At 36.7% G+C, this 72,089-nt stretch overlaps 1 non-coding gene across 1 annotated transcript; it reads right to left on the bottom strand.

The window, feature by feature from the left end:
• Positions 1-1,609: 1,609 nt before the first annotated feature.
• Positions 1,610-1,716, bottom strand: LOC141699149 (small nucleolar RNA R71). Its single transcript, XR_012565632.1, has one exon. It is a non-coding gene; the product is annotated as a small nucleolar RNA R71 (small nucleolar RNA).
• Positions 1,717-72,089: the final 70,373 nt, after the last annotated feature.

The raw sequence follows: 72,089 nt of genomic DNA, 5'->3' as shown, positions 1-72,089 counted from the left end.
TGTGATAGTGCGCGACCGCACCAGGTCATTTTCACAGAATCCTGATTCTAGTCTGATTTTGAGATCCTGGAAGCCCGGAACGACCAGAAGCCTATATATATCAATACAAATACGTTTTCAACAAGAAGGAGACCTGGGGGAGCAATAGAAGACCTAGAGAGCACGAGAAGGCTACAGAGAAGAAGACTTTTATTTTTTTTAATATAGTTGATTCGTGGATGCTAGTTTTCGATTTGTTCTTGAACCCTAGTACTCTTATATTGTTTATTATCATGCTTTCATTGGAACCCATGGTGATGATGAGTTCGATTATGAACTAATCGTTATCGTGGGGTTCTAACGGATTTATTTATGGATTTCTTTAGTTAATTTATTTCAATATCTTGGTGTGTGGTGATTGATTGATATCCTAGTATTGGTTGTGCTTATTCGTGTTATGTGCGTAGCTAACATATAAGATAACGTGTTAATCCTTATTGAAGCGACAGTGAATATATGGATTTAGAACTTGCCATGCTAGCATAGGTTCATGTATTTGTTATGCATGATTCGTAGGTAATTTTACCCATCTTACTTGCCCTATATAATCACGATAGATAACTTGCGCATTAAACCGTATATTTTCAATTCTTATAGACATATAAGGACTAAGCATAATTGGTGTCTATTCAACTTTTATCTCTTTTGTGGATGCTTGGTAGTAGGGTATTCGTACAACGAAAGTTAGCGTTTACTAGTTTCGTGTTATCTGATTAGTGTCATCACCATTACATGCTAAGGTTAAGAACAAAAAGGCTATTGAATGAAGTATTTAATGAAGTTAGAATCCCATGTTTGTCATATATAGTAATTCAACCTCAATTCTCTTAGTTAATATTATTTAGTATAATCTCTTAGTTTAATCAAAACCCAGTTTGTTATTTGTCTTAACATTGAACGATAATCATACATTGTTGCATAGGTGCATAAATTGAACTTAACCTAAACTAGTCTATGTGGGAACAAATCTGATTAATATCTTATACTACTTGCGAACGCGTATACTTTCTTGAATATTAGCGCGTATTTTCGCTCTAACAAGTTTTTGGCGCCGCTGCCGGGGACTCGGTGTTGTTAATTGTTTAGTTTATGTGCTTGTCATCAGTGGTCGTTAAAGTTCACTGACTCAGACTCTTTAACTTTCACGGTTTACTTGTTGTGTTTCAGGAACTCGTTATAATGGGAGATCCAACAGCACGAATGAAAGCCTTGATGGATTTTTCACAAACCCAAGATCAATGACATTCAATCTAGCATTTTCATGCCAGCTATCACAACTAATACCTTTGAGATCAAGCCTGGCATAATTCAATGGGTGCAGAATTCAATCCAGTTTGGAGGTTCTCCAACGGAAGATCCCAATATGCACATTAGGGATTTTATTGAGATCCGTGACACCTTCAAGTTCAACGGTGTTTCTGAAGATGCTGTGAAGCTGAGACTATTCCCATTCTCTCTAAGGGACAAGGCTAAGAGCTGGTTACACTCTCTACCAGCTGGTTCGATTACTACTTGGGAAGATCTTGCTCAAAAGTTTCTCACAAAATTCTTCCCTATGGCAAAGACAGCTGTAATCAGGAATGCTCTAACTCAATTTGCGCAGCAAACGGGAGAATCTTTGTGTGAAGCTTGGGAGCGCTACAAGGAGATGCTTAGGAAGTGTCCTCATCATGGAATGCCTGATTGGATGATCATCAATTGATTCTATAACGGCTTGGGAGCACAGTCAAGACCCATACTCGATGCAGCATCAGGTGGAGCATTATGGGCAAAGAGCTATGAGGAAGCTTATGATCTAATTGAACTGATGGCTGCTAATGAATATTAGTATCCAACTCAGAGATTGCCACATGGAAAGGTAGCAAGAGTTCTTCAAGTGGATACAGCTACAGCTATCACTGCTCAACTAAAGCAGTTATCTATTAAGATCGATTCTTTGGCTAACTATGGTGTTAATCAGATAACCAGTGTTTGTGAGCCATGTGCAGGTTCGATGTGATGGAGCAATGCGCTGTATCTAGTGAATCGGCTCAGTTTATGAGCAACTTTCAGAGATCGCAGCAACCGGTTCCAAACACTTATCATCTTAACAACTGGAATCATCCTAACTTCAGTTGGAGCAAAAATCAGAATGCGGTACAACAGCCTTATCAGCAGTTTGGAAATAAGTAATTCAACCCTCCTGGTTTTCAACAACAAATTGCACCAAGACAATCACTCCAATTTCAACAACAAACTCATGGTGCATGTCTATCTTCGAATGAAAAATCTGAATTGGAAGAGTTGCGGCTTATATGCAAAAACCAGACTCTTATATGCCAAAGCCAGACTGTTTCTATCAAGAATCTGGAGAACCAGATAGGACAAATTGCTAACACCTTATTGAATCGACTACTAGGAATGCTTTCTAGTGATACAGATGTTTCAGGCAAGAGGGAAGTCAAAGAGCAGGTTAAGGCAATTACATTGAGGTCTGGGAAGGTTGCAAGCCCTGAAAAATCTCAAGTTCCAGAATCTGAAGTTTTAGCTGAGGAAGATGTACAGAAGGAAGCAGAAGTGGAACCAAGGAAGACTACTGTTGAGCACACTCCTCTTGAGGGTAATACATGGGAGAAATAGGTCTATCCTCCACCTCCTTTTCCTAAAAGGCTGTAGAAGCAGAAGTTGGATAAGCAATTTGCTAAGTTTCTGGAGGTGTTCAAGAAACTTCATATCAACATACCTTTCGCCGAAGCTCTTGAATAGATTCCTAGCTATGCGAGGTTTATGAAAGGTATTCTCTCTCGGAAAGTGAAGCTCGATGACTTAGAGACCGTTGCTTTTACGGAGGAATGTAGTGCTGTGCTGCAACAAAAGTTGCCTCCAAAGCTTAAAGATCCTGGAAGCTTCACTATTCCTTGCACTGTTGGAAACTTGTCTTTCAATAAGTGTTTATGTGATTTGGGAGCTAGCATCAATCTGATGCCCTTATGTATCTTCAAGAAGCTTGGTCTACCTGATCCGAAACCAACATACATGTCATTGCAACTAGCTGATCATTCCATCGCTTATCCATGAGGTATAGTGGAGGATGTTTTGGTCAAGGTGGACAAACTTATCTTTCCTGCTGACTTTGTAATTTTTGACTTTGAGGAGGATAAGAAGATTCTCATTATCTTGGGGAGACCATTCTTAGCTACTGGCCGAACTATGATGGATTTGTAAAAGGGGGAGCTTATGATGAAGGTTCACGATCAAAAGGTCATTTTTAATGTGTTCAAGGCAATAAAGTTACCCACAGCTAAAGAGGAGTGCTTTAAAGTAGAGTGGGTAGACTCTGTCATGAATTCGGAACTTGAGCAATTGCCAAAGTCAGAGACATTAGAGAGATCCTTAATGGGGAAATCAGTTATTGATGACAAGGAAGGAGCAGAGCAACTGCAGGTTTTGAATGCACCTCCGTGGAAGAGGAACTTGGATATGCCGTTCGATTCTCTTGGGTTAGCAGAGCTTAAAATTTTTCAGGAGCATCTCGAGCCGTCTATTGAAGATGTTTCCACACTTGAGCTTCACCCACTACCAGATCACTTGAGTTATGCATTCTTAGGTGCACCCCACGATAAGGGGCTGAGATATATTTTTGATGATATAGATAGTGGCTGGACGGATCTTCCCGTGCCTACATAGGGTTCTTCTCATGTGCAACAGGTAGTTGATAGGACTGGTGTTGTTGATGAGCAGTACAGGGAAGTGACTAGGCGTATGGAGGCCATGCACGACATTCACCATCATTTTGCTGCAGATTTGACACAGGTTCTGGTTACTATTTTTCGAGCCACTGGTGTCGAGGTTGATTTGCCACCTGATCCTCCACCCGAAGAGGGTGATCCTCCCGCTAACTAGGTATGCCTGAAATCCTTATTATTACCTTCAATGAGGACATTGAAAATTTTAAGTTTGGAGGTGATAATGTAAGGATTAGTTTGTGTGTGTCCATATAGTTCATATAGATTCATGTTGCATGTTTAGTTGTATTTCATTCATATTTTTGCATGATTGTTCATTTAGGACATATTTGTTTATTTTTTATGTGATTTCACATAGTTGCATTTGCATGCATATTTATCATGATTCCTTAAGATGAACTATGCTATTTGATAAGTTGATGTTGATTTGAGTGTGGTGATGACGCATAGAGGGCTGTTTAAGTCCTAATGAATTGATTTGCATGCCAGAAACAAAAAATTTCACAAAGTCTTATTGGGTTGCTTTTGATCTAGATCATGTTCATACTTGTTTGTTGTTAAAATTTAATTACTTGGTTATATTTAGAATTTTTGATATTCTCGTAATGACGTAAAAACACTAATTTTTTTATCTGAAGAAAAGTTTGGATTTCATTGCTAGTTATTGTAAGGCTAGGTATCAAATGGCTAGTAGCCGACTCATATTTTTATGAGTAGTCTAGGATTGAAAGAGATGGAGCGAAATGCACCTATTCAGAAATTATTGGAAAAAAAAGAAAAAAAAGAAAAGAAAAGAAAAGAAAAAGTATGTGTTTATGCATAATTGATCAAGAGTGAGCTCTTTAATACTCGAGTTATTAAGTTCTAGGGGACTTTGTGCCTAGTGACCTAAGGCTTTTATAGTCTGGGATCCGCTAACCTAACGCTCGCTACATGGGTATTATTGCATAAGTCTTTTGGGACCTCATTCATTACACGGTCAAATAAGCATATTTGTTATGTATTCAATAATAGCATGAATCCTTATATATCTCTAGTAGGAAGGAGGTGTTGTGAATCATTATGCGTTTAACATCTATTTTGTTTATAAACTTGTGATTGTTTTGATGAAAGATAAGTTATGGTTACTGATCTAGTTTCGAGAGTATATCTATTAAGCATCCACACACACACATTCTGGTTTGTGAGTTGATTTGTGAGATTTATTCGAACTCTGTTTTAAGTTATTGCATTCTTAGAGGCATTGGCTTATTTATTTGGTTATAGTTATTCTGAGGGGATCGATTGCAATATCATTTAGTTGCATTCATGCATTAGGTTTGTTTTGTAGTTTTGAGTCTGTTTATGCTTGAGGACAAGAATCAATTCAAGTTTGGGGGTGTGATAAGTGGATTTTATATCTACTTGGAACACTTCATTACAGGCTTAAGTTGGTGTTTTGGACTCAAGTTGTTGGTATTTTTGATGTGCTTTTGCGTTATTGCATTTCAGGCATTAGTTTGAGGAAGAAAGAAGCTTTTCAAGGAAATATGCCGAAAAGATCCAAGAATCTGAAGTCAAGGCCATTTCCAAATTATAGAAAATCTCTTAAGCTTCGCATGGACTGCTTATTCATCAAATTCTGACGAGTGGAACAAACGTTACGGCAAAAAGAAGAAAATTCAGAATTTCAACTACAGAAGCACGGCCCGTCCATGCTGGGAAGCGGGGCGGCCGCGCTGGAATATCAGAAACCGCGCACGCCCGCGCTGTGATAGCGAGCGCCCGCGCCAGGTCGTTTTCACAGAATCCTGATCCCAGTCTGATTTTGAGAGTCTGGAAGCTCGGAATGACCGAAAACCTATATATATCAATACAAACACATTTTCAACAAGAAGGAGACCTGGGAGAGTAATAAGAAGACCTAGAGAGCACGAGAAGGCTATGGAGAAGAAGACTTTTGTTTTCTTTAATATAGTTGATACTTGGATGCTAGTTTTCGATTTGTTCTTGAACCCTAGTACACTTATATTGTTTTTTATCATGCTTTCATTGGAACCCATGGTGATGATGAGTTCGATTATGAACTAATCGTTATCGTGGGGTTCTAACATATTTATTTATGGATTTATTTCAATATCTTGGTGTGTGGTGATTGATTGATATCCTAGTATTGGTTGTGCTTATTCGTGTTATGTGCATAGCTAACATATAAGATAGCGTGTTAATCTCTATTGAAGCGACAGTGAATATAGGGATTTAGAACTTGCCATGCTAGCATAGGTTCATGTATTTGTTATGCATGATTCGTAGGTAATTTTACCCATCTTACTTTCCCTATGTAACCACGATAGATAACTTGCGCATTAAAATGTTATGTTTTCAATTCTTATAGACATATAAGGACTAAGCATAATTGGTGTCTATTCAACTTCTATCTCTTTTGTGGATGCTTCGTAGTAGGTTATTTGTACAACAAAAGTTGGCGTTTACTAGTTTCGTGTTATCTGATTAGTGTCATCACTATTATATGCTAAGGTTAAGAACAAAAAGGCTATTGAATGAAGTATTTAATGAAGTTAGAATCCCATATTTGTCATATATAGTAATTCAACCTCAATTCTCTTAGTTAATGTTATTTAGTATAATCTCTTAGTTTAATCAAAACCCAATTTGTTATTTGTCTTAGCATTGAGCGATAACCATACATTGTTGCATAGGTGCATAAATTGAACTTAACCTAAACTAGTCTCTGTGGGAACGAATCTGATTTATATCTTATACTACTTGCGAACGCGTATACTTGCATGAATATTAGCGCATGTTTTCGCCCTAACACATTTTCCTTGGTTTTCTTCCAACAGTCTTGAAGTGAGTTTTGGTTGGAGGCTTGAATGAAAGTAGGTTTGCGATTTTCTTTAGTGTGACATGGCTGGATCTGATTGGTATTTTGAGTAGAGTGTTTGCAGTTTGTTTATACAAGAATTTTGGCTTTTGAGGTAGGTTTGGTTGAGATAGTGTTTGGCTAGGTTTGGTGGTTTGAGTTTGTGAGATTTGGATTTATTTTGGAACCTTCTTCTCCTCCCCTTTTCTTTCTCCTATTATAAACTCCCTTATTTCCATCATCTCTTTTCTTCTCATCTTTCTTCTTATTGTCAGTAGCCTTTGTAGATTGACTTAAATTTGAGCCAGAAGGTTTTTTCTCATCATTCTTCTGCTCATCATCATCCAAGTCATCTTCAGTGTCGAATTGAGTGTTTGGCAACATGGTTTCAACATTCTGCAAGAATCTTCCCAAAATCCTTATCACATCCTCATCTTCATCTGTCTTCTTCTTCTTCTTCTTTGCCTTCAAATCAGTTTCCAGTGTCATGATTAGTCTTATATTACCCCTAACACATTTTTTGGGGATTGTGAAGTATTTGCACTTTCTGGTTTATAGACAGATGTAGGCCACCCCTTGCTTGGATGAAGATAGGCTTCAAAAAAGCAGCTATCTGGGCCTTTTTAAGTTCATTGAGCAATTGGGTGTCCTATAGAATAACTGGATTTCCTCTATCAATGATGACATCCAGCTCAGATGCTCCCTTGGATTGAAGATTTGAGAGAGACACCTGTAGACACCTGTCTAAACCACAATCATTAACATTGGCCATTATCCTTCTCTCCATGAAGTTTTCATGCTTTATAATCACCACTCTCACAAAGTTGATGTTTTTGACCAAAGCTCTCTTATAGGTGATGTAGTTATTGAAGAGAGAATCTAAGCACAGTTAGTAGCTCATTGAACTCCCTTGTCTTGTCAGGGTCCTTCTGCAGCTTTTTGAAGTCTGTCTATACTAACATCTTATGAAATTTTGACTTAAGTAGAGCTTTGGCCAAAGTGTAATGTAGATTTTCTAGCTTCTTTTGACTGTTGAATTCTAGCTTCTATCTCCCCCTTAGACTTGGTAGCAGGCAAGAGTAGAGGAGTTGAAATTTCTGGCCTAACAGCTTCATGCAATGCATGTAGTGTAATCTTAAGGCATCCAAAATAGCTCCCAAAGAGACAAAATTCTGCATTTGGAGATATTTGTGGGAGTCTACTAGAGACCTTATGTCATTTTGTTGTCTCCATACTAAGGTAGTAAGAGCAGTGATCTGAGTTGTAAGAGATTTATTAGAGGCTCTAAGAGTGGAGACTTGGTGCTGTAGAGACTGGATTTATAGATTTGTTGAGGTGGAGATTAGTTATTGTGAGCTTGATGAGAGAGGAACACCAAAAGTGCCTTGAATAGATTCCTTGATTCCCTCCATCAATAATGCTGAGGGTTCATATCTGGCTTGGTAGAGTTAGTCCAACTTGACTCTTGTGTCATTTTTACTTGTGATTTGATTTTGGATAACTTCATAAAGAGTCAAAAATTGCTTTAAATTTTTGATGCTTTGCTCCATACTGGTCACATCAAACCTGGCCATTTGATCAATAAATTTGTTGAATTTATTTTTGATCTCTACCTGAGATGACACAAGTTGATCCAGTTTATCTTTCACCAACCTTCTGATTCTGCCTTGATGACTACTTAGAGTCTGTTCCAATGCTTTACCAATGAGCTAAAAAGCTTTGAGTTGTGCCTTATAGACCTCTGTAATAGAAACATATACTTTCTGTGGACTGAGAGTCTTGGCATTGCTTCCTAGGATGGTGATATAATCTTCTCTGAATCTAGCCAAGACATCATCCATACTCAAACTGAAATCCTTACCTAGCCAAGCATCTACATTCCCATCATGCTCAGTTTCATCAACAATCTTGTGATGTTGTTCTTCAATATCTGCTTTATATGGCAGTAAGATAGCCTAATAATCCTGATTGTACATGTCAGTTATGAGTAGCTGTTGGGTAATGTTTGCAAGGCCAGCTAGTTGGTCTACAAGGAGATCATTCATAGTAACTGGATGAGATTGAGCATCCTGCAGCCATTGTGAGATGAGGTGAAAAAGTTGTTGAGTGGGGTTGGAGGTCGACCATGTCTGTTTGGTGAGAAGTGGAAGGTTGTGAGGTGGTAGGTAACCCTGTAAATGGAATCACAGTTGCACTCACATTAGAAACTATGATTGTGACATGTGCTGTTCACCAATAATGGGAACCTCAATTTGAATGGGAAGGGATTTGACCAGGTTACTGTCATGTACCATGGCCTCAAACCCTTGTTCTTCTTGCAGAGAACTGGAACTTGAATGTGCTTGAATTGTCTCCCCAATAGTTGGATCATTGACAATTTTACTCCCAACTTATATTGATAAAGCAATTTCAGCCAGGGTTTTGTAGGGAGTTGTCCCTACATGAGGAACCTCCAATTGAATTGGAGAGGATTTAGATAACTCCCCCTCGAGAGTACTACCCTCAAACCTTTTAATCTGTGAAGATTGATTTGCACATGAAGGTGCATTTGGTACTACCACGGGGTCTTCAGTAAAACCTGATGAAACCCTATATTTTTGTTGGGGACATCAAGGTCTACCCCAGAATGTAGCCTCTCCCCAACTAAATGTGGTTCATGGGTGGTGAGCACAGTCTCTAGAACTGTGTCACTTGATTTTGATAACACTTGAGAAGTGGATTCAAATGTTTCATTATAGGTAAAAGATATTTGAGAGATGAGCTTAGTGATTTGAGAATTGAGTGTTGGCAGCTCCCCTTGAATAGATGAGTGAGCTTCAAATGATGTGCTCTCAATGAGTGTGCCATCCTTATTCCTTCTTTCATAAACTTGAGTATGCTCAAGTTATGGTGTAGACTCTTTACAAGATCCACTAGGGAGAGTGCTTTGTTCAATAGAGACACCCTGGTGAGAGGATGCCTCTAGAGTCTATATTGATCCCTCTTTTATAACTACATCCTATTGGGAAGATACAGAGGTGGCCAATTGAGTGGTCAACTCATCTTTCTTGGTCTTTTTTGGTTTTCTAACCAGGTGAGACTCAGGTTCCGTTTTTTCCTTACCACTCTCAATAATTACTGTTAAGGGTGCATTCTTTCGCTTCTTTTTACTCACCTCACCCTTTTGAGAGGATGAAGTGGTTAGTTTCCTAGCTTCTAATGGTAAAGAAGGAAGGGTATCAATTGTGGAAGGCCCCTGTTGGTATTCCTGTGTTTGTACTTCCACAGACACAGGAGCCATAACTGTGCTAGATGTGACATTTGATCTCATGTCAAGCATAGGATAAGGGTAAGTCCTGAATCTTTCTAACATGAAGTTAGTGATTCTCAGACTTACAGGTACCTTATTCTTTGTAATAAGCGAGTCAAATAGTATTTTGGACACCTGTTATAATTGCCTATTCTTTTATCAATATCATTAAGTAAATGTATGTCTCGAACTTTATGATATAAAGTAGACATTAGAAACCTAGGAAAAAAAAATTCCTTACCTCTTGTGGCCAAAGACATTGTGAGCCTTGTGCTGAGTTCCTCAAGAATCAAGAGCCCCACATTAATGTGTCTCTTGTGAGTCATGGAGAACACCAGCTTCTGAACCATACTTGAGATGTTGTCATACCTGTCTTCCTGCAGGTGAAAACTCTTACTATGGAATCAAACATGAATGACCATTCCCTCCTCAGATGCTTCTTTTTCAAGCTTGCAAGGTTGATCATTTCACTGTAATTGACGAAGTCCATCAATTCAGCTAGTTCCTGTTGAGTAGGCACCTCCACCATGCTATCAGTAGAGATTCCCAGAGCCTTGTTGACATCATCCTCATTAAATTCAACTTGTTGGCCTTGGATTGAGCAATTAATCACCAATGATGCAGCTTGATTCTCATGTACAACTGTCCTAACCACAGCTGAGTTCCAGAAATCATTGAGAAGATCCATATACATAATAGGATTTGCAGTTAGAGCATATACAAAGTATGTCTCAGATAAAAACTTGACAAAGCTCTTGAAACTGTTAGGAGCTTGGTTAGCATATGTGAAATTTAGGTAGTTGGTTCCATCCTCAGGGATAACAGCTCTAACAGAGTTTGATGCCATTTGAAGTGTTTGAATTTGAGTGAGTAAGAGATTTCAAAGAGAAATAGTTCAAAATGAGAAAGAACGGTTAAAATTTGCAAAGGCTAGGTCACTTGAGATCTCGAAAGCGTAAAAAGGGGTTATGCCGAGATGTCTGGGTATTTATAGAAAAAGGTAAATGACTTGTCGAGAAGTAAAAATAAATGTATGGGATTTGCTTATCAAGAAGTCACGTATGAGAATAAATACATATCGATATGTCACTTTCCTGACTCTTATCGAGAACTAGATAGTGACTTATCGAGATGTCAAATAACCAATTTGTCCTGAATGGAATGAATTTTTTTAATTTTTATTTGAATAAATCAATATAAAATTATAATAATTTTATATCAAAAGAATTTTACTAAAATAATTTATTAAATTAAATCATTTCAGTTCTAAGTTGTCGAGAAGTCTAAAGTGTATACTTGTAGAGAACTCTATGAATTAACATATGTCGAGATCTCCACAAGACTTATCGAGAAGTCATTAAGAGGCTTGTCGAGAAGTCCTTCCAGCAGTCTAGAAAAAGACTTATCGAGAACTCTATCGAGAAGTCTCAAAATGACTTGTCGAGAAGTCAGTTAGACTTATCGAGAACTCAGTTCTCTATATACTTTTGTTCTTCTTGATTCTGTCTTATAGTAATTTTGCATATTGAATATGTAAATTAACATTTAGATAATTTATCTTAGAATTTGAAAAATTCTAAGTTGGGTTTTGAATTTTGAAAAATAAATATACAGAGAATTCTGAAATATTTATAAATCATATTCTAGTTAATTTCTAAATAAATCAAATTAATTTTGATTTATTAGAAATTAATCTGCTGCAATATATTAGTTGAGTTCTTGCCTTTAGGATGAAGAATTTAACATTCCAATTTCACCAACAAGTCTAGTGAAAGTTGCTTCATCCAAAGGTTTAGTGAAAATGTCAGCTAATTATATTTCTGTTGGAATGAAAATAAGTTTAATAGTACCATTTGCAGCATGTTCTCTAATAAAATGGTATCTTACATCAATGTGCTTTATTCTAGAATGATTAACTGGAATAGCAACAATATAAATAACACTAGTATTGTTACACATAATTGGAATTTTGTGTAACACTAGGCCATAATCCATTAGCTGATTTCTAATCCAAAGCACTTGAGCACGACAACTTTCGGCAACTATGTATTCAGCCTCAGTTGTGGAAGTTGACACAGATTCTTGTTTCTTACTGTACCAGGATACAAGTCTTTGTCCAAGAAATTGACAGCTTCCACTAGTACTCTTTCTGTCAACCCTACATCCAACAATATCTGCATCTGTGTATCCAACAACTTCAAATCCAGTTCCCTTAGGATACCATAATCCCAAGGTCGGTGTTCCCTTCAAGTATCTGAAAATTCTCTTCACCTCCATCAAATGTGATTTCTTTGGATTGGCTTGAAATCTTGCTCATAGACATGTTGCAAATATAATGTCTGGTCTACTAGCAGTCAAATGCAACAAAGATCCAATCATTCCTCTATAACCTGAAATGTCTACATTTTTTCCTTTCTTATCTTCATCCAACTTTGTAGCCTTAGACATAGGTGTTGATGCAGGTGAACAATCAACAATTCCAAATTTCTTCAATAAGTCTTTAACGTACTTGGTTTGGCTGAAAAAGATTCAATCACTTCTTTTACTGACTTGAAATCCAAGAAAGTAACTTAATTCTCCCATCATGCTCATATTATATTCACTTTGCATTAGTCTTGAGAATCTTTGACATAGTTTTTCATTAGTAGAACCAAAAATGATATCATCCACATAGATTTGAACTAGGATCATATCACTACCATGCTGCTTGTAGAATAGAGTCTTGTCAATTGTTCCTCTAGTGAATCCATGTTTTAGCAGAAATTCTAACAATGTGTCATACCAAACTCTAGGTGCTTGCTTTAATTTATAGAGAGCCTTTAGAAGTTGGTAAAAAATCTGAAAATTCAGGATCTTTAAAGCCAGGTGGCTGTTGCACATAAACTTCTTTTTCAAACTCACCATTAAGGAATGCACTCTTTACATCCATTTGATACACTTTAAAGTTTGAGTGTGCAACAAATGCAAAAAGATCCTTATTGTTTTAAGTCTTGCAACTAGAGCAAAGGTTTCATCATAATCAATTCTTTTTTCCCGTGAGTATCCTTTTGCAACCAACCTTACTTTGTTCCTTGTTACAATTCCATTTTCATCCATTTTGTTCATGTACACCCACTTTGTTCCAATTATACCTCTATTCTTTGGTGCAGGAACCAACTTCCAAACTTTGTTTCTTTCAAATTGATTTAGCTCACCCCAAACCTATACCAGAAAGAAGAAATCAAAAACCCTTGGGGATGTACAGGGTTCACACACTGTGCAAACTGGTGCTAAAGACACAATCACTGCACCTTCTCAAAGTCAGCTTGATGTGGCTCCAATAAATGTGGAGTCACAGCCGAAATCTTTAGTTATAGAAGCACCCCAAACACTAAATTCTCCCAAAAACTCTCTGAATGTGGATATGATCAACATATCAATTCCTGATTCCCCTTCTTTAACTCTATTAGGGAAGCCAAAATCTAGTGCAAGTGAGCATCATCTTTAGGATGATTTGTTGGCTCACTTGCCAATTTTTTCAGGAACTATTGAGACATCTGTGCCAAAATTTTCATCAATCTTCACAGAGTCCACAATAGTTTCCACTCCAAACTCATTTATTCCTACTCTCTCGATGGATATTGTTCATCCGTTGAGTAGTGATTGTATCCCGACGGATAAGCTTAACAGCAGTTATCCGTCGGATAGTCAAACTGCTAACCCGACGGATATCCCTTATCTGTCGAGTATTTCTGCACAGCTTCAAATTTCATCAATTATTTCAAGTGCAAAAGACTTAGTGGTAGTACAATCACTTCTAGGACTGAGGGAAGAAAGTGTTATGAGTGAGAGTCTGGGTTGCTCCCAGGAAAAAGGAGAGGAAAAGAGTGAAAATATGCAATCCAGTTCTTCAGGATTGGCAAAAGAGAGTGTGTAGAGTCCCACCTTAGATGGTGAAGCTGAGGGTGTGAGGGTGGGGAGCCAAGGTGAGACCTTGATGTAACAAAAGAGAGATAATGAGAGAAATGCAGGTACAAGAGCTATAAGGATGGATGGTATTGCAAGTGAGTTAATGAATGTCCAGGATGCAGACAGGGAGGGACTATCTCAGCAACCTCAAGCTGTTATAGAACCACCTCCCTTGATGCTGAGACATTTACTCACCATGTTTCAACATATCAACTTCTAGCTGAACAGGGCAATGACAATGCAGAAAGGATGCTCAACTTGATGCACACCACTCAATCCATGCTAAGAGCTAAGGATGCCATCATAGCTTTGCCCTCTACAGCTGGTGATGTTGATTATGAGACTGGTGGTTCAGAAGAATTCTTTGGAGGTGAAGGTGGAGATAGTGAAGAAGAGCCATTGGACATAGGGGGAGAAGTAGGCTCTAGTTCAAGATCAGGTATGCCATCTTGGGCATTTTCAAAGCACTGTGATGAACACTACTTCAAGACAACCCTGATTCAACTAATAAATCAAACAAATTCTGCTCTTCAAACCACCACAAATGCCAACACCAAAAAGCTCCTTCAAGCACATCTTGCTTCTCTGCAACTACAACAAATTCAAGGTTTTCAACATGCTCGAGATGTCAACACTATCAAAGGTGATATTGATGAGATGAAAAAGGCCATTTCTGACAAGATGGACTCTAAACTTCCAGAAGCTACAATGCTTGACATTAAAAGACAACTCAGGAAAAATTCTGATCTTGCCACAAAGATAGATGCCTTAAATACAATAATGACAGCAATGGAAGCATCTCTTACAGCAATTCATCTACACCAAGCTTAACAGACAGACTTGCTTCAGAAACTGGTGGCTGCACAAACCTCCTTTACTCAACTTGCTGATAACAAAAAGGGAGAGAAAGAGAATTCTAGGAGTGAGGGGGAGTAAAAAGTGCTCAACATTAAAGTTAACAAAGTAATTGTGCCTTCAATTACTTTCACCAAGCCACCAGCCAAAGATAGCATTGATCTGATAAATGAAGCAGCAGCCAATTTAAGAGCAGCTGAAAAGGAGCAGTTGAAGCCAATCAACTGGGAGAAGATTTATGAGGATATTCAGAAGAAGTTTGGGCTAGCAAAGAAGCCAGAAAAGTCATCCATTCATCACTCTCAAGTCAAGCAAATCTCTGTGAATGAAATGAGCTTGAACTATCTGGAAAGAGGACAACCATCATGAATCAAGTCTCCAAAGGCTGAAGTACTTTTGAAGCCAAGGGTGAACTCTCCAAAATCATCTCTAAAGAACCCTTTGGATACAGTGTATGAGACACCAAATCCTGATGAGAAGAAACTGTTGTCAAGATCCATTGCCTTCTACAAGGATCCAACTGATTCAGCTTTAAAAAGGAGAATTGCTAAAGTTTTCAGGAATGAAAAAGAGATTTGTGTGGTGGCTGGTCATCCTCAATTTGCTGAAGCAAAGAGAGAAGAAAAGGCAAGATTGAAGCAAGAAAAGAAGCAAGCTGCTCTAGATGCTAAAAAGGCTAAACAAAAGAAAGAGCAAGCTGCTATCTTGGCCAAGCTACAAGCTGTGAAACCAACACAACAAATTCCTGCTCAGCTGTCTGAAATCACTGAATCACAAGATTCAAAGAAGCAAGTTGAACCACAACAGAAGAAATCTCAAAGATACAAGGAATTGGCCAAAAGAACCGAAAGGAAATTGAACTTTGTTGGTAAGGAATTGGAGGATCAGTTTCCCAATGAATCCACTCCAACTACAACTCAAGCACCAAAACCCTCAGTGGTATTTGAAGACATTAAGGTGGTGGATCCTTACAGGAACATTCATGGTGAACCTATTGTGCCTAAGGATGAACCAATAGACTGGGAGAGTCTACCAAAACCTAACTTCAATTTTTTAATCCTTAACAAGCCAAAGAGAACAAAGTCAAGAGCAGTCAAGAAAGTGAAGCTGTCACCTCTCAAATCCAAATCTCTAGTCAAAGCTCAATCTAAAGTCAACAAGGGAGATTACTTGTACTTATGTAACATCAAGGAATTCTCTGACCTAAACCTTTATCTAGATGAACTGGAAGAAGTTAGAGGGATTGATGCCTACAGGAATCTACCTGAAACGTTAGTTTTCAAGTACAAGGGAAGAAAGAAGATTCAATGGCCACTTCACAGGATCCTTCAAGAAAGCCAATATGTGCTGATAAAAGTTTATTCATCTTTCAAGAAGAACTTTGGTTTCAATGTAACTACAAGAAGACTGGTTCTAAAGAAGATTAAAGAACTGAGGAGTATTAGAGCTAAAGATGCACTCCTAAAGACTCTAACTATTCCTTACACAGGAAGTAGAGTGCATCTAAGGCCCTACTGGCTGATGGAGTTCATGGATGACAAAGGAGTTAGAAGATTTTTCAGATTAGGAGGACCAATTGAGCATCTCTAGCAATGAGACTCTTTTGGAGATGCAAGAAAAGCTAAATCTCTCAGAATCTGATGAACTGGAATTCCACAGACAACTCCAAAATCAGATAGAAGAAAACAACAGAAAGCTTGGAAAGAGATCCAGGCCTTCAAGGAATTAGATTAATCTGCTCAGGCTAGAGGAGTACCTTGAAAATGATCGTGAGCTAATCTTTGTACATTTTGTTATTTGAAGCACTTTACAGTTTTACCTACCTACTTTTAAAGTTGTATTTTTAGGGTGTTTTGTTATCATCAAGTTTCTCTTGATTTATGACTACAATTCCAGTAGACATAAATTGGGGGAGATTGTTGTGGATATGTTGTGAACTTGATGATTTCATTAACAAAACACCTTAGTAGATTTTACTTAGTGAAAAATGTAGCACTCGACGGATAATGAATATAGTCCCGAAGGATGACTCAATATAGTCCCGACGGATGATGATCAATTATCCATCAAGTGAGTAGCTTGTGTAATAATGAGTCTGTAGCACATTTCTGCATACACCTTGTTTAGTTTCTGTAGTAGCACTCAAGTCATGTTGACTTTAATTAGATATGCAGAATAGGTTGATTAATTGTACATAGATGATGTCTTGTAATTCTGCATAAATGAAATGAAGTCAAGTGCCAGATAGCTACCCGACGGATAAACAACAATGCCACTCGACGGATGATCAACAAGGCAACCCGACGGATGATCATGTACCCGGCGGATAATCAATTCAAACATCTGTTGACAGTGACAACACAGTTACATGCATCGAGTGTATGCAAAAGGAATGTGGAATTCTATTCAACTGGGTTTTAGAGAACAAAGAAGCATTGCCATTTCCATGCTATTATGAAGATATTCAAAGATGCTGGAGTAGAGTAATGAAGCAGCATAGTATTAGACTTGATAGGTTTTGTTTTATTATCTGGTCTCATTACTTTGTAATCTTGGTGATATATAAACCAAGAAGTAGCAAATAGAATAACAAGAGAACACTAAGCAAGAAAATTCTCAGAAAAACATTTGTAAGCTGTATTCTTAGCATTTCTCTGTAAACTTAGTTGTTCACATTTGTAAGCTGCTGTGAGCAAATCTTGCTACACAGAGTTCTCTTGATATAATATATATCTCTGGTGGATACATTTAAATCCACCAGAAAGTTTTTAAATACTTGTGTTTTTAATTACTTGTGTTTTGATTTTACTAACATCTTATTCCACACTTTGCAAATTAAACACTTATATATTATTAAGATTAAACATTTTATAATTTGTGAAAAAGGTTCAAGAATTTCATTCAACCCCCTTCTGTAATTCTTGTTGCATTGTTAGGGACTAACATTTTGGCTAAGATTAGTATCCTAGGTTTGAATCTTGAATTTGTGGATGGATTGTAGTTGGAAGGGATTGATTTGGAGTGGTAAAAAATATTGGAAATTGCTAAGTTCTAGCCGTCATAATGCCCGATTTTCCTGAACTGTTTCTATGCTTAACTTTAGGACCCGTGAACTCACTTTAAGATTCTGACCTTTTCCATGTTAGATAGTTCATGTCACGAGCTTCGTTTTGATATTTCGTTCGCCTAAATCCGAGTTACGAGCGATGAGAAACGACCATTTTAAGTAACGGCGTTTCGCGAGCGAACCCCGAAACCTCGAGTAACTTTGAGACCACAATTGAGACCCTTAAATGATTAATTGAAACACGAGATAATTATGTCAAGTGAATAAGGCAGTTAGTAAAGTTTTCGCGAAAGAGTCGCCTTAAAATTCGTAACGGTTAATATATTAAAATTAATGGAGCCGAGGGTACGCGGGTGATTAACGCAAATCGTTAAGCGTATAAGCGACCGTTAGGGTACGAGTGAGTTTTGACTAGTTTCTTAAGCGACCGTGGTCTAATTCCGGCTTATGTTGTTGTTTATAGGTTACTAAACCCACTTTAAGTTTAAGTCTACCCCGGAACACTCAGGCAAGTTTTCTACCCGTTATACTATTGTTGTGATGTAAATATATTGATGCATTATCTTGAGATAAGTGCATGGTTATTGTTAGACAGTCTTGCGATATATTGGAGCATGTTGATATGATATATATGCATGCCTGTTTCATAATCTTGATATTTCATTGTTGATTCAATTGTTATAAATTGCATAATACCTATGCTAGAGATAGGTATTACTTGCGTATACCCTTAGTATAGGGGACCCAGAGTTGAACATTTTTCTAAACCGGGAGGCGATGTTCCCGAGTATATTATATCTATATATATAAATAGTTTTCAAAACTATTAATCGAATAATATTTACTCGATATTTTTATATTATAAATGAATATTAGTCTGGATATTCATTCGAAGACTTATGACTCCACTTATTTTATTATATGAATATTGGTCTGAATATTCATTCGAGGACTCATGATTCCGCTTATTTTATTAAATAATATTATATATTTTCTTAAAGAATAATGTTTTGATATTCGCCAAGTATTCGAGAAATGATTGATATCGTCAATCAATCTTACCTTAAATATTTTCAGAAAGTTATTTTCAAAACTTTTATTTCATTTACTTTCATAAAATCTATTCATTATTGGAATATTAATTATAACGTAATATTCATATATTCTTTGATTATCTTGGAATTGATTTATTCTATCAAATCATCCTTATTCCAAACACTTTCAAAAATATTTTTGAGTCTTCAAAATGATTTTAAAGGCTAGAGCGGATCCCCAAAACTTGTTTTCAAATTTAAGATCTTTCCTTCGAAGGGGATTTAAATACTCGCTTAAAAATCTGAGGGATCCAGCTCCGTGATGTATTTTTATATTCACAACAAGTTTGCTGTGTTGATAAAAGAGTTTTTGATTACTTACCCAACACTCGAGAAGTAAAATTCTGGGAAAGAGTTTAATCCATTAACAGACATCGCTTGGGAAATATCGGTGAGTTTTCCTTTCCAACTAGATACGACTTCTTGGTGGATCCGTATCAATAAGTTTCTACTTGGGGAAAGGGGGAACGAGCTTTACGTTTCAGAGTCATGGATTTCATCTGAACTAGGAGTGGCATAAGTGGTCGAGTGGCGCCGACCCATCCTTATATTATTGGCCCAAATGGCCCGGAAGTTCCGCTAAGACGGTCCATTCCTTGGGAGTCCAGCGTTCAGTCGACAAGTAAATCCGACTGTTCTCCTCTACATGTAGAAAATTGTGGGGTTGCACTACTGTGACTGATCATCGTGAGTGGTCTTCCTGGCGCGGCAAACTCCTGTAATGAGTTCATCATCCAGTTTGGATATTTCTGCAACACTACCCAGAGCATTTCGATAGAAAGGTTGCGGCTGGGTGATTGTTGAGTGTTGTCAGGGTCAAATTGTTATAATGATGTTTCCATCGAATGAAGTATTTCATAACTTCATTTATTTTAAATGATATTTCAAAGATTGATTCTATTCAAGTCTTATCTTGTAGTCTCATATATGTGATGAACTTTTTGACACTTATTATACCTTGAACGGTGGTAGTTCAGGTAGTATTCAGAAAATATATATGTATATTGGAGTATCTTGTGACTTCATCTTTTCAACTTATATCTAGTAAAGGATTATCTTATGCATGACAAAGATTTTCAGAAAAATGTTGAGACAAGGTTAGATATATGAGATCACCTTGCAACGATATTTTTATACAGTTATAAACTGGAAATATGTGTATATTATGCATGGCGAAGGATTTCAAAGATTTTGAAAAGTATATATATATACTAAATATTTTACGACTTCATCGCGTTAAGATATCAAACTTGGTTCATGTTTGCTTGACCAAGACTTTCATGAGTACTATGAGAATGCTCATATATTGTTAATTACTATACATGTTATTTTGGTGGGCTTGTGGCTCACCCTTGCTTTCTTCTTTCATCACACAATAACAGTTAGACAAGATAAACAAGATCAAGCTCCCAATCCGTGAGCGGATATGAAATGTTCCGCAGTTTCCTGTAGGCGTTGATGCCACTGTAGTTGAGGTAGGAACTACCAATAGGCTAGGTTTCAACTATTGATGCACCAGACTTATGTATATTTATGAATTATAATAATGGCAAAGAATATGTAAATTTATTCAGAAACCCTTTTGAGGTGTAATGACTTATAAATGTGGAATAAAATGACTTGTGTATTCATCTTTGAGGTTATAACTTGTGGTGTGTGTGTGTGTGTATATTGTGGGGTCACAGTACGCAGTAGTTGGTTGTTTATTAAGATTAAGTGTAATTAAGGGAAATGGAACTCGTGACAACCCGGATCCCCGATCCCGGATTTGGGGGTGTTACAGAAATGGTATCAGAGCTAAGCGTTATAAACCTTAGAGATGATGCATCGTTAAAATGATAAGTTCACCAAGATAATAATAACTCTTTCCAAGTTCATGGTCGGACTACCTAACGTAGTACTGACAGTTAAAACCCTTACGGGAACCCTTATAAATATCATGATAGTAATAGAAATCATTATCATATAAGGTAGTGGGGCTCAGAACCCTGAAGTTCAAGAGCAATAAAACGATGATGTTTTACTACATATTGGGGATCAGATTGTGGATCCAATGCAGCACCCTAATGAGGGATCAGATGATGTTCAAATTAAGGATGTAGCAGTTGAGGATGTTATCCCAGAAGGGATTGTTGTTGAAGAGGATTCTGTGGAGGATCCTGACAAGAATGAAGAAATGATGGATGAGGAATTGATGATCGTGGTCAGGATGACTACCAGAGGTAGGATTGGCCGATAACTACCGTAGGTTCATTCAAGTTTGCAAAGATAGCAGCCCTTTAACGCGGCTTACTCGTAAGACTGAGAAGTTTGAATGGTCAGAGAAATGTGAGAACAACTTTCAAAAACTGAAGCAAAGATTGGTGATGACCCCTATGTTGGCATTTCCAGATGGAAAATGAGATTTTGTGATTTGTAGTGACGCTTCACACAAGGAATTAGGGTGCATTCTTATACATCACGACAAGATAATCGCGTACGCGTCAAGACAATTAAGGGAATATAAAATTCGATATCCCACCCATGATCTTGGTCTCACGGCAATAGTTTTTCCCTTAAGATTGGAGGCACTACTTGTATGGAGAGAAGTGCGAGATTACACAAACCATAAGAGCTCAAGTATATTTCCACCCAGAAAGAGCTCAACATGCGCCGTAAGAGGTAGTTAGAGCTAATCAAGGATTACGATTATGAGATTCTTTATCATCCAGGGAAAGCCAATATGGTGGCTAACGCTCTTAGTAGAGAGGAGAGACTCAAGATGATAATGTCTTCGGAAGAGTTGATAAGAGATTTCGAGAAAATGGAAATAGAAATGAAGGTAACCAGAGCCGGTACCGAAAAGCTGTTTGAGATTGCAATACAGCCCGAATTATTGAAAAAGATCATATTGTGCCAAGAAAAAGTGATGAATGAAGGCAGAGAGCCAATGACTGGAGAAGAGATTAATACCGAGAAAGATGATAAGGGAATAATGAGGTATTCCTACAGAATTTGGGTTCCAAACGTTCAAGAGCTTAAACATGAGATCTTAGATCAAAGCAATAGTTTGAGAAATAAGATTTAGGGCAAACCCTGAATGTGATATTCAGGGAGGTCACCATCAAGACAGAAGAAACCCATAACATAATGAAAAGGAAAATAAGGATTTTAACGTATAATATAACCCTGATTATAGGAGAAGGATGAAACATTTCATACTGAGAAAACAGAAGTCGAGCAAGATAGGAAGAACCAGGATGGTACTCCTATGGGGAAATTCATGGACCTGCCTAAACAAAACTTATACTTTTACCCCCAACCACCACCCTGAGGAAATAATGCGGTGGGAAATTCTTTCAGGACCTTTAAGTCGCTAAGCTCTCAGAGTTCCAAGGAACAAGTTGACCCAGTCAAGGCAAGAGCTTGGCTAAAGGAAATAGAGGAATCATTTGAGATTCTAAATGATTGACGAAGCGCAAAAGACTACTTTTGTTAGTTACCTTCCAATAGGAGAGGCTAACCACTGGTGAAAAACCAGGAAAGATACAGAGCCATCGGTTATAATAAACTGATTAAAGTTCAGTCAATTGTTTCTGGGAAAGTACTTCCCAAGGTTATGGAGATAGTGTAGAAGCTTTAGAGCCAGAACAATGCGGACGAGTAGGATAAATTATGAATCTAAGTTACAAAAGTTGTCAAGATTCATTCTGAGGACACGAATCCCACAAGGACGTGAAGTTTGAAGTCAATGATTAATGTGTTAATAAAATGATTGTAATAGAAAGGAAAATAAAATAAAAAGAAACTGAAAGGGAAAGGAATATAAAGGGAATAAAGTTTAAGTAACGATAAGGGAGTTAGGAATGTGGAAATCTTGAGGAACCCTAGCAATAAAGAAGTGTGTCATCATCAGGATTTTGTGACTGATCATGAGATAAAATCAAGGTCTAAAGGCATAAGCGATACGTACAATTAATCCCCTTTATATTGAGAGGATTCGATGAGACTTTGAGATAAATAGATGGATTAAATAATGAGACACAAATGGAATGAGGAGACAGGAAAGCAAGAAATTAGGAAATTGGATGAAGGAAGTGACCTTCAAGAATGTGAAGTATATGTAACACATGTGACTTGATACCCAAAAAGTAAAATGCCAAGTATAAAAAATATCCCAATATTGAGAAAACTGTTGAGATAAATGACAATAGTGAATGAGGATTTATGAATAAGAAGTTCACGTTGAATATGACCAGTATCTTTCAGAACGTCTTTGCTACCATTACCAAATCAGGCAAGAAAAGCGAATAATTATTGTTATCCTTCGGAGGCCATATTGATTGACCTCAGTTTGGAAAAGGATGTTACCATAAAACTAAGTATAAACTATCGAGGTTGAAATGATTGAATGTGATACCTTTATCAAGGATAGGGATAGATGACTTGACTTATACATAGAAAAGTGTGATTTTTTTTAAGGTGGAATTAAGGATAGAACCTCGATAACATGAGATGAACCCTAAGGGAATGCATAAAGGTTGGTATTTTACCCCAATAGGGACAGTATGAGTTTTGACAGTATGAATTGGAAAGGATTAAGGTAACAACAACTTTTAAGGATCGGTGGAGAAATTTTTCAGAAGTATATATGTGGCGCCCTCCAAACCCGGGTCAGAAGTTTAGGGTCCACACACACACCTTATTGATAACCTGTTTATAACAATAATAAAGATAATAATAATATGCAGTGACCCTACTTACCAACTACCACGGACCGCAACAGGTTAAAGTATGTACACAAGCCACACACACACTTATATTATAAATGCCCAAATCCCAACTATTCAAACTTACAATTGAATATTAAACATCATTACAAACTTTACAAACTGAAACTATCTCAAAAGTTTTTATCAAACTTAACTCGATCAACCTGGACCCCTAGCTCTCGCACTGGATTGGGGATCCTCGCTACCAACAGGTTCCTTCTTAACTGGAAAAGAACATAAACAAAATTGCACAAATGAGCTAACTAGCTCAGCAAGTCACATTGACAATACTGAGAATAAACAATGATCAAGTGAAATGATTTGAGGTGTCAAGAGAATAATGGATAATGATTCAGAATTGGATATTAAATTTTCATTTTAAAAACCAAGGTTAAGTTGCTGATCAGTCGCGCACTAACCCCGAGTAAGGCACACAGCTTTGCTCTAATTACTGGATCCAAGGCACACATTGGCCTAACTTGACCACCAATCTGGTCTGACCCCGAATCTGGTCCATAATTTTATAAAACAATCCAATTCTATCACAATAACAGAATAAACAATGTAAAGAAATAAACAGAATCATAAACAACATGGGATATTTCAATCATGAGATGGGTTTTAATCTTCACAAGGAAATAAAATAGCAATTTCAAAGAACGGCTATCAGCTGGTGAAAGAATCGGATAACAAAAGAATCAAAGTTTCAAGGTTAAAAGGATTTGGTCTTTCAATGTATAAGGTATAATGGTTTGAGTATATAAGCAAATCTTGGTTCAGTGTTCGGTATTTAGTTTGTATGTATTTGTGGAGTAGTTTCATATATCTGTGGTTCGTCTTCGGGTATTCAGTAATCAATGGTTCAGAAAGAATAAGGTTTACGGTTCAAAGATCAATAACTAGAATCAAGGTTTAGGGTTCGGTACTTCAAATCATTTGTAATATAAGACAGAAATATCAACTATTCATAATATATCTGGAGAAAGTTCAGAACACTTTCCTGGTACTAGCTTGCTATACTTCATTATTTTCCAATCACAATTTCCTTCTCCTCGACTACCTGTTTCCCTTTCCTACGCTTTGCCTCTTCTGCTCACATATCATAAGTATCTATCAATACTCAACTCATATGATTCTATTCGGTATACATTTCTATCTACCCTTTATTTTACCCAAATCCGACTAACGGATTGAAAGTTATGCTAGAAACAAGTAAACACCGAACATATAGATCAATAATCCAACAAACAAGTCACGTATAATACATAACACGTCAAACAACTAATGAAATTCCATTTATAAAGAGGTCTCGGGCCATAAACACTTTTTCAGATATTTAATATGATTTTTAAAACATTTTTCGGAGTCAAAACGGGTCGTTGCATAAATTTCGGGTAATAAACAGAGTCTGATTACTCAAATTTAACTCTAAAATAATTTTATATTAATTATCGAGCCTTGAAAATAATTTAAAATAATATTTTAAAGCTCGAAACTAATTTTCAGGATTTTTAAATTATTTTAAAATAATTAAATCCAATTAAATAATCAATTAAAATCAATTAATAAATAATTAAACTAATTAATCAATTAATATTTAAATTAATTGATCAATTAATCAATTAATTATTAATTAAAATTAATTAATTAAGTAATTTAAATGTATTTTTAAATTAAAAACAAATTTTGGAATTAAAATAAATAATTTTTGGAATTTAGAAAATAAAAATCAATTTTGGAAATGAATTTATAAAAGAAATCTGATTTTTAAAAGTTTCTGAAACAGAAATCAAGTTTTTGCAAAGTTTGAAAATCCTGGGGGACTAAACTGTAAAAACAGGAATTAGGAATTGATTTTACAAAAATTTGGATCAAAACCGGGTCAAACCGGGTTGGATATCGGGTCGCCAAGAACAGAAACGAGTTCTTCATGAACCCGGAATCCGGCGACCGGAAAACAACTCTGGCGAGCCCCGATCTGAGCAAAAACAACATGGTTTCGTGTGATTCAGACGGGGTTTTAATTCCAAATCGCTCCCAGAGTTCAAATCAAGCAACAATCGAACCAAACAATAGCTGGAAATAGAAATCCGGCCAAAACTCCGAAGAACACCGACGAGCTTTCAAATCAAAACCACGGTCACTATGAGCAACATCGATTAGCAAGCTATATATGAATCGATTGCAAATTTCAAGGGGAACAAAACCCACCCCTCTAAAACATCTACAAATCCCTAAATAAGAAACCCCCAAATTTAATCAAGAACATTCAAACGAGTATAAACCCTAATTATAAAATTCGAGAATCAAACCCTAATTTAAACATGTTATTGAACTCCAAATTGATCATATGACATACCAAAATCATCAGGAAAAGAAGAGCTACAATATGCAATCATCAAATCATACAAATAGTTGCTCGAACTCAAAACCCAAATTTTAATTCTTAAAAATTCGAATATAAATCAGTTTATAGGAAATTACCCTTTGATTCTACAGTGATTTTGATGGATGATTCTGAAAGTAAAAATCAATAGCTTCGTTTTGAGTATATGCACGCCAAAATCCGATATCAATAACGCCTCCGGATTTGAGTTTGATTACGAAAAACGAAATATGAATATAGTATTTTCTCTGTTTTATAAAGATTTTACTGGTTTGCAAATGATTTTCGGTAAGAAAATAATTACGGTAAGGGCTATTTATATTTACGGAAAAATAGTATCCCATTGGATCATTCCGGATATAAAATAGTACGTTTATTTATAAAAAAAGATCCAAAACGGTACTGGTTTCAGGGTAATTATCCAAATCTGTACAATTTGTATTGCGGTCTTGGTCTCAGCGCCTGGTTACACGTATTACGAGGTGATAATTATAATAGTTTAATAAAAAGATCCCGTTTATCGAAAATACGAGTTTTATTGATTACTGAAATGAATTTTGTATTGAAAATATTGCGTCGGGACCCGCACAGGACAAACCGTACACCGGATCGAAAAAGTCGAAACATGGAAAATGCTCGGAATATTGCAATTAGGTTATGAAGGAGTTTTCGGAAGAGTTTCGGGTTATAAAAATGTAAAAACGGGTGAAGTCGGCCGGTTCCCGATTATATAAAATGATTTATAAATACGCGGAATAAGAATTTATTAAATCCATAAATTTCCTATAAAATCATAAATCAACATAAAAATAATTAGGAAGATATGAAAATTATCTATATTTTATTTTGGACATATAAAAATTAAAATACTCTAATTATATCAATTTTAAACATCCAAACACATATACCACTTAACACATAATTCACAGAATAAATACTGAACATGCATAATATTTATTAGCAAAAATAATTACACGATATATCCCAGATATTACATCCTCCCCTCCTTAAAAGGATTCTGTCCTCAGAATCTTCTAAGAAAACAAATGAGGGTACTTTTCTTTCATATCACTTTCTAACTCCTAGGTTGATTCTTCAACCTTTGGGTTTCTCCATAGTACTCTTACTAACTTTACCACTTTATTTCTTAACACTTTCTCTCTTTCTTCTAGAATCTCTATCAGACTCTCTACATACGAAAAATCTGCTTGAATTTCTATTGGCTCGTATTCGATTACATTCCTGGAGTCTGGATTATACTTTTTAAGCATCGATACGTGAAAAACATTGTGAATGTGCTCCATGTGCGGGGGTAACGCCAACTCGTAAGCTACTTTGCCAACACGCTTTAGAATCTCAAAAGGTCCGACATATCTAGGGCTCAGTTTTCCTGTCTTCCCAAATCTTGTCAATCCCTTCCACGGCGACACTTTCAGTAATACTAGATTTCCTTCTTCGAATTCCATATCTTTCCTTGATTGATCTGCATACATCCTCTGATGGTCTTGTGCTGCTATTAATCTCTTCTGGATCACTTCAACAACTTCCTATATTTGTTGCACTAATTCAGGTTCAAGTATTTTGCGTTCTCCTACTTCATCCCAATATACGGGAGATCGACATTTGCGTCCATAAAGAGCTTCATAGGGTGGCATCCCAATACTGGCATGATAACTGTTGTTGTAAGCAAATTTTACCAATGGTAAATGCTCATCCTAATTTCCTTTAAAATCAATAGCACAAACGCGTAACATGTCTTCAATTGTCTGAATCGTTCGTTCACTTTGGCCGTCCGTCTGCGGATGGTAAGCCGTACTCATATTCAGTCTCGTTCCTAAACATTCTTGAAAACTTTTCCAAAATATTGAATTAAATCTTGGATCTCGATCAGATACAATAGACACAGGAACTCCATGATGAACTACGATTTCTTTCAGGTAGATATGGACTAACTTGTCTAGTGAAAATCTTTCATTTATAGGAAAAAAATGAGCTGATTTGGCCAAATGGCATCATGATTGGCTTTTGTCCTTGGTAATACGACTATGAAATCCATGGCAATGTGCTCCCACTTCCACTCTAGAATCTCTAATGGCTGCAAAAATTGGCTTGGTCTCTGATGCTCTGCTTTAACTCTCTGACATGTATAACATCTGCTAACCCATTCTGCAATCTCCCTCTTCATGTCTGGCCACCAATAATTTTCCTTTAAATCTCTGTACATCTTGGTACTCCCTGGGTGGATTGAATACCTCGATTTATGAGCTTCCTGTAAAATTTCATTCTTCAACTCCGTTACTAGGGGAATCCAAATTCTAGAAGAAAACCTAAGAATACCTTGATCGTCCTTTTGCGTGCACAATTCCTCACCTACTAAATAATTAATGTCCTGATCCATTATCTCCTCTTGACACTTCCTTATCTTCTCTAACAACTCCGGTTGGAAAGTCATACTATACACTTTTGCTTCATCAGGCTTGTAAACTCTAATCTCCAATTCCAATTTCTGAAATTCCTTGTATATCTCCTCGGATACTGATAACACATTCAACTTCTCTTTTCGACTTAACGCATCTGCCACAACATTTGCTTTACCGGGATGATAGTTAATCGTGCAGTCGTAATCCTTAATTTAGTTCTAACCATCTTCTCTATCTCATATTAAGCTCCTTTTGTGTGAATATGTACTTCAAACTTTTGTGATCGGTATAAATCTCGCATTTTTCTCCATATAGATAATGTCTCCAAATTTTTAAAGCGAATACTATGGATGCTAGCTCTAAATCATGAGTAGGATACTTTTGTTCGTGTAGTTTTAGTTGCCTTGACGCATACATAATAACCTTATCGTGATGCATCAGAATACATCCTAGTCCTTTATGAGAAGCATCGCTATAGATTACGAAATTCCCTTGGTCATCTGGAAGTGACAAAATAGGTGCTGTAATTAATCTTCGCTTCAATTCCTGAAAACTTTCTTCACATTTGTCGTTCCATATAAACTTTTCATTCTTCCGTGTAAGCTTTGTCAATGGTGTTGCAATCCTTGAGAAGTTTTGAACAAATTGCCGATAATATCCCGCTAATCCCAAGAAACTTCTTAATTCTGTCGGTGTTTTCGGTCTTTCCCAATTTGTAATTACTTCAATCTTTGCTGGGTCCACATTGATTCCTTCATTACTGACTATGTGTCCTAAGAACTGAACTTCCTGTAGCCAAAACTCACACTTCGAGAATTTAGCATATAACTTTTTCTTCCTCAAAATCTCCAAAGCTGTCCTCAAATGTTCTACATGATCCTCTTCTATCTTTGAATAGATCAAAATATCATCTATAAATACAATAACAAACTTGTCCAAGTATTCCTTGAAAATTCAGTTCATCAGGTCCATGAATGCTGCCGGGGCATTGGTTAATCCAAAAGACATCACTAAAAATTCATAACGTCCGTACCTTGTTTTGAAAGCTGTCTTTGCTATATCCTCTGGCTTGATCTTTAGTTGGTGATATCCCGATCTCAAATCAATCTTGGAGAAGTACTTGGCTCCTTTCAATTGGTCAAACAAATCATCAATTCTAGGTAACGGATACTTGATCTTGATTGTAAGTTCGTTGAGCTCTCGATAGTCGATGCACAGTCTCATGCTTCCATCCTTCTTCTTGACAAATAGCACCGGTGCACCCCACGGGGATACACTGGTTCTGATTACTCCTTTCTCTAACAACTCTTGCAATTGTTTTGCTAGTTCCTTCATCTCGACAAGCGCCATTCTGTACGGGGCCTTGGATACTTGTTCCGTTCCAGGTGCTAAGTCGATCACAAACTCAATTTCTCTATCTGGAGGAAGTCCTGGTAACTCATCGGGAAATACGTCTGGAAATTCATCGACTACCGGAATATCTTCAAGTTTTACTGGCTCCTGACTTCTATCAATCACATATGCAATGAAATGCTCACATCCTTGTCGTAGTAACTTTTTAGCTTGGATTATCATTAAGAATTTATTTGCTTGCTTCTGGCCTTTAAACGTTACTATCCTTTCGTCTGGTGTCTTTACCATTACCTTCTTATTTCGACAATCTATCTGGGCATCATGCTTAGATAACCAATCCATTCCTAAGATAACGTCAAACTCTCCTAGATTAAATGGTATCAAATACACACATAACTTATTACCATAAATCTCAATCTCACAATTCCCACAAACTTGATTAACAGATATACGTTCTTGATTTGCTAATTCCATAGTCATTATTTCATTTAAATACTCAACTGGACAATTTAACTTACTAACAAAATCTTGAGAAAAAAAGGATCGAGTAGCTCCCGAATCTATTAACACTTTGGCACATTAAGAATTCACATTAAGCGTACCTGCCACGACATCGGTATCCTGGATAGCGTCCTTCACAGACATATCAAAAACTCTAGCCCTTGGAGTCTCATTCACTGATGGAGTAGATCCCATAATTCTCAATGCATTACTGACTGTGGCTGGTGTCTTGCAATCCCTGGCTATGTGTCCGGGCTTCCCACATTTAAAGCATGTAAATCCAATAGCTGGAACTTTAATTGATGGATTCCGGGTAGGCTGATCATTGCTCACTTGCTCTCTTGCTGGCTGCGGCACTCCCTCGAATAGTGCCCCTTCTGATTACACTTGAAGCAAACCACGTTCAACTTATTACAAACTCCTCCGTGTTTCTTCCCACATACCTGACATTCTGGAAAAGTTAGCCCCAACTGATTCGGCTGATTCACATTGACTGGACGGTTGCTCTGACCTCCATCTCCTACATTCTGTTTCTTGACATTAAAATTTTTCCATGGCTGAAATCTGCCCTTCTTAAAACTTGGAAACTTTCCTGGTTGTGACTGTCCTTCATTCCCTTCAAACTTTCTCTTCTTACTCTCCTTCTCTTTCTGTGACATCTCGCTCTCTGTTTCTGTAATTATGGCCTTCTATACAACTCCTGGATAGGTATCCAATTCAAATATGGCTACCTTCCCTCCGATCCATGGCTTTAAACCTTGCTGGAATCTCTTCGCTTTCTTTCTGTCAGTATCTATATATGATGGCACATACCTTGACAACTCTTCGAACTTACTCTTATAATCAGCTACTGACATACTTCCTTGCTTTAGCTCCAAAAACTTCAACTCCATCTGGTCCTGAACAAAATGAGGAAAATATTTTTCTAAAAATAATTCTTTGAACCTCTCCCAAGTAATAGCATCTGTACCTTCCAATGTCTTCACAGTTTCCCACCAATATGTGGCCTTATTCTTCAAATAATAACTTGCAAACTCAACCTTCTGTTCTTCCTTTACTTTAACTAAAGCAAATGATTACTCTATTTCCTTTAGCCAAATATTCGCTTCAATTGGATCTAAGGAACCCTTGAATTCTGGTGGGTTCACCGCCAGGAAAGTTTTGAAAGTTACCTGGGGTTTGGTCTGTCTTTGTTGTTGTTGAGTCAGGTGAACTGTTTATTGGACCAAGATTTGAAGAATCTGGGCTACTGCTGGATATATGGGTCCTGGGTTTGCATTCTGGTTGGTATTATCTTGGTTGTTATTGTTGTTGGTTTCTTCATTCTGGGTGTTGGTGCGGGTATTTCTTCTAGGAGGCATTTTTTATAAAAAATCAAACAACTTATTTAGCCTTTAAATCAAATTCTTTGCATAAAAGAAAAGTTTTGTAAAACAGAAATATCTCTCTTTTTGAAAACAGTTATAACAGTTGAACTAAGTAAATTGCATGCTTCATTACAGAATGTAAACAGTTAAGGGGATAGGGTACATGGTATCACAGGTGGTATAACTGATGCAATAAGTAGAGTAAAGTAAAACAGGTACAGGTAATGTAAATGACAATGCTGGAAAAGAAAAGGTACTGATATATATAGATCAAAAGTTTTAGGTGGTACACGCGTTAAAACGCTTCAAAAGTAAAAGCAAAAGGGTACAACAAACCTACTCACTAGTCAACAGATCTAGTATATAAATACAACCCAAAAGTCTACTGATACACACTACACACTACTGTACATAATAAACAACCACAACACATTGATCAGCATCTCCATCTCTGTATCTATGGCTCTAACTCCAAGGAAACTCTGGTCCGCCTAGCCTCTCGAGATCCTCCATCACCTCACTAGCCCATCCTATAAATGCATCAGGGCCAGCTAATGTAGCTCCATGCAATCTAGCCTCAAGAACCCTCTGTGGCACATGAATCTCCTCTCGAAGCTCTCTCACACCATAATCAACATCTGTAGTCCTGATGATATGCTGCAGCTCTCGGATCTGTGCCAACAAGGAATCACGCTCCAGTAGAAGAGCCTCATACTGGTAATAAGGAACATGATGCAATGTAGACTGGAATGGGGCACCCGCAATTGAATGCCCAGTGGAATCGGAATCAGCAGGTGGGGGTCCTCTGATAGGCGGCCTCATGCCTGGGGGTGGAATAGCCTGCAGTGGTACGGGCTGCAACACAGCTGGAGGTAAAATAGCCAACAGTGGTGGAACAACATGAAGTGGATTCAAAGATGGTCCTCCAATCGAGGGCTCTGAGTGATCAGCTGGTGCTGGAATAAAAGAGTCGGCCATCGCTGCTATCTGAAATCATATCGTAAAAATAAGAATCTCGAACCACGACGCGAATCATACTAATACCTGTTATACCGTCGCACTCAACCTCTCGACGTTCTATCTTTCTACTCCCTACTTCTAATCCTAACCCTCTACCCATTCCCGTCAATCTAGGCTTGTGTTAGTGACTTATAACCTGTAGCTCTAATACCAAACCTGTGGTGCCCTCCAAACCCGGGTCAGAAGTTTGGGGTCCACACACACACCTTATTGATAACCTGCTTATAACAATAATAAAGATAATAATAATATGCAGTGACCCTACTTACCAACTATCACGAACCACAACAGGTTATAATATGTACACAAGCCACACACACACTTATATTACAAACTCCCAAATCCCAACTATTCAAACTTACAAATGAATATTAAACATCATTACAAACTTTACAAACTGAAACTATCTCAAAAGCTGTCAGCTAGCTTAACTCGATCAACCTGACCCCTAGCTCTCGCACTGGATTGGAGATCCTCGCTACCAACAGATTCCTTCTTAACTGGAAAAGAATATAAACAAAATCGCACAAATGAGCTAACTAGCTCAGCAAGTCATATTGAAAATTCTGAGAATAAACAATGATCAAGTGAAATGATTTGAGGTATCAAGAGAATAATGGATAATGATTCAGAATTGGATATTAAATTTTCATTTTAAAAACCAAGGTTAGGCTGCTGATCAGTCACGCACTAACCCCGAGCAAGGCACACAACTTTGCTCTAATTACTGGATCCAAGGCACATATTGGCTTAACTTGACCACCAATTTGGTCTGACACCGAATCTAGTCCATAATTTTATAAAACAATCCAATTCTATCACAATAACAGAATAAACAATGTAAAGCAATAAACAGAATCATAATCAACATGGGATATTTCAATCATGAGATGAGTTTTAATCTTCAGAAGGAAACAAAATAGCAATTTCAAAGAATGGCTATCAGCTGATGAAAGAATCGGATAACAAAAGAATCAAAGTTTCATGGTTAAAAGGATTTGGTCTTTCAATGTATAAGGTATAATGGTTTGAGTATATAAGCAAATCTTTGTTCAGTATTTAATTTGTATGTATTTGTGGAGTAGTTTCATATATTTGTGGTTCGTCTTCGGGTATTCAGTAATCAATGGTTCAGAAAGAATAAGGTTTACGGTTCAAAGATTAATTACTGGAATCAAGGTTTAGGGTTCAGTGCTTTAAAGCATTTTCAATATAAGATAGAACTATCAGCTATTCATAATATATCTCGAGAAAGTTCAGAACACTTTCCTGGTAATAGCTTGCTATACTTCACCAATTTCTAATCACAATCTCCTACTCCTCGACTACCTGGTTTCCTTTTTCTACGCCTTGCCTCTTCTGCTCACATATCATAAGTATCTATCAATACTCAACTCATATGATTCTATTCGGTATACATTTCTATCTACCCTTCATTTTACCTAAATGTGACTAACGTATTGAAAGTTATGCTAGAAACAAGTAAACACCGAACATATAGATCAATAGTCCAACAAACAAGTCACGTATAACACATAGCACGTCAAACAACTAATTAAATTCCATTTATAAAGAGGTCTCGGGTTATAAAAACTTTTTCAGGTATTTAATATGATTTTTAAAATATTTTTCGGAGTCACAATGGGTCGTTGGATCAATTTCGTGTAATAAACAACGTCTGATTACTCAAATCTGACTCTAATCGAGCCTTGAAAATAATTTAAAATAATAATTAAAGCTCGAAACTATTTTTTCAGGATTTTAAAATCATTTTAAAATAATTAAATCTAATTAAATAATCAATTAAAATCAATTAATAAATAATTAAAATAATTAATCAATTAATATTTAAATTAATTGAATAATTAAATCAATTAATTATTAAATAAAATTAATTAATTAAGTAATTTAGATTTATTTTTGAATTAAAAATGAATTTATGAATTAAAATAAATGATTTTTGGAATTTTAGAAAATAAAAATCAATTTTGGAAATGGATTTATAAAAGAAATCCGATTTTTAAAAGTTTCTGAAACAGAAATCAAGTTTTTGCAAAGTTTGAAAGCCCTTGGGGAGTAAATTGTAAAAACAGGAATTAGGAATTGATTTTACAAAAATTTGGATCAAAACCGGGTCAAACCGGGTTAGATTTCAAGTCGCCAAGAACAGAAACGGGTTTTTCATGATCCCAGAATCCGGAGACCGGAAAACAACTCCGGCGAGCCCCGATCTGAGCAAAAACTACATGGTTTCGTGTGATTCAGACGGGGTTTTCATTCCAAATCGCTCCCAGAGTTCAAATCAAGCAACAATCGAACCAAACAATAGCTAGAAATAGAAATCCGACCAAAACTCCCAAGAACACCGACGAACATTCAAATCAAAACCACGGTCACTACAAGCAACGTCGATTATTGTAACACCCCCAAATCCGGGGTCGGGGATCCGGGTTGTCACGAGTTCCATTTCCCTTAATAACACCCAATCTTAATAAATAATCAACTACTCTGTACTGTGACCCCACAATAAACATACACACCACAAGTTATAGTCTCAGAGATGAACACTCAAAAATAACACAAGTCCTTATATTCCACAATTATAAACCGTTACACCTTAAAAGGGTTCTGAATAAATTTATATATTCCTTGCCATTATTACAATTCATACTATACATAAGTCTGGTTCATCAATAGTTGAAAACCTAGCCTATTGGTAGCTCCTACCTCAGCTACGGCGGCATCAACGCTTCCAGAAGACTGCGGAATGTTTTCTAACCGCTTGCGAATCGGGAGCTTGGTCCTGTTCATCTTTTCTATCTGTTGTTGTGTGATGAAAGAAGAAAGCAAGGGTGAGCAGCAAGCCCACCAAAATAATATGTATAATGATTAACAATATATGAGCCTTCTCCTAGTACTCATGAAGGTCTTGGTCAAAAGAAATGAACCAAGTTTGATATCTTAATGCGATGAAGTCGCAAAATATTTAGTATATATACATATATACTTTTCAAAATCTTGGAAGTCCTCTTCCATGCATAATATACACAGAGTTCCAGTTTATAACTGTATAAAAATATCGTTGCAAGGTGATCTCATATATCTAACCTTGTCTCAACGTTTTTCTGAAAATCTTTGTCATGCATAAGATAATCATTTACTAGATATAAGTTTAAAAGATGAAGTTACAAGATACTCCAATATACTTATATCTTTTCCAAATACTACTTGAACTACCACCGTTCAAGTTATAATTAGTTCAAAAGTTCATCACATAGATGAGACTACAAGACAAGATTTGAATAGATTCAATCTTTGAATATCATTATAAATAATGAAGTTACGAGATACTTCATTAAGTTCCGATATATATATACACCTATATATATACATTTCATACACTCCTTGAAAACCTATGTTATGAAAATTATAAACAGAGTTGCAATATCCAATGAATTTGGAAAGGAGAAAACTTTGGCATAAACCTGATATCTTGCTGATCAGGCAAAGATACCAATAAGTAACCTTTTCTACTAGTAGATGGACGAATTCCCCACTGGTCATCACCCTGGCCGCAATAGGACCTTATGCCGGACTGCCACTCATCCACTTACGCATTCGATGGACTCCCACTGAGCCACTTACACTTTCATGGACGCCCACTGAGCCCATGTTGCTTATGCCGACTCAAATAGATGAACTTACTTCCCGAACGATGGGCAAGTAATCAAGATATTTTCCCAAACAACAACCTCGTTGTGAATGTAAAATACACCACTGAGCCGGATCCCTCAAGTTTTGAACGAGTATTTAAATCCCCTTTAAAAGGAAGATCTTAAATATAAAAATAAGTTTTGGGATCCGCTCTAACTTTTAAAAATCATTTTGAAGACTCGAAAACACTTTAAAGAGTGTTTGGAGTAATGTTGATTTAATGAAATAAATCAGTCCCAATATATTAGAAAATATCAGAATATTATTATTTAAATAATATTCCCATAAAGAATAATCTTTATAAAAATAATTGAAGTAGAAGTTTTAAAACTTATACTTGAAATGAGTATTAATAACCAAAGATATACTTATACGAAAGTACTATCTTTATTTGAATAATCAAAGATAAGTTTGATTATCGACACCTTATTCTTTAATAAAATAAAGAATATATCTCAGCAAATAATCGGAGTCATAGATCCTCAAATGAATATTTAAATAATATTCATTAAATAATATAAACTGAGTCATAAGCCCTCGAAAGAATATTCAAATAATATTCAATAAATAATATAAAGGAGTCATGAGCCCTCGAATGAATAATCGTAATAATATTCATTAAATAAAATAAAAGGAGTCATAAGCCCTCGAATGAATATTCGTAATAATATTCATTAAATAAAATAAAAGGAGTCATAAGCCCTCGAATGAATATTCGTAATAATATTCATTAAATAGAATAAACGGAGTCATAAGTCCTCGAATGAATATTCACATAATATTCATTATTTAAAATAAAGTTATTGAATAAACGTTATTCGATTAATAGTTTTGAAAACTATATATGTATATATTTATATAAATAAATATATATATATATATATATATATATATATATATATATATATTATACTCGGGAACATCGACTCCCGGTTTAGAAATATGTTCACCTTTGGGTCCCCTATACTAAGGGTATACGCAACTACTGCTTATCTCTAGCATAGGTATTATGCAACTTATAAGCAATTGAATCAACAGATATATATCAAGATTACGAAACAGACATGCATATATACCATATCAGCATGCTCCAATATATTGCAAAATTTGCTAATAACAACCATGCACTTATCACAAGATAATGCATATACATATATTTACATCACAACAACAGTATACGAGTAGAAAACTTGCCTGAGCGACTAGGGGTTACAAATGGCTCGGGACGAGTCTGGTAACCTATAAACAACATATAAGTTGGAATTAAACCGAAGTCACTTATAAATCTATACTTTAACCAAATTAGACTCTAACGCTCGCTTTGCGCTTACTGATTCTCTTAAGTCGCTCGAGTACCCTCGGCTCCACCATTTTTAATAAATTAACCATTACGAGTTTTAAGGCGATTCCTTCGCGAGTGTCTTACCGACTGCCTATTACACTTTACATAAATGTTTCATACTCTAATTAGTCCTTTAAGGTATTTAACCTATGTTTCCAAGTAAGGCAAGGGGTAATGGTTCGTTCGCGAAACGTCGTTACTTAAAACGGCCGTTTCTCCTAAACCGTACATCGGAATCAAACGAACCACATATCAAAACGATGCTCGTAACATGAAATATCTAAAAATGGCAATGGTCAAAACCTAGTAGGGAGTTCTCGGGTCCTAATGTTATGAACAAAAGCAGTCTAAAGTAAATCGAACATTACGACGACTATATTTACGCGATTTCCCAATTTTATACCATCTCAAATCGACCACCAATCAATCCCAATTCATTCATACAACCAACATCCATCCAAAACACACTACAACAGTCCCAACACCTCAAGTTCTTCCAATTTATGTTATTCTCATCATAAATTTAAACTATACTTAATTCCTTTAACAAATCAACAAGATTCAACATTCATACCACTACCACTCCAACCCAAACTCTAAACAAACAAGCTTCATGCTTCACATATACTATATTACTCATAACCATTCCTAAATACTCAAAACTAAGGCTAGGGTTTGGAGTTTATACCTTCTTGAAGCTTCTTAACACAACACAAGAGCTTTGAATGCCTAAAGAACCTTGATCCTTGCTTGTATAACCTTAAACTTTCATAAAAATTCAAGAAACTAAAGTTATTTCTTTGAAAGTTACTATTCACCATCTTCTTCCTTGAATTATTGGAAGAGATTGTGAAGGAATTTGAAGCTTAAACTCATGGAATAGCTATATCTATGCATAAGGAGTACTAGACAATTATCTTACCAATTAAGGAAGCTTGGAACTTGAATTTTGAAATTCTTCTTCTTGAAAATGGGGAAAAGCCGAGAGAAAGCTTGGAAGAAAGAGAGATTTTTGTGTTTGTGATTTGTTTAGCTTAGCTTGGTTGGTTTTGTTTTGATTTTTGGTTAATTACCTTATTAAACTTATATTTGTGTGGTTATAAACCAACCACACCTCCTCCTTCCCTATGTCATGCTTGCATCACCTTATTGTGTCATCATCTTTTACTTGCCCTCTTCTCATTGGTTGGATGACCTCATCATCCCTAACCTCCTTGATTAACTCCTAATTGTTTGCCTAATGACCGCTGATCTGTTATACGGTTCGCTTAACTTTCGTTCTCGTTTCTCGTTTGAGGGATCATACCCGGGATCTTATTACTTAGGTTCCTTTAACCTTTCTCAATACATTATAATCCTTTTATGATCCTCTCTTATAATCCTTTAATTTAAATCCTTTTTATCCTGTTATCTTATACTCAATTCTTTCCGTATCTAGTGGATTTCCGGGAAAAATCAAAGTGTTCGGAATTGGATTCTGACGATCTTTACATACACTTATATACCATATAGAGTACTAATAAAATCTCAGAATATCCATATAAAAAACCCTACATAGTGTGGCATGAAAAGTTTTCTTGTTCAGCAAAAACACTATTCATAAGAGTTACAAAAAGTTCAAAATTTTGGGGGTTATTACAGTCTCCCCTCCTTAAAAGGATTCCGTCCCGGAATCAAATAGAAAACAAATGGGGGTACTTTTCTAGCATTGCGCTCTCTAGTTCCCAAGTTGATTCTGCCATAGCACTCTGACTAGCTTGATCACTTTGTTCCGAAGCACCTGCTCCTTCTTATCTATAATCCTTACTGGCTTCTCCACGTAAGTCAGATCTGGTTGCATATCCACCTGCTCGTACTCCACTATATGTCTGGCATCCCGATGATACTTCCTTAGCATTGACACATGGAACACATTATGAACTTGTTGCAAGTTAGGGGGTAAGGCTAGCTCGTAAGCTAACTTTCCAATCCGTCTTAATATCTCAAAAGGTCCAATGTATCTTGGGCTTAGTTTTCCTTTCTTTCCAAATCTCATTAATCCTTTCCAAGGGATACCTATAACATTACTAGGTCCCCTACTTCCTACTCTTTGTCCTTTTGTGTCAAATCAACATACTTCTTATGTCCATCTTGGGCTACTACCAGCCGTCCTTTGATTAGATTTATTATATCCTTGGTCCTTTGGACTACTGCATGTCCGAGCATCTTGCGCTCTACAATTTCATCCTAACATAAGGGAGATCGACATTGTCTTCCCTCAAGGATCTCATAAGGCGATATCTCAATACTGACATATGATCTATTGTCGTAAGAAAACTCAATCCGTGTTAAGTGATCATTCCAAATTCTTTCAAGTCTATTGCACAGACTCTTATTATAGCTTTTAGCATTAGAGCTTTTGCTTCTTAATACCCATTCTTTTCCAGTTCGTAATCGCTACTACCTTCTGTTCCTAATATTATACTGGTTATACTTTTGCTTGTTAGCGTTCTATAACCTTTTAATAACCACGTCAACCTTAGTATCATGAACGTGTTTCCATTCCGAATACCACCATAACTTTACTACTCCTTTTTCAGCTGTTTCTATTTTCCAAAGTTTGATCAATCATATAGAAGTAAAGGAATTTGTTGAGAGATCACTATGATCATGAACACTTGTTCTATTGCATAGTTAGTACAGAAGGTGGCCAGCCTTTAGTACTTGACAAGCAATTAAATAATAGCTGGTATCCTACTCGGCTTCTATCACACAGATAGATAGTCATTCGGCAATACCTCCCCTTCTGGAAGGGTTGTTCTTCTCAGTTTATATGAAATGAAAAGAAGAGAAAAGAACGAATTGAAGAGAATTGTATATATGAAAAAAAATATACTGCCACAAAATATCTGGCTTGGAACCTACCTCTGAACTATAGAGGTTTGTCATAGGAGAACAAAACATATGTGTATTTATATCAACATCAAGTATTATAGCATCGTATTTCACATGCCTAAATATTTTCGCTATTCCTTCCATCATTCTATGGACCCATGCTCTTCCTCGAGCTTATATACGATCACCTTTGAAACTCCCTCGACATCGAAAATCGAATCTGGAATCTCATTTTATACATTGTAACACCCCCAGATCCGGGGTCGGGGATCCGGGTTGTCACGGTCTTTCTTTCCACAATATCACTTCACTTAATTAATAATAAATAACCTCATGCTGTGACCCCATACTAACACACACCACAACCCGTTATAGTCTCAGAGATGAAATTGAAATAAGTACAAGTCTTTGAATCCACCATTTAAAAGTTATTACAACCCAAAATGATTACTTGATAAATTTACAGTTAATTGCCATTATCTGCCACAAGTTATAATTATACATAATTTGATTCTCAAAAGTAGATGGTCTGAACTACAATGGATCTACCTCTGCAGCTATAGCAGCTACAATATCATCGGGAAGACGCGGGACGCTTCCCACGCGCTTGCGCTGGGTCTGCTGGAGTCTGGCCATCTCTCCTAACTGTTGTTGTGTGATGAAGAAATAAAGCAAGAGTGAGCCTTACAGCTCGCAAGATAATACATAGTGATAACAATAATATAAGTATCTAAATGGATACTTACTAGAATCTTTATCGTGTGTAAGATAATTACTTACTAGATATAAGTAAAAACAAGGAATGAAGTTACCAATACTTCACTACACTTATATCCTTTATAAAGCTACTTGAACTACCACCGTTCGAAGTATTATAAGTTTTTAAAAAAAAGAACATCCCATAGATGAGACCACAAGTTAAGACTTGAATAGATTCAATCTTTGAAATATTATTGAATGAAAAAAAAAGTTACGAGATACTTTATTTAGTCCCGATATATATATATATCCACATATATATCCCTTTAAACATTTCCTGGAACCTCTGTTATGTAAAGTATGAACAGAGTTTGAAACATCCAATGAATTTTGGAAAGGAAAAGAATTTTGGCATAAACCAGATATCTTGCTGATCAGGCAAAGATACCAATAAGTAACCTTTTCTACTAGTAGATGGATGAATCCCCCACCGGTCATCACCCTGGCCACATAAGGACCTTGTGCTGGACCGCCACCCGGCCTCTTACGCGTTGATGGACTGCCACCCAGCCACTTACACTTTCATAGACCGTACCCCGGCCTGTCGCTTATGCCGACTCAATTAGATGGGCTTACTTCCCGAATATTGGGCAAGTAATCAATTCATTTACCAAAACTGCAACCTCGTTGCGAATATAAAATACACCACAGAGCCGGATTCCCCAGGTTTTGAGCGAGTATTTAAATCCCCTTATAAAAGGAAGATCTTAAATATAAAAATGAGTTTTGGGATCCGCTCTGACTTTAAAAATCATTTTGAAGACTCGAAAACACTTTATAGAGTGTTTGGAGTAAAGCTGATTTAATGAAGTAAATCAGTCCCCATATATTAGAAAATATCTGAATATTATTATTTAAATAATATTCCCATAAAGAATAATCTTTATAAAAAAATAATTGAAGTAGAAGTTTTAAAACTTATACTTGAAATGAGTATTAAATAACCAAAGATATACTTATACGAAAGTACTATCTTTATTTGAATAATCGAAAATAAGTTTGATTATTAACACCTTATTCTTTAATAAAATAAAGAATATATTTCAGTTTTAAGCGGAGTCATAATACCTCGAATGAATATTATAAATAATATTCATTAAATAAAATAAAGGAGTCATACATCCTCAAATGAATATTCAAATAATATTCAATTAATAAAATAAAAGGAGTCATAAGCCCTCGAATGAATATTCAAGATAATATTCATTAATAATTAATAAAATAAAGTTATCGAATAAACCTTATTCGATTAATAGTTTTGAAAACTATAACCATATATATATATATAAATAAATATATATATATATATAAAATCTACTCGGGATCCTCGACTCCCGGTTTTAGAAAATGTTTTCACCTTTGGGTCCCTATACTAAGGGTATACGCAAATACCGCTTATCTCTAGCATAGGTATTATGCAACGAATAAGCATTTGAACCAACAGATATATAAATCAAGAATACGAAACAGGCATGCATATATATACCATATCAGCATGCTTCAATATATCGCAACATTTGCTAATTAACTAACATGCATCTATCGCAAGATAATGCATATACATATATTCATCACAACAACAGTATAACGGGTAGAAAACTTGCCTGAGCGACTCGGGGTGATAAAAGGCTCGGGACGAGTCTGGTAACCTATAAACAACAAGTAAGTTGGAATTAAACCAAAATCACTTGTAAATCTATACTTTAACTAACTTAGACTCTAACGCTTGTTTTGCGCTCACTAATTCGCTTAAGTCACTCGGGTACCCTCGGCTCCACCATTTTTAATAATTTAACCTTTACGAGTTTTAAAGCGATTCCTTCGCGAGTGTCTTACCAACTGCCTAACACACTTACCATAAATGTTTCATACATTAATTAACCCTTTTTGGTCTTTAACCTATGTTTCAAAGTAAGGCGAGGGAAAAAGTTTCGTTCGCGAAACGCCGTTACTTGAAACGGTCGTTTCTCCTAAACCGTTCATCGGAATCGAACGAACTACATATCAAAACGAAGCTCGTAACATGAGCTATCTAATCATGGCAGTGGTCATAATCTAGCAGGGGATTCTCGGGTCCTAATGCTATGCACAAAAACAGTCCAAAGAAAATCGGACGTTACGACGGCTATGTTTACGCGATTTCCAATATTTTAAACCATTCAAAACCATCCCAAATCAACCTCAAATCCAACATACAACCAACATCCATCCTTATAACATCATAACAACCCCAACCAATTCAATTTATTCATTCATACTTATGCCTAAACTTAACTTTAATCATACTTAAGTTCTTTTAATCAAAACCACAACATTTACCATTCCATTTCACTACCATTTCAAATCCCAAACTCTAATCACAACAACAAGCTACAATATCATCCTACTAATCAAAATCATCTTATAATATATAGGAATCTAGGGTTTGGAGATGGTATACCTTCCTTGAAGTGGTGGGAGGAGCTAGGAAGCCTTAAGAAGCTTTGAGAAGTCTTAAGAATGCTTGGATCTTCAAGAAAAACAAGAAAAACTTCAAGTTAAAAACTTGAAAACACTATTCATAGTCTTCTTCTTTGATTAAATGAAGAAGATTGAGAAGGAATTAATGGCTTAAACTCATGATATAGCCCTAACTAAGCATGAAGATGATTAGGGAATTTACTCACCAATTTAGGAAGCTTGGATCTTGGATTTTGAAAAATCTTGCCTTTAAAAAGTGAAAAAGCCGAGAGCAATGAAGAACTAATGCCTTGGTTTCTTTTTTTTTTGATGAAGAATGAATTATTTGGCTTGGTTGGTTGTAGTTTTGTATTTGATTTAGTCAATTACCTTCTTGCCCTTGAATTTGTGTGGTTACAAAGCCACCACACCTCCTTCCTTCCCATGTCATGCTTATGTCATCCTCATGATGTCATCCTCCCTTCCTTGTCCTCTTTCTATTGGTTGGATGACATCATTCCCACTAATCCCTTTGATTAACTTCCTAATCGTTTGCCTAATGACCGCTGACATGTTATACGGTTCACTTAACTTTCGTTTTCGTTTATCGTTTGAAGGATCATACCCGGGATCTTATTACTTAGGTTCCTTTAACCTTTCTCAATACATTATATTCCTTTTTATGATCCTCTATTATAATCCTTTAATTTAAATCCTTTTTATCCTGTTACCTTATACTCAATTCTCTCCGTATCTTGTGGATTTCCGGGAAAAACCAAAGTGTTCGGAATTGGATTCTGACGATCTTTACATACACTTATATACTTCATAGAGTACTAATAATATCCCAGAATATCCATAACAGAACCCCTACATAGTGTGGCGTGAAAAGTTTTCTCATTCAGCTAAAACACTATTCACAAGGGTTACAAAAAGTTGAAAATTTTGGGGTTATTACAGTCTCCCCTCCTTAAAAGGATTCCGTCCCGGAATCAAACAGAAAATAAATGGGGGTACTTTTCTAGCATTGTGCTCTCTAGTTCCCAAGTTGATTCTTCCACGTTATGATTCTGCCATAGTACTCTGACTAGCTTGATCACTTTGTTCCGAAGCACCTGCTCCTTCTTATCCATAATCCTTACTGGCTTCTCCACGTAAGTTAGATCTGGCTGCATATCCACCTGCTCGTACTCCACTATGTGTCTGGCATCCCGATGATACCTCCTTAGCATTGACACATGGAACACATTATGAACTTGTTGCAAATTAGGGGGTAGGGCTAGCTCGTAAGCTAACTTTCCAATCCGTCTTAATATCTCAAAAGGTCCAATGTATCTTGGGCTTAGTTTTCCTTTCTTTCCGAACCTCATTAATCCCTTCCAAGGGGATACTTTCAACAGTACTAAGTCCCCTACTTCATATTCCTTGTCCTTTCGGGCTAGGTCTGCATATTTCTTCTGTCTGTCTTGGGCTGCTACAAGTCGCCCTCTGATAAGATCCACTATATCTTTGGTCCTTTGGACCACTTCGGGTCCGAGCATCTTCCGCTCTCCTACTTCATCCCAGTATAAGGGAGATCGACACCTTCTTCCGTACAGGGCCTCATAAGGCGGCATTCCGATGCTAGCATGAAAGCTATTGTTATAAGAAAACTCGATCAACGGTAAGTGATCATCCCAACTTCCTTTAAGGTCTATTGTACAGACTCTCAACATATCTTCTAGTGTCTGGATGGTCCTTTCACTCTGTCCATCTGTCTGGGGATGGTACGCGGTACTCATATTTAACTTGGTCCCCGCACATTCCTGAAAGCTCTTCCAAAATCTGGAGTTGAACCTGGGGTCTCGGTCTGAGACAATGGACGCTGGGACTCCATGTCGTGTCACTATTTCCTTAAGGTAAATGTCCACCAGTCTATCGACTGTGTATCTTTCATTGATAGGAATGAAATGAGCTGACTTTGTCAGTCGGTCTATAATTACCCAAATGGCGTCGTGATTGGCTTTCGTCCTTGGCAAGCCTACAACAAAATCCATCGCTATCTGTTCCCATTTCCATTCGGGAATCTCCAGGGGTCGCAAAAGTCCACTGGGTCTCTGGTGCTCTGCCTTTACTCTTTGGCAAGTCAAACACTTGTTTACCCATTCTGCTACGTCCCTCTTCATGTTGGGCCACCAGTAATATTCCTTCAAATCCCTATACATCTTGGTACTTCCCGGGTGAATGGAATACCTTGAACTATGGCTTTCATCCAAAATCTCATCTTTAAGTTCTTGAACATTCGGAACCCAAATTCGGTAGGAGTACCTCATTATCCCTTTATCATCTTTCTCAGTATGGATCTCCTCTCCAGTCATTGACTCTCTGCCTTCATTCATTATTTTCTCCTGGCACAATCTGATCTTTTCCAATAACTCTGGCTGCATTGAGATCTCAAAAAGTTTTTCAGTTCCGGTTCCGGTTACCTTTACTTCTATTTCCATTCTCTCAAAATCCCTTATCAACTCTTCCGAAGTCGTTATCATTCTGAGTCTTTCCTTTCTACTAAGGGCATCAGCCACCACATTGGCTTTCCCTGGATGATAGAGAATCTCACAATCATAGTCCTTGATTAGTTCTAACCATCTCCTCTGGCGCATGTTGAGCTCTTTCTGCGTAAATATGTACTTGAGGCTCTTATGGTCTGTGAAAATCTCGCACTTCTCTCCATACAAGTAGTGCCTCCAAATTTTTAAAGCAAATACTATTGCCGCGAGCTCAAGGTCATGAGTAGGATATCTAACCTCGTATTCCTTCAGTTGTCTCGACGCATACGCAATAACTTTACCGTGCTGCATAAGCACACATCCTAATCCTTTGTGCGACGCGTCACTATATATCACAAAATCTCCTTTTCCGTCCGGCAATGCCAATACCGGAGCCGTTATCAACCTTTTCTTTAATTCCTGAAAACTGTTCTCGCATTTCTCCGTCCATTCAAACTTCTCTGTCTTACGAGTAAGTCGTGTCAAAGGGGCTGCGATCTTCGCAAAGTCCTGAACAAATCTACGATAGTAGCCGGCCAATCCTATGAAACTCCTTACCTCTGTGGGTGTGGTTGGCCTTTCCCAATTTGAGACCGCCTCTATCTTGGAGGGGTCGACTAATACTCCTTCTTTATTGATCACATGTCCTAAAAACTGTACTTCATTCCGCCAGAATTCACACTTCGAGAATTTGGCATATAACTGCTCCTCTCTGAGTATTCCTAGAGCTATCCTCAAATGCTCTGCATGTTCTGCCTCAGTCCTTGAGTAGATCAAAATATCATCGATAAAAACTATCACACACTTGTCCAAGTACTTCTTAAATACTCTATTCATTAAATCCATGAAAGCCGCTGGGGCGTTGGTTAATCCAAAGGACATTACCAAGAACTCATAATGCCCATACCTGGTACGGAACGCTGTCTTGGAAATATCTTCGAGTTTAATCTTTAGTTGGTGATATCCAGTTCTCAGGTCGATCTTGGAAAAATAAACGGCATCCTTTAGCTGGTCGAACAGATCGTCTATTCTAGGTAATGGGTACCTGTTCTTTATGGTTAGCTTGTTCAACTCTCGATAGTCTATGCACAACCTCATGCTCCCATCTTTCTTCTTAACAAATAAAACTGGTGCTCCCCATGGAGACACACTGGGTCTTATCGTACCCTTATCCAAGAGTTCCTGCAATTGGATAGCTAATTCCTTCATTTCTAACGGGGCTAACCGGTAAGGTGCTTTTGAAACTGGCGCCGTCCCTGGGGCCAACTCAATAGCAAATTCAATCACTCTATCGGGTGGTAATCCCGGAAGGTCTTGTGGGAATACATCTTCAAATTCGTTGACTACTGGAATATCTTGTAAGTTGGGCACCTCCTTCTGCGTGTCCACCACATAGGCTAGGTAGGCCTCACTTCCTTTTCGTAGCATCCTTTTGGCCTGAGCCATAGTCAAAAATTTCTGCGTCTGCCTCTTTCCTCTAAATATAACTTCTTTCTTCCCGGGGATATTTAACTTAACTTTCTTCCCTTTACAGTCTATCTGAGCATCGTTGCTAGATAGCCAGTCCATTCCCAAAATCACATCAAACTCCCCTAATTTAAAAGGAATCAGATCAACACTGAAAGATTGCTCCCCTATGCCTATCTCACAGGCGGGGTGAATCTGGTTAACAGGAATAATTTCATGATTGGCTATTTCTACTTGTAAGGGTTCTATCAAGGGTTCAGCCTTAAGTCTTAACTTACGCGCAAGGTCCTTTGATATAAAAGATTTAGTTGCTCCCGAATCAAATAAAACATTTGCACTGACTGAATTTAGAGAAAGGGTACCTGCTATCACATCTGAATCTTTCATAGCATCCTGGACTGTCATGTTGAAAGTCCTCGCAGTAGGTGGCTTATTGGAAGCAGCCCTGCTTGCTCCCGAAGCTGCTGGTTTGTTCATTGGGCATTCCCTCTTCCAATGACCTGGGCGTCCGCACTGATGACAAGTGGCGGTTGGAACGACGGCAGGGGTTGATGATGGGCACTTATTTGAGTAGTGGCCTTCCCGACCACACTTAAAACAGGTTACTGGCTTTCCTTTACACTCCCCAGTGTGATTCCTTCCACATATGTTACAGGCTGGCAATGGGGGTCGAGACTGGTTGGAATAGGACATTCTTGACTTCTGGCTGCCCTGGCTCACACTCACACTCATTGGCCGCTTAAACCCAGTGTTCCTTCCTGGTAGGGACACTGCTCCTCGATTAAATCTAGTTGGGAAGCTCCTTCCTGCGGAACCTCCACCCATGCTCATACTTTTCCTCTTTATTCCTTTCTTCTCTCTTTCCTTCTGCATCTGTTCACTTCCAACTTCTACGATCGTTGCCTTTTGCACCAGAGTGGCATAGTCCGTAAGCTCAAGGATTGCCACCCTATTCTGAATCCACGGTTTCAGTCCCTGCTGAAACCTCCTAGCTTTCTTTTCCTCGGTGCTCACAAACTCCGGCACAAACCTTGATAACTCAGTAAATTTTGCTTCGTACTCTGCTAAAGACAAGTTATTCTGCTTTAGCTCCAAGAACTTGAGCTCCATCTGGTTTTCCATAAACCTCGGGAAATACTTTCCCAGAAACAACTGACTAAATCTCTCCCAGGTTATAATATCATCTGTCTCCATGTTTTTCTTGGCCTCCCACCAGTAGTTAGCTTCTCCTTTCAGAAGGTAGGTAGCAAATACAGTCTTCTGTGCCTCCTCGGTACTCAAAATCTCAAAAGATTTCTCCATTTCCTTTAACCATGCCCTTGCCTCAACTGGGTCGGCTGATCCGTGGAACTCAGGGGGCTTAAGGGACTTAAAAGCCCTGAAAGAGTTTGCCACAACATTGTTACTTCCTTGAGGGGGTGGGTTGGGTTGACGTTCCAAATTCTGCCTTAGGAGTTGCATGAACTGGCCCATGGGATCCATGCCTGGGTTTGGTACTGGTTGCTCAACCTCGGTTTCTCCTTCTTCAGCCTCTATCTCAAATCCCTCAACATCATATATTTCCTCTTCCTCTTCATACAGGGAGTCATCCTGTTCCACATAATCCTCATCTTCCTCTTCACTGTGTTCTTGGTTTCTATTGTCCTGATTATGGCTTCCCTGGTCCTCAGATCCAGGGTTCGCCCTAGTTCCAATCTTTCTTGGCGGCATGATTCTGATAATAATAAAAACAATTATTGGGAAAATTCAACGTTAGGTCACAATCATATACAACATTGTGCCTTGCACAGCTCTTATAATGGGGAGAACGTATATCGCAATTCTATTATTTTAAGAAAGTTCTAATACGAAGTGCAGTAATAATAATGATAAAAACAGTGATCCCGTCACTATGGAACTGAACCGAAAGGAAACAAATATATATATAATGCGAGAAATACATAGTTTGATCTGGTCAAAAGTACAACAGTGCTACAGTCATCTGTTCCAAAAGTGATACACAAGAGTCTATCTGTCTAGTCAGAAAAAGGGATGCTATATACAAGTCAACTATCCCGGAAAATTGGCTCTTACTAAGGCCTCGGCTAACTAGACAACTAGACTATTCCATCATCAATCCTGAATCATACACCGGAGCGGGTCAGCTCCCAAACCCTTTCCATCGCACGACGGAAGATATAGTCGGCCTGCCGCCTGGAGATCCTACCATGCCTGTCCCCCTGGAGTGATCTGAGCCTCGCTCGGGATGTGAGCTCTATCCCCGTAAGCTCCCTCCTCAAGGATCGGGGTATAGAAGCCCTAGTCTCATAAGCTCGGGTACGCCTACCCGCCCTCTCTGCATCCAACTCCCTCCTGGCCTCATCTAGTCGGCCCTCGGCAACAGCCACTCGGGTCCTCAATACATCCTGAACATATTCATGTGCTAACGAAGACTGCCTGTGGGCAGGGTCAAGAGGTGGTGAATTCGGAGCCACTGAGGGTGCCTCCTCGGTCTGCCTAGGCTCGGAAGTATGGGTCTCTGAGCTGTCATCATCAGGAATCCAAGATAGTGGTGGAGGGGTAGGGGCTCTGACCACCGGAAGTGTGGGTAATGGGGTACCAGCATACACTACCATAGGTCCAACACGCTCCTCAGCTACTGGGACCTCATCTAGGTCCTCCTCATCTGGAATAGCAATAACCTCTGTCTCTGACTCCTCTGAGGGGTCCTCCTCATCTGAAATAACAATGACCTCCGTCTCAGGCTCCTCTGAGGGGTCCTCCTCATCCTCCTCCATCTCAGGCTCCTCCTGATCCTCAACATCTAGCAATGCCTCATCATGCTCACGCTCGAACATCTCAGGGTCCTCTATCTCAGGCGCCTACACATTAAACGAGCTAAGTTACTATCATGATACTTATAAGGGTTCCCGTAAGGGTTTTAACTGTCAGCACTACTTTAAGTAGTCCGACCATGAACTTGGCAAGAGTTCTTATTATCTTTGTGAGTTTGTTATTATATCGACGCATCATCTCTGAGGTTTATAACGCTTAGCTCTGATACCATTTCTGTAACACCCCCAGATCCGGGGTCGGGGATCCGGGTTGTCACGGTCTTTCTTTCCACAATATCACTTCACTTAATTAATAATAAATAACCTCATGCTGTGACCCCATACTAACACACACCACAACCCGTTATAGTCTCAGAGATGAAATTGAAATAAGTACAAGTCTTTGAATCCACCATTTAAAAGTTATTACAACCCAAAATGATTACTTGATAAATTTACAGTTAATTGCCATTATCTGCCACAAGTTATAATTATACATAATTTGATTCTCAAAAGTAGATGGTCTGAACTACAATGGATCTACCTCTGCAGCTATAGCAGCTACAACATCATCGGGAAGACGCGGGACGCTTTCCATGCGCTTGCGCTGGGTCTGCTGGAGTCTGGCCATCTCTCCTAACTGTTGTTGTGTGATGAAGAAATAAAGCAAGAGTGAGCCTTACAGCTCACAAGATAATACATAGTGATAACAATAATATAAGTATCTAAATGGATACTTACTAGAATCTTTATCGTGTGTAAGATAATTACTTACTAGATATAAGTAAAAACAAGGAATGAAGTTACCAATACTTCACTACACTTATATCCTTTATAAAGCTACTTGAACTACCACCGTTCGAAGTATTATAAGTTTTTTAAAAAAAGAACATCCCATAGATGAGACCACAAGTTAAGACTTGAATAGATTCAATCTTTGAAATATTATTGAATGAAAAAAAAGTTACGAGATACTTTATTTAGTCCCGATATATATATCCACATATATATCCCTTTAAACATTTCCTGGAACCTCTGTTATGTAAAGTATGAACAGAGTTTGAAACATCCAATGAATTTTGGAAAGGAAAAGAATTTTGGCATAAACCAGATATCTTGCTGATCAGGCAAAGATACCAATAAGTAACCTTTTCTACTAGTAGATGGATGAATCCCCCACCGGTCATCACCCTGGCCACATAAGGACCTTGTGCTGGACCGCCACCCGGCCTCTTACGCGTTGATGGACTGCCACCCAGCCACTTACACTTTCATAGACCGTACCCCGGCCTGTCGCTTATGCCGACTCAATTAGATGGGCTTACTTCCCGAACATTGGGCAAGTAATCAATTCATTTACCAAAACTGCAACCTCGTTGCGAATATAAAATACACCACAGAGCCGGATTCCCCAGGTTTTGAGCGAGTATTTAAATCCCCTTATAAAAGGAAGATCTTAAATATAAAAATGAGTTTTGGGATCCGCTCTGACTTTAAAAATCATTTTGAAGACTCGAAAACACTTTATAGAGTGTTTGGAGTAAAGCTGATTTAATGAAGTAAATCAGTCCCCATATATTAGAAAATATCTGAATATTATTATTTAAATAATATTCCCATAAAGAATAATCTTTATAAAAAATAATTGAAGTAGAAGTTTTAAAACTTATACTTGAAATGAGTATTAAATAACCAAAGATATACTTATACGAAAGTACTATCTTTATTTGAATAATCGAAAATAAGTTTGATTATTAACACCTTATTCTTTAATAAAATAAAGAATATATTTCAGTAATAAGCGGAGTCATAATACCTCGAATGAATATTATAAATAATATTCATTAAATAAAATAAAGGAGTCATACATCCTCAAATGAATATTCAAATAATATTCAATTAATAAAATAAAAGGAGTCATAAGCCCTCGAATGAATATTCAAGATAATATTCATTAATAAAATAAAGTTATCGAATAAACCTTATTCGATTAATAGTTTTGAAAACTATAACCATATATATATATATATAAATAAATATATATATATATAAAATCTACTCGGGATCCTCGACTCCCGGTTTTAGAAAATGTTTTCACCTTTGGGTCCCTATACTAAGGGTATACGCAAATACCGCTTATCTCTAGCATAGGTATTATGCAACGAATAAGCATTTGAACCAACAGATATATAAATCAAGAATACGAAACAGGCATGCATATATATACCATATCAGCATGCTTCAATATATCACAACATTTGCTAATTAACCAACATGCATCTATCGCAAGATAATGCATATACATATATTCATCACAACAACAGTATAACGGGTAGAAAACTTGCCTGAGCGACTCGGGGTGATAAAAGGCTCGGGACGAGTCTGGTAACCTATAAACAACAAGTAAGTTGGAATTAAACCAAAATCACTTGTAAATCTATACTTTAACTAACTTAGACTCTAACGCTTGTTTTGCGCTCACTGATTCGCTTAAGTCACTCGGGTACCCTCGGCTCCACCATTTTTAATAATTTAACCTTTACGAGTTTTAAAGCGATTCCTTCACGAGTGTCTTACCAACTGCCTAACACACTTACCATAAATGTTTCATACATTAATTAACCCTTTTTGGTCTTTAACCTATGTTTCAAAGTAAGGCGAGGGAAAAAGTTTCGTTCGCGAAACGCCGTTACTTGAAACGGTCGTTTCTCCTAAACCGTTCATCGGAATCGAACGAACTACATATCAAAACGAAGCTCGTAACATGAGCTATCTAATCATGGCAGTGGTCATAATCTAGCAGGGGGTTCTCGGGTCCTAATGCTATGCACAAAAATAGTCCAAAGAAAATTGGACGTTACGACGGCTATGTTTACGCGATTTCCAATATTTTAAACCATTCAAAACCATCCCAAATCAACCTCAAATCCAATATACAACCAACATCCATCCTTATCACATCATAACAACCCCAACCAATTCAATTTAATCATTCATACTTATGCCTAAACTTAACTTTAATCATACTTAAGTTCTTTTAATCAAAACCACAACATTTACCATTCCATTTCACTACCATTTCAAATCTCAAACTCTAATCACAACAACAAGCTACAATATCATCCTACTAATAAAAATCATCTTATAATATATAGGAATCTAGGGTTTGGAGATGGTATACCTTCCTTGAAGTGGTGGGAGGAGCTAGGAAGCCTTAAGAAGCTTTGAGAAGTCTTAAGAATGCTTGGATCTTCAAGAAAAACAAGAAAAACTTCAAGTTAAAAACTTGAAAACACTATTCATAGTCTTCTTCTTTGATTAAATTAAGAAGATTGAGAAGGAATTAATGGCTTAAACTCATGATATAGCCCTAACTAAGCATGAAGATGATTAGGGAATTTACTCACCAATTTAGGAAGCTTGGATCTTGGATTTTGAAAAATCTTGCCTTTAAAAAGTGAAAAAGTCGAGAGCAATGAAGAACTAATGCCTTGGTTTCTTTTTGTTTTGATGAAGAATGAATGATTTGGCTTGGTTGGTTGTAGTTTTGTATTTGATTTAGTCAATTACCTTCTTGCCCTTGAATTTGTGTGGTTACAAAGCCACCACACCTCCTTCCTTCCCATGTCATGCTTATGTCATCCTCATGATGTCATCCTCCCTTCCTTGTCCTCTTTCTATTGGTTGGATGACATCTTTCCCACTAATCCCTTTGATTAACTTCCTAATCGTTTGCCTAATGACCGCTGATCTGTTATACGGTTCGCTTAACTTTCATTTTCGTTTATCGTTTGAAGGATCATACCCGGGATCTTATTACTTAGGTTCCTTTAACCTTTCTCAATACATTATATTCCTTTTTATGATCCTCTATTATAATCCTTTAATTTAAATCCTTTTTATCCTATTACCTTATACTCAATTCTCTCCGTATCTTGTGGATTTCCGGGAAAAACCAAAGTGTTCGGAATTGGATTCTGACGATCTTTACATACACTTATATACTTCATAGAGTACTAATAATATCCCAGAATATCCATAACAGAACCCCTACATAGTGTGGCATGAAAAGTTTTCTCATTCATCTAAAACACTATTTACAAGGGTTACAAAAAGTTGAAAATTTTGGGGTTATTACATACATCATCGTTACTAGAATTCTATGCTTGCACCGCAACCTTCCTCGTATAGTAGTACGACTCTCTTTTCATAAGAGGGAATAAATATTCAATAGGTAGATACTCTACTTAAATGGTCTATCAATGATAACTTATACACTACCACGACCCGATTAGTTGTACTCAATCTCAACATCCATTCCAATACAACTCCCACGGTTGTAATCAGCTCATAACTCGCATAATCATTGCTGCATTACTATGGTCCACTACTGACCTACTGTCGTCATTCACGTTCCATGAAATCTTAATATCTAACCATACGGAGTCCATACATGTCGTATCAAATCCTTCTAAGGAGGTAACATAATCACCATTCATGATTCATGAAGAACACTCCTGATCCTGACATACATACATGACATGAAGCAGATAAAATTGTAGAAGAGTTTCAATCAAAGCAACGATAGCAGGTTAATACCATTCTTAATCATATGCCTTCGATAGAAGACTTAACTCAAAGGTTCGTTTAGTCCTTTTGAAACATGGTCCAGGCTCATTCTCAAGATAGTACCTTCTAAGATAGATAGCCCGCCCATGGCGATTACACAATTAAACCTTTACCAAACTACTATTACGGTTGGGTATTGCACAGTCATCAGAAGGAATGTCAATCTTTCAAACCATAATATAACCTTTACGGCTTCAACCATTATCACTGTATTCCTCTGGCACGAGCGCCTGTAATTGTCCTCTTACACTTAAAGTGTCGGCCACCTCTTTGGCCTTTTTTGATAGTAATATTTCCTTACAATCAATGTCATCTTAACCACTTTCACTAATTTTCTACCTCATTTCCCATCACTGCTTGGGTGAAGATGTTTTCCTTAAAATCTGATGAGTAAAAATAAAAAAAAAATTATCACCATTTTTCCATAAGTTATTGCCTCAGTCTTTAGGAGTTAATCACTGTCACGATTGACTCTCAATCACACTTAGTCCCTAATTGCCCTGAACAATTTCGACCTTTACTGGTTCGATCCATACTTTCTCGTGGTTTAACACGTGCCCACCTGGCATTATTATAATTACGCCATATTTCCTTCATCAAAATTTCTATTCTTTAGAACTTTGAATATTACCTTTCTCCTTGTAAAACCTCTTAGGTTATCCTTAAATCCTTCATCAGGTACACCCTAGGCACAGGGCATACCAAAATATCATTTACTAATACTAGAACCATTGTCCATACACTTCTGAAAAATTTTCTCCACTGATCCTTAAAGGTTGTTGTTACCTTAATCCTTTCCAATTCATACTGTCAAAACTCATAATGTCCCTATTAAGGGTGAAATGTCAACCTTCATGCATTCCCCTAGGATTCATTTTAAGTTACCGATGTTCTATCCTTAATTCCACCTTTAAAAAGGTACATGCATCCTTCCATGGATAAATCAAGTCATATATCCCTGATAGGGGTGTCTTATTCAATCATTCCCACCTCGATAGTATATGCCTAATTTCACAATAACATCTGTATTCAAAATAAGGTCAATTAATATGGCCTCCAAAAGATAACAACGGTTATCCGCTTTTCTTGCCTAATTTGGTAACGATAACAAGGATGTTCTGGAAGATATTGGTCGTGTTCAACGTGAACTTCTTCTTAATAATTCCTTATTTACTTTTGTTGTTTATCTCAACAGTCACCTTGATGCTGGGATATCTTTCATACCTGGCGTCTCCCTTTCTGGGTATCAAGCCACCGGTCTTACACTTCACATTCTTGAAGGTCACTTCCTTCATCCAATTTTCCTAATTTCTTACTTCCTTGTCTCCTCAGTCTATCTGCGTCTCATTATTTATCCTTCGAACTATCTCAAGGTTTCCTCGAATCCTCCCAACTTACAGGGGATAAAATATATGTATCTCTTATTCCTTCAATCATCAACTTTAACTCATGGTGAATCACCCTCATCCTGACGATTACATACTTCTCTATTTCTATTACTATGAGTCTTTAGGGTTTCCTCATACCCAACTCCCCTATCATTCCTCAAACTCTATTGCCTTTATATTCCTTTCCACTTCAGTTTCTTTTTATTTATTTTCCTTTCTCTTACAATCATTTTATAAACCCACTAATCATTTACTTCGAACATCACGTCGTTCTGGGATTCTTGTCCTCAGAACGAATCTTGACAACTTTTACAGCTTAGATTCATATTTCATCATACTCGTCTGCCTTTGTTTCGGCTCTAAAGCTTTTACACTATCTCCATAACCTTGGGAAGTACTTTCTCGAAAACAATTGACTGAACTTTAATCACTTTATCATAACCTCTGGCTCCGTGCCTTCCTTGGCCTTTCACCAGCGGGTGGTCTCTCTTAGGAAGGTAAGTGGAAAAAAATAGTCTTTTGTGCTTCGTCAATCATTTAGAATCTCAAATGATTCCTCTATTTCCTTTAGCCAGGATCTTGCCTCGACTGGGTCAGCTTGTTCCTTGGAACTCTGAGAGCTTAGCGACTTAAAGGTCCTGAAAGAATTTCACACCACATTATTTCCTCAGGGTGGTGTTTGGGGGTAAAAGTATTAGTTTTGTTTAGGCAGGTCCATAAATTGCCTCATAGGAGTACCGTCTCGGGTCTCCTTTCCTTACTCGACTTTCTGTTTCCTTAGTATGAAATGTTTCATCCTTCTCCCACAATCAGGGTTATCTTACACATTAAAATCCTTGTTTTCCACTTCATTATATTATGGGCTCCTTCTTTCTTAATGGCGTCCTCCCTGACTATCACATTCAGGGTTTGCCCTAACTCTTATTCCTCGAACTATGACTTTCATCTAAGATCCAGTCCTTAAGCTCTTGAACATTTGGAACCCAAATTCTGTAGGGATACCTCATTATTCCCTCATCATCTTTCTAGGTATTAATCTCTTCTCCGATCATTGGTTCTCTGCCTCTATTCATCACTTTTTCTTGGCATAATACGATCTTCTCCAATAATTCAGGCTGTATTGTAATCTCAAACAGCTTTTCGGTACCGGCTCCGGTTACCTTCACTTCAATTTCCATTTTCTCAAAATCTCTTATCAACTCTCCCAAAGACATTTTCATCTTGAGTCTCTCTTTTATACTAAGGGCATTAGCCACCATTTTGGCTTTCCCTGGATGATAAAGAATCTCATAATCGTAATCCTTGATTAGCTCGAACCACTTTCTCTAGCGCATGTTGAGCTCTTTCTACGTGAAAATGTACTAGAGCACTTATGGCTTATGTAAATCTCGCACTTCTCTCCATACAAGTAGTGCCTCTAATCTTTAGGGCAAAACTATTGCCATGAGCCCAAGCTCATGGGTGGGGATATTGAATTTTATATTCCCTTAATTGTCTTGACGCGTACGTGATTACCTTGTTGTGCTGTATAAGAAGCACCCTAATTCCTTATGCAAAGCGTCACTATAATTCACAAAATCTCCTTTTTCATCCGGCAACGCCAACATAGGGGCCGCCACCAACCTTTGCTTTAGTTCTTAAAAGCTTTTCTCGCATTTCTCTGTCCATTCAAACTTCTCAGTCATACGAGTAAGCCGCGTTAAAGGGGCTACTATCTTTACGAACTTGAACGAACCACCGGTAGTAATCGGCCAATCCTACCTCTGGTAGTCGCTCTAACCATGGTTATCAATTCCACAGTGGTCCTTTATTCATTCTTGTCATGATCCTCCACGGGATCCTCCTCAGCAACAATCCCTTCTAGGATAACATCCTCAACCGCTACATCCTCAATAGGAACATCATCCGGGCCCGTGTTAGGACGCTCTATCGGATCCACACTCTGATCTCCAATAACTAATAAAACATCATCGCATTGTTGCTTCTCAACTTCAGGGTTCGGAGTCCCGCTACCATATACGATAACGAACTACGCTCTTATCACGATATTTATAAAGGTTCCCATAAGGGTTTTAACTGTCAGTACTACGTTAGGTAGCCCGACTATGAACTTGGCAAGAGTTCTTATTATCTTAATGAACTTATTATCTTAACGTCACATCATCTCTGAGGTTTATAACGCTTAGCTCTGATACCATTTCTGTAACACCCCCAAATCCGGGGTCGGGGATCCGGGTTGTCACGAGTTCCATTTCCCTTAATAACACCCAATCTTAATAAATAATCAACTACTCTGTACTGTGACCCCACAATAAACATACACACCACAAGTTATAGTCTCAGAGATGAACACTCAAAAATAACACAAGTCCTTATATTCCACAATTATAAACCGTTACACCTTAAAAGGGTTCTGAATAAATTTACATATTCCTTGCCATTATTACAATTCATATTATACATAAGTCTGGTTCATCAATAGTTGAAAACCTAGCCTATTGGTAGCTCCTACCTCAGCTACGGCGGCATCAACGCTTCCAGAAGACTGCGGAACGTTTTCTAACCGCTTGCGAATCGGGAGCTTGGTCCTGTTCATCTTTTCTATCTGTTGTTGTGTGATGAAAGAAGAAAGAAAGGGTGAGCAGAAAGCCCACCAAAATAATATGTATAATGATTAACAATATATGAGCCTTCTCCTAGTACTCATGAAGGTCTTGGTCAAAAGAAATGAACCAAATTTGATATCTTAATGCGATGAAGTCGCAAAATATTCAGTATATATACATATATACTTTTCAAAATCTTGGAAGTCCTCTTCCATGCATAATATACACAGAGTTCCAGTTTATAACTGTATAAAAATATCGTTGCAAGGTGATCTCATATATCTAACCTTGTCTCAACGTTTTTCTGAAAATCTTTGTCATGCATAAGATAATCATTTACTAGATATAAGTTTAAAAGATGAAGTTACAAGATACTCCAATATACTTATATCTTTTCCAAATACTACTTGAACTACCATCGTTCAAGTTATAATTAGTTCAAAAGTTCATCACATAGATGAGACTACAAGACAAGATTTGAATAGATTCAATCTTTGAATATCATTATAAATAATGAAGTTACGAGATACTTCATTAAGTCCCAATATATATAGACACCTATATATATACATTTCATACACTCCTTGAAAACCTCTGTTATGAAAATTATAAACAGATTTGCAATATCCAATGAATTTGGAAAGGAGAAAACCTTGGCATAAACCTGATATCTTGTTGATCAGGCAAAGATACCAATAAGTAACCTTTTCTACTAGTAGATGGACGAATTCCCCACTGGTCATCACCCTGGCCGCAATAGGACCTTATGCTGGACTGCCACTCAGCCACTTACGCATTCGATGGACTCCCACTGACCCACTTACACTTTCATGGACGCCCACTGAGCCCATGTTGCTTATGCCGACTCAAATAGATGAACTTACTTCCCGAACGATGGGCAAGTAATCAAGATGTTTTCCCAAACAGCAACCTCGTTTCGAATGTATAATACACCACTGAGCCGGATCCCTCAAGTTTTGAACGAGTATTTAAATCCCCTTTAAAAGGAAGATCTTAAATATAAAAATGAGTTTTGGGATCCGCTCTAACTTTTAAAAATCATTTTGAAGACTCGAAAATACTTTAAAGAGTGTTTGGAGTAATGCCGATTTAGTGAAATAAATCAATCCCAATATATTAGAAAATATCTGAATATTATTATTTAAATAATATTCCCATAAAGAATAATCTTTATAAAAATAATTGAAGTAGAAGTTTTAAAACTTATACTTGAAATGAGTATTAAATAACCAAAGATATACTTATACGAAAGTACTATCTTTATTTGAATAATCAAAGATAAGTTTGATTATCGACACCTTATTCTTTAATAAAATAAAGAATATATCTCAGCAAATAATCGGAGTCATAGATCCTCAAATGAATATTTAAATAATATTCATTAAATAATATAAACTGAGTCATAAGCCCTCGAATGAATATTCAAATAATATTCAATAAATAATATAAAGGAGTCATAAGCCCTCGAATGAATATTCGTAATAATATTCATTAAATAAAATAAAAGGAGTCATAAGCCCTCGAATGAATATTCATAATAATATTCATTAAATAAAATAAAAGGAGTCATAAGCCCTCGAATGAATATTCGTAATAATATTCATTAAATAGAATAAACGGAGTCATAAGTCCTCGAATGAATATTCACATAATATTCATTATTTAAAATAAAGTTATCGAATAAACCTTATTCGATTAATAGTTTTGAAAACTATATCTGTATATATTTATATAAAAATATATATATATATATATATATATATATATATATTATACTCGGGAACATCGACTCCCGGTTTAGAAATATGTTCACCTTTGGGTCCCCTATACTAAGGGTATACGCAACTACTGCTTATCTCTAGCATAGGTATTATGCAACTTATAAGCAATTGAATCAACAGATATATATCAAGATTACGAAATAGACATGCATATATATCATATCAACATGCTCCAATATATCGCAAAATTTGCTAATAACAATCATGCACTTATCACAAGATAATGCATATACATATATTTACATCACAACAACAGTATACGGGTAGAAAACTTGCTTGAGCGACTGGGGGTTACAAATGGCTCGGGACGAGTCTGGTAACCTATAAACAACATATAAGTTGGAATTAAACCGAAGTCACTTATAAATTTATACTTTAACCAAATTAGACTCTAACGCTCGCTTTGCGCTTACTGATTCTCTTAAGTCGCTCGAGTACCCTCGGCTCCACCATTTTTAATAAATTAACCATTACGAGTTTTAAGGCGATTCCTTCACGAGTGTCTTACCGACTGCCTATTACACTTTACATAAATATTTCAAACTCCAATTAGTCCTTTAAGGTCTTTAACCTATGTTTCAAAGTAAGGCGAGGGGTAATGGTTTGTTCGCGAAACGTCGTTACTTAAAACGGCCGTTTCTCCTAAACCGTACATCGGAATCAAACGAACCACATATCAAAACGATGCTCGTAACATGAAATATCTAAACATGGTAATGGTCAAAACCTAGCAGGGAGTTCTCGGGTCCTAATGTTATGAACAAAAGTAGTCTAAAGTAAATCGGACATTACGACGGCTATGTTTACGCGATTTCCCAATTTTATACCATCTCAAATCGACCACCAATCCCAATTCATTCATACAACCAACATCCATCCAAAACACACTACAACAGTCCCAACACCTCAAGTTCTTCCAATTTATGTTATTCTCATCATGAATTTAAACTATACTTAATTCCTTTAACAAATCAACAAGATTCAAGATTCATACCACTACCACTCCAACCCAAACTCTAAACAAACAAGCTTCATGCTTCACATATACTATATTACTCATAACCATTCCTAAATACTCAAAACTAAAGCTAGGGTTTGGAGTTTATACCTTCTTGAAGCTTCTTAACACAACACAAGAGCTTTGAATGCCTAAAGAACCTTGATCCTTGCTTGTATAACCTTAAACTTTCATAAAAATTCAAGAAACTAAAGTTATTTCTTTGAAAGTTACTATTCACCATCTTCTTCCTTGAATTATTGGAAGAGATTGTGAAGGAATTTGAAGCTTAAACTCATGGAATAGCTATATGTATACATAAGGAGTACTAGATAATTATCTTACCAATTAAGGAAGCTTGGAACTTGAATTTTGAAATTCTTCTTCTTGAAAATGGGGAAAAGCCGAGAGCAAGCTTGGAAGAAAGAGAGATTTTTGTGTTTGTGATTTGTTTAGCTTAGCTTTGTTGGTTTTGTTTTGATTTTTGGTTAATTACCTTATTAACCTTATATTTGTGTGGTTATAAACCAACCACACCTCCTCCTTCCCTATGTCATGCTTGCATCACCTTATTGTGTCATCATCTCTTACTTGCCCTCTTCTCATTGGTTGGATGACCTCATCATCCCTAACCTCCTTGATTACCTCCTAATTGTTTGCCTAATGACCGCTGATCTGTTATACGATTCGCTTAACTTTCGTTCTCGTTTCTCGTTCGAGGTATCATACCCGGGATCTTATTACTTAGGTTCCCTTAACCTTTCTCAATACATTATAATCCTTTTATGATCCTCTCTTATAATCCTTTAATTTAAATCCTTTTTATCCTGTTACCTTATACTCAATTCTTTCCGTATCTAGTGGATTTCCGGGAAAAATCAAAGTGTTCGGAATTGGATTCTGACGATCTTTACATACACTTATATACCATATAGAGTACTAATAAAATCTCAGAATATCCATATAAAAACACCTACATAGTGTGGCATGAAAAGTTTTCTTGTTCAGCAAAAACACTATTCATAAGGGTTACAAAAAGTTCAAAATTTTGGGGGTTATTACAATTATCAAGCTATATATGAATCAATTACAAATTTCAAGGGGAACAAAATCCACCCTTCTAGAACGTCTACAAATCCCTAAATAAGAAACCCCCAAATTTAATCAAGAACATTCAAACGAGTATAAACCCTAATTCTAAAATTCGAGAATCAAACCCTAATTTAAACATGTTATTGAACTCCAATTGATCATATGACATACCAAAATCATCAGAAAAACAAGAGCTACAACATGCAATCATCAAATCATACAAACAGTTGCTCGACTTCAAAACCCAAATTTTATTTCTTAAAAATTTGAATATAAATCAGTTTGTAGGAAATTACCCTTTGATTCTGCAGTGATTTTGATGGATGATTCTGAAAGTACAAATTAATAGCTTCGTTTTGAGTATATGCACGCCAAAATCCGATATCGATAACGCCTCCAGATTTGAGTTTGATTACGAAGAACGAAATATAAATATAGTATTTTCTCTATTTTATAGAGATTTTACTGGTTTGCAAATGATTTTCGGTAAGGAAATAATTACGGTAAGGGCTATTTATATTTACGGGAAAATAGTATCCTGTTGGATCATTCCGGATATAAAATAGTACGTTTATTTATAAAAACAGATCCAAAACGGTACTGGTTTCGGGATAATTATCCAAATCTGTACAATTTATACTGCGGTCTTGGTCTCAGCACCTGGTTACACGTATTACGAGGTGATAATTATAATAGTTTAATAAAAAGATTCTGTTTATCGAAAATACAAGTTTTATTGATTACCGAAACGAATTTTGTATTGAAAATATTAAGCCGGGACCCGCACAGGACAAACCGTACGCCGGATCGAAAAAGTCGAAACATGGAAAATGCTCGGAATATTGCAATTAGGTTAGGAAGGAGTTCTCGGAATAGTTTCGGGTTATAAAAACGTAAAAACAGGTGAAGTCGGCCGGTTCCCGATTATATAAAATGATTTAGAAATACACGGAAAAAGAATTTATTAAATCCATAAATTTCCTATAAAATCATAAATCAACATAAAAATAATTAGGAAGATATGTCAATTATCCATATTTTATTTTGGACATACAAAAATTAAAATACTCTAATTATATCAATTTTAAACATCCAAACACATATACCACTTAACACATAATTCACAGAATAAATACTGAACTTGCATAATATTTATTTATTAGAAAAAATAATTACGCAATATATCCCAGATATTACAATATAGACAATGGTTCTAGTATTAATAAATGGTATTTTGATATGCCCTATATCTAGGGAATACAGGAGGAACGATTCAAGGATAACCTTAGAGGTCTTACAAGGAGAAAGTTAATATTCAAAATCCTGAAGAATAGAAATTTTGATAAAGGGAATATGACGTAATTATAATAATGCCAGGTGGGCACGTTTTGAACCATAAGAAAGTATAGATCGACCCAATGAAGGTCGAGATTGTTGAAAATAAGGACCCAAGATAAGAGATGTCCTAGGTATGATCGAGAGTCAGTCATGGCAATGTTAACCTATAAAGACCGAGGCAATAACTTATGGAAAAATGGTGATATTTTTTTCTCACCAAAGCTTAAGGAAGAGCATTTTCACACAAGCAGTGATTGGAAATGAGGTAAAAAAAATTAGTTGAAGATCGTTCAAAAGACATTGATTATAAGGAACTATGACTATCAGAAAAGGCCAATGAGATGGCCGACACTCTAAGTATAAGAGAGCAATTATAGGCGCTCGTGCCAGATGAATACAATGATGATGGTTAAAGCCGTGAAGGTTGTATTATGGTATGAAAGATTGACATTCCTTATGATAATTGTGCGATACTCAACCGTAATAGTAGTTTGGTAAAGATTTAATTAATGTAATCTCCGTGAGCGGGCTATCTATCTTAGAAGGTCCTATCTTGAGATAATCCAGGACCATGTTACGAAAGGACTAAATGAACCTTTGAGCTTCATGTTTCCTAATAATATATATGGTTAATAATGGTATTAACCTGCTATCGTTGCTTTCATTGAAACTCTTCTGCAATTTTATCTGCTTCATGTCATGTATGTACGTCAGGATCAGGAGTGTTCTTCATGAATCATGAATGGTGATTATGTTACCTCCTTAGAAGAATTTGATACGACAGGTATGAACTCCTTATGGTTAGCTATTAAGATTCCAAGGAAAACAAATGACTATCGTAGGTCCGCGGTGGACTATAGTAATGCAGCAATGATTCTGCGAATAATGAGATGATAACAACCGCGAGAGTTGTATGGTAATGGATGTTGATATTGAATACCACTAATCGGGTCGTGGTGATGTATAAGTTATCATTGATAGACTAACTAGTGGATTATCTACCTATTGAATATTTATTCCTTCTTATCAACAGAGAGTTGTATTACCATACGAGGAAGGTTGTGGGGAAAGCGTAGAATTCTAGTAACGATGATGTCTAGAATGAAATCCCATCTTCGATTTTCGTTGTCGAGGGAGTTTCAATGGTGATTTTTTATAAGCTTGAGCAAGAGCATGGGTTCATAGAATGATGTACGGAATAGAAAAAATACTCAGGCACATGAATTACGATACGATAATACTGGATATTGATATAGATACTTATGTTTCATTCTCCTTTAATAAACCTCTATAGTTTAGATGTAGATTTCAAGCCAGATATTTTGTGGCAGTATTTTTTTTTATATAATGCTCTTAAATTCGTTCTTTTCTCTCCTTTTCATTTTGTATAAGCTGAGAAGAACAACCCTTCCAGAAGGGGAGGTATTGCCGAATGACTAACTATCTGTATTGTAGAAGCCTAGTAGGATACCACCTATTGTTTAATTGCTTGTCAAGTACTAACGGTTGGCCACCTTCTGTACTAACTATGCGATGTAACAAGTGTTCATGATCATAGTGATCTCTCAACAAATTCTTTTACTTATATATGATTGATCACACTTTGGAAGATAGAAGCGGCTAGAAAAGTTGTAATATAAGTATGATGGTATTCAGAATGGAAACGCGTTCGTGATACTAAGGTTGACGCGTTTATCCAGAATAGTATTCTGTACGAAAGATAGTAACGATTGCACACTGGAAAAGAATAAGTATTGAGAAGTGAAAGCTGTAGAGCTAGATGATATAATGAGAGTCTGTGTGATAGACTTGAAAGAAATTTGGAATGATCACTTAGCACGGATTGAGTTTTTTTACAACGATAGATGATATGACATTGTCGGGATATCTCCTTACGAGGCCCTGTACGGAAAAAAAGGAAGTTGCCGATCTCCCTTATATTGGGATGAAGTTGGAGAGAGCAAGATGCTCAGGTCCAAAATAGTCCGAATAACCAAGGACAAAGCAGATCTAATCAGAGGACAGTTGGTAGCAGCCCAAGATCGACTAGAGAAGTATGTCGGTTTGGCCCAAAAGGATAAAGAGTATGAAGTAGGGAACCTAGTATTGTTATTATTCCCTTGGAAATGATTAATGAGGTTCGGAAAGAAAAGAAAGCTAAGTCCACAATTTATTGGACCCTTGGAGATATAAAGACGTATTGGGAAGTTAGCATATGAGCTACCTCTACCCTCGAACCTGTAGCAAGTTCGTAACGTGTTCCACGTATCAATATTAAGGAAGCATAATCCGTATGTCGGACATATAGGAGAATAGGAGCGTATAGATATGCAACCAGACTTGAACTATATGGAGCAACCAGTAAGGGTTATGGATTGAAAGGAGCAAGTGCTTAGGAACAGGGTTATTAGACTAGTCAGAGTTTTGTGGTAAAACCACAATGTGGAAAAAAATAACTTGAGAGTTAGAAAGCACAATGCTAGAAAAGCATCCCCAACTGTTTTCTATCTGATTCCGGGACGGAATCCTTTTAAGGAGGGGAGACTGTAATAACCCCAATTTTTGGAAATATTTGAAACCCTGATGAATAGTAACTTTTTGCTGATGATACTGATTAAGGAAAATTATCAAACCATACTATATAGGAGTACTGTTATGGAAATTATGAGATCGTATTAGTATTCCATAAAGTAAATATGTATGTAAAGGTCGTCAGAATTCAGATTCGAACACTTTGGGTTTTCCCAAAAATCCACCAGATACCGAAAGGATTAAGTATAAGGTAACATAATTTAAAGGATTTTTATTTAAGGATTATAACAGAGGATCATTAAAGGAATATAAGATATTAATAAAAGTTCAAGGAAGCCCAAGTAATAAGATCCCGGATATGTTCCCTCAAACTATTAATGAGAACGAGAGTTAAGCGAACCGTAAAACAAATAAGCGACCAAGAGACAAGCTTGTACAAGAAGCCAAGGATTATGACATCATCAAACCACAAGGGATTGACAGATGGCAAGAAAGTGATGCATGATGGATGATGTCATCAAGGAGGAAGATATTTGTTCAAGATTAATTCCCATCCACATGTTTTAACACCTAAATTACCTATATTAATTTGCAACCAAGCAATTCATTTCATTTTCCAAGACAAACAAGAAGCATTCTTCATTTCTTCATTTCTTCCCTTGCTCTCGGCCAAAACCAGAGTAGCAACTTCAAACTGCCATATCTCCTTCAATACTCACTCAAATATTATGTTTTATATCTCTTTGGAAAGGTATTGAGATGGCCTACAACTCTTGTTTACAAGTCGCATCCAAATAAGCATGGTAAGACCCTCATTTTTATAGTTCTTTCAATCGGACTTTTAGAAACTTCAAAATCCAACCTTGTGTTTTCTTGATTGTTTGTGAGATCCAAGCTTGTATAAGGATTAATTAAGGTTTTAAGGCTTCCTAGAAACTTTCCCCTCACAAATAAAGGTATAAAACTTCTGGACATTTAAGTACTAAGTTTGTTTGCTTGAATTTTGGGATGGTTTGGATGGATGAGTAGTTGTTTGAATGATTAAGTTTGAACTGAACTTTGATTGTTAAGTAGATTAGTTGAGTATGGATATAGTATAATATTGAATTGGATTTATATTAATCTTGAGCTTGTTTTGGCTAAGATCAGTAGCCTAGGTTTGAATTTTGAAGTTGTGGATGGATTGTAGTTGGAAGGGATTGATTTGGAGTGGTAAAAAATATTGGAAATCGCTAAGTTCTAGATGTCATAATGCCCGATTTTCCTTAACTGTTTTTGTGGTTAACTTTAGGATTCGTGAACTCACTTTAAGATTCTGACTTTTTCCATGTTTAGATAGTTCATGTTACGAGCTTCGTTTTGATATGTCGTTCGCCTAAATCCGAGTTACGAACGATGAGAAACAACCATTTTAAGTAATGGCATTTCGTGAGCGAACCCCAAAATCTCGAGTAACTTTGAGACCATAATTGAGACCCTTAAATGATTAATTGAAACACGAGAGAATTATGTCAAGTGAATGAGGCAGTTAGTAAAGTTTTCGCGAAAGAGTCGCCTTAAAATTCATAACGGTTAATATATTAAAATTAGTGGAGCCGAGGGTACGCGAGCGATTAACACAAATCGTTTAGCGTATAAGCGACCGTTAGGGTATGAGTGAGTTTAGACTAGTTTCTTAAGCGACCGTGGTCTAATTCCGGCTTATGTTGTTGTTCATAGGTTACCGGACCCACTCTAAGCTTAATTCCACCACGAAACACTCAGGCAAGTTTTCTACCCGTTATACGATTGTTGTGATGTAAATATATTGATTCATTATCTTGAGATAAGTGCATGGTTATTATTAGAAAGTCTTGCGATATATTGGAGCATGTTGATATGATATATATGCATGCATGTTTCATAATCTTGATATTTCATTGTCGATTCAATTGTTATAAATTACATAATACCTATGCTAGAGATAGGCATTACTTGCGTATATCCTTAGTATAGGGGACCCAGAGTTGAACATTTTTCTAAACCGGGAGGCGATGTTCCCGAGTATATTATATCTATATATAAATAGTTTTCAAAACTATTAATCGAATAATGTTTACTCGATAGTTTTATATTATAAATGAATATTAGTCTAAATATTCATTCGAAGATTTATGACTGCGCTTATTTTATTATATGAATATTAGTTTGAATATTCATTCGAGGACTTATGACTCCACTTATTTTATTAAATAATATTATATATTTTCTTAAAGAATAATGTTTCGATATTCGCCAAGTATTCGAGAAATGATTGATATCTTAAGTCATTCTTACCTTAAATATTTTCAGAAAGTTATTTTCAAAACTTTTATTTCATTTACTTTCATATTAACTATTCGTTATTGGAATATTAATTATAGCGTAATATTCAGATATTCTTTGATTATCTTGGAATTTATTTATTCTATCAAATCATCCTCATTCCAAACACTTTTAAGAATATTTTTGAGTCTTCAAAATGATTTTAAAGGCAAGAGCGGATCCCCAAAACTTATTTTCAATTTAAGATCTTTCTTTCGAAGGGGATTTAAATACTCGCTTAAAAATCTGAGGGATCCGGCTCCGTGATGTAGTTTTATATTCACAACAAGGTTGTTGTGTTGATAAAAGAGTTTTTGGTTACTTACCCAACACTCGGGAAGTAAAATTTTGGGAAAGAGTTTAATCCATTAACATACATCGCCTGGGAAATATTGGTCAGTTTTCCTTTCCAACTAGATACAACTTCTTGGTGGATCCGTATCAACAAGTTTCTACTTGGGGAAAGGGGGAACGAGCTTTACGTTTCAGAGTCATGGATTTCATCTGAACTAGGAGTTGCGTAAGTGGTCGAGTGATGCCGATCCAGCCTTATATTATTGGCCCACATGGCCCGGAAGTTCCGCTAAGACGGTCCATTCCTTGGGAGTCCAGCGTTCGGTCGACAAGTAAATTTGACTGTTCTCCTCTACATGTAGAAAATTATGGGGTTGCATTACTGTGACTGATCATCATAAGTGGTCTTTCTGGCGCGACAAACTCCTGTAATGAGTTCATCATCCAGTTTGGATATTTCTGCAACACTACCCAGAGCATTTCGATAGAAAGGCTGCGGCTGGGTGATTGTTGAGTGTTGTCAGGGTCAAATTGTTATAATGATGTTTCCATCGAATGAAGTATCTCGTAACTTCATTTCTTTTAAATGATATATCAAAGATTGATTCTATTCAAGTCTTATCTTGTAGTCTCATCTATGTGATGAACTTTTTGACACTTATTATATCTTGAACGGTGGTAGTTCAAGTACTATTCGGAAAATATATATGTATATTGGAGTATCTTGTGACTTCATATTTTTAACTTATATCTAATAAAGGATTATCTTATGCATGACAAAGATTTTCAGAAAAACGTTGAGACAAGGTTAGATATATGAGATCACCTTGCAATGATATTTTTATACAGTTATAAACTGGAAATATGTGTATATTATGCATGGTGGAGGATTTTAAAGATTTTGAAAAGTATATATATACTAAAAATTTTGCGATTTCGTCACGTTAAGATATCAAACTTGGTTCATGTTTGCTTGACCAGGACTTTCATGAGTACTATGAGAATGCTCATATATTGTTTATTACTATACATGTTATTTTGGTGGGATTGTGGCTCACCCTTGATTTTTTCTTTCATCACACAACAACAACTAGACAAGATGAACAAGATCAAGTTCCCAATCCGCGAGCGGATAGGAAATGTTCCGCAGTTTCATGTAGGCGTTGATGCCGCTGTAGCTAAGGTAGGAACTACCAATAGGCTAGGTTTTTAACTATTAATGTACCAGACTTATGTATATTTATGAATTATAATAATGGCAAAGAATATGTAGATTTATTCAGAAACCCTTTTGAGGTGTAATGACTTATAATTGTGGAATAAAATGACTTGTGATTTTTTTGGTATTCATCTCTGAGGCTATAACTTGTGGTGTGTGTATATTGTGGAGTCACAGTACGTAGTAGTTGGTTGTTTATTAAGATTAAGTGTTATTAAGGGAAATGGAACTCGTGACAACCCGGATCCCCGACCCCAGATTTGGGGGTGTTACACTATATCCTTTCCCATAGTATATCCAACAAAAATTCATTCATCTGCTTTAGCATCAAAATTCCCATGTTGATCAGTTTGATTCCTCAAGATAAAATATTTACAGCCAAAGACATGAAAAAATTTTAGAGTTGGCTTCATGTTCTTGAACAATTGGTAGGGTGTCATACACTTTGCTTGATTAATCAAAGAAATATTCTGAGTGTAGCAGGTAGTATTCACAGCTTCAGCCCAAAAGTATGTTGGTAACTTTGATTCTTCAAGCATTGCCCTTGTAGCTTCAATAAGAGATCTGTTCTTTCTTTCCACTACTCCATTTTATTGTGGAGTTCTTGCTTCAGAAAACTCATGCATAATCCCATTCTCTTCACAACATGATCTCATCATAGAATTCTTGAACTCAGTTCCATTGTCATTCCTAATTCTTCTTACTTTAAAATCGGAATGATTATTGACTTGCCTTATGTGATTGATAATGATTTCACTAGCTTCATCTTTAGACTTTAGGAAATATGTCCAAGAGAACTTTGAGAAATCATCCACAATTACTAGGCAAAATCTTTTCCTTAAGATGGACAACACATTGAATGGTCCAAATAAATCCATGTAGAACAACTACAAAGGTTCTTCAATTGTTGAATCAAGCTTCTTCCTGAATGATGCTTTGATCTGCTTTCTTTTTTGGCAGGCATCACACAATCCATCCTTAGAAAAATCCACTTGAGCAATACCTCTAACCAGTTCTTTCTTGACAAGCTCATTCTGTTAGTGTAGGTGCCCTAGAGGCAATACATTATTCTTTTAAATCTTTATGTCAGTTGATCATTCAATAAATGTATTTATTATGACCTTAATTACTGCGATATTTTGTTAGCATAATAAATGTCCTTGGAAACATGATACAAATTGTATAGTTTAAGTACATGACTTGAACTTGAGATTATATAATATATCATATTCTTAAAG

Source organism: Apium graveolens, chromosome 11, assembly GCF_009905375.1.
Source record: "Apium graveolens cultivar Ventura chromosome 11, ASM990537v1, whole genome shotgun sequence".
Classification (NCBI taxonomy): Eukaryota; Viridiplantae; Streptophyta; class Magnoliopsida; order Apiales; family Apiaceae; genus Apium; species Apium graveolens.
The sequence above is the reverse complement of the archived record's forward strand: the minus strand, read 5'-3'. Positions and strand labels throughout refer to the sequence as shown.